Here is a 70,933-nt window from a genome sequence, read left to right on the forward strand (position 1 = left end):
GCTGCTGAGCCTGCGCGTCTGGAGCCTGTGCTCCGCAACGGGAGAGGCCACAACAGTGAGAGGCCCGCGTACCGCGAAAAAAAAAAAGAATATAAGAAATATCTTCATAATCTTGGGATACAGAAGAATTTCTTAAGACATAAAAACCATAAATCAAAAAGAAAAAGCTTGATAAATTTGACATAGAAATTAAGAACTTTTGTTCATCAAAAGACAGAACTAGGAGTGAAAAGACAAACTAGAAAAAAGATATTTGCAAAACATGTAACCAACAAAGAGCCTGTGTCCCTAATATATTAAAAATTCCTGTGAATTAGTAAGAAAAAGACTTTAATAGACAAAGATGAAACCTAAAGACTAATAAACATACAAAAAGGTGTTCAATGTCAATAATCATGTTAAAATAGATAACACTATACACATAACAAGCTAGCTAAAATGCAAAAGTATGATAATACCAGATATTGGAGAAGGCTGGGATAACAAGAACTCTTATTTACTCCTGGTGACAATGTGCATAACCACTCTGGAATACATTATATGGTAAAGTTGAAGACACACCTACTTAGAATTTTCACTTCTAGAAATACATTCTACAGAAATGTGTTTATTTGTACCAGAAATCACATATAAAATGCAATGGCAGCCTTATTCATAATATAAAAGACTGAAACCAACTCAAATGTCTATCAACAGTATATCAGCTATAATATGGTGCTGTCCTACCAAATACACTAACAGAACTGAACTACACGAGTTAACATAAACTACAGCTGCACAGTAACATGAATGAATCCTAGAAACTGTAAAATAAACAAAGCCAAACACCCCCCAAAATATACTGATTCCATTACAGAAAGTTCAAAATAAGGGAAAACAAATTTTTTATTTATTTTTTATTACTATTTATTAATAAAATTTTTATTTTAAAATAAATTTTATCTAAAATAAAATTATTTTTTATTACTATTTATTTAGGGATATAGACACATATAGTAAAACTACAAAGAAAAGCAGAAGCATGACTACCACAAATCACTAGACAATGGTTACCACTGAGGTATGGGGGAGAAGGTCAGAAATGTGATCATGGAGGGACTCACAGCAGGTCCTGAGGTATAAATTTGAAAATAATCTCTTCTCTAACCCAGGTGATGGTGACACGGGTGCTCGTGCTCACCTGCATATTCTTTAAACTGTACGTCTATGTATCACAAACAATTGTGTGTATATCTCAAATTTTTAAAGTTAGAAATTTCAAATTATAACAGCATCACAATCATGGACATACATGATCTCTATGTTCTCTGAGATGCAAGGAGGGACTGTGTCCCTTACTTTGCAGAAAGGACACTGAAGCTTAGAGAAAGAATAAGTGTTGAAACCTGGTCTAGAACCTAACTTCAGGTTTGCCACTCAAGTATTCATTACCTAGATTCTGCCTGTACAGATGCATAGGAAATGTTGAACTTGGTAAAAGCTCCCCGTCTTAAAAAAATACTCCAAATAAGGCTCTTTAAGGCTTCTAGCAGGGACATTTTATTTTTTGGTTAAAGCCACATTAATAGAAATTCCATAAAAACAAGCATGTAAACAAGGTATCAGAACTTTGGTTCACTGAAACATCTCACACCTAAAGCACCTGAGGTACAAAAACACCTTGCTAGGTACTAGACCACCTGACTCTGCTCCAACCCTACCCTTGCGGCCAGAGATAGCTGACAGGTGAGGCTGGGACCCAGGTCACCCAAATCACCCAGGACCTTCCCCAGGACCATCTCTGCTCCAGACAAACATTCTCGCCTCCAAAGAGCCGCCTGACAAAGGCTGGAAAGTAGAGGGGGGTCTGTCACGTTGAACTTGAAGACAACATGGGCTGTGGGGCCAGGGAGGTGAAGGGCAGAAAAGGATGTCATTCAACTTCTGTTGATCCACATGGCCTCAAGAACTCCTGTCCTCGTTCATGGAACCACTTATTGGAGACTGTGAACAGATAGAAAGTATGTTACAATCCTGTTGGTTCAGCAGCCAAAATTAATGATTCCTTCTTCATGACTCCTACACTGGGCCTGGGAATCAGACATGAGTTAGACTTGGTTTCGGGCATCAAGTTACTTATGAGCTGGTGAGAAAGAGAGATAATCGTACAAAACTCTGTCAGTGACACACGATACATGTGTGTAGGTTGCTATGGAAACAGAGCCAAAGGGCATCTAACCATGTGGGGGAAGAGGAAACCCCAGGGCTGGGACTCCCTGAATAGGAGTTATCCAGGGAAGAAGATGGACAGAACAGGTGGTTCCTATACCAAGGGGGTCTAGGAAGTGGGAACAGGATGAGAAAGACATCAAGGCATGATCCACACTGGTATGTGTCAAAGACCCCAACAAGTTTGATATTACTGGGATGTGGTGGGTGGGAACTCAAAGGTAAGAGACGAGGAAGTCTGTCAGGATTGTGGAGGGCCTGGATGTCAACCTCAGGAGCTCTGGGCCGGCAGATCAATCTTGTGTTCTGTGGGTAGCAGAGAAGCAGAGCTGATGCTAGCACTATCACCTAAAGTTGTGTCTTACATGTTCACAAACCACAATTTCACTTCTCAATATAGACTCTTTCATAATGAATGAAAAAACAAATTGCTTTTAATGTACTAATGAAGTCACAGTACTTTTAAAATACAATTAATAATAACTAATTTTTGTAAGTAATACACGAACTTAGTTGAAAAAATCAAATTGTTCTACAAGGCTTATAATGATAAATAGCAATCTCCTACCTACTCCTTCCCACCACCAATCCCCACTTCCCCTAACATTCAACTCTTGTTTCTTCTGATATTTATCCTCATTTTTCTAAAACATAATGTTATTTCTTGACTTCCAACTTTAGATCTTATATGTTGACAGTCTACCACAGAATATGGAGATTTGGAATTTTTTACACCACTCTTAAAATACATAGATCCCCCTCCCATCCCCCAATATAGTTAAATCACAAGTTCTAGTTAACTTAATATTCAGTATTTACATTATTATGTCATGTAAATATTACTCACACTTGAACTACCAAATAGATGATACAGCTCACCCTTGAACAACACGTTTGAACTGAGCAAGTCCACTTATATGCGGATTTTTTTCATTAGTAAATACTACAGTACTACATGATCCGCAATTGGCTGAATTTGAAAATGCAGAACCTTGGATATGGAGGAACCGTGCATATGGAGGGTCAACTATAAATGAGACACGGGGGCTTCCCTGGTGGCACAGTCGTTGAGAGTCCGCCTGCCGATGCAGGGGATATGGGCTCCGGCCCCGGTCCGGGAAGATCCCACATGCCGCGGAGCGGCTGGGCCCGTGAGCCATGGCCGCTGAGCCTGCGCGTCCGGAGCCTGTGCTCCGCAACGGGAGAGGCCACAACAGTGAGAGTACCGCGTACCGCCAAAAAAAAAAAAAGAGACACGGAATTTCAGCTGTGCAGAGGATCAGCACCCCTAACCCCTGCTTTGTTTTTTGGAGGGTTTTTTCAACATCTTTATTGGAGTATAACTGCTTTACAATGGTGTGTTAGTTTCTGCTTTATACCAAAGTGAATCAGCTATACATACATGTATATCCCCATACCTCTTCCCTCTTGTGTCTCCCTCCCTATCCCACACCCTAGGTGGTCACAAAGCACCGAGCTGATCTCCCTGTGCAATGTGGCTGCTTCCTACCAGCTATCAGTTTTACATTTGGTAGTGTATGTATATCCACGCCACTCTCTCACTTTGTCCCAGCTTACCATTCCCCCTCGCCATGGTCTCAAGTCCATTCTCCAGTAGGTCTGCATCTTTATTCCCATCCTGCCCCTAGGTTCCTCATGACCTTTTTTTTTTTTTTTAATTCCATATATATGTGTTAGCATACATTACTTGTTTTTCTCTTTCTGATTTACTTCACTCTGTATGACAGACTCTGGGTCCATCCACCTCACTACAAATAACTCAATTTCGTTTCTTTTTCTGGCAGACTAATATTCTATTGTATATATGTGCCACATTTTCTTTATCCATTCATCAATGGACACTGAGGTTGCTTCCATGTCCTGGCTATTGTAAATAAAGCTGCAATGAACATTGTGTTACATGACTCTTTTTGAATTATGGCTTTCTCGGGTATATGCCCAGTAGTGGGATTGCTGGGTCGTATGGTAGTTCTATTTTTAGTTTTTTAAGGAACCTCCACACTGTTCTCCATAGTGGCTGTATCAATTTACATTCCCACTAACAGTGCAAGAGGGTTCCCTTTAGAGGGTTCCCTTTTCTCCAGCATTTATTGTTTGTAGATTTTCTGATGATGGCCATTCTGACTGTATGACGTGATATCTCATTGTAGTTTGGATTTCCATTTCTCTAATGATTAATGATGTTGAGCATTCTTTCATGTGTTTGTTGGCAATCTGTATATCTTCTTTGGAGAAATGTCTATTTAGGTCTTCTGCCCATTTTTGGATTGGGTTGTTCGTTTCTTTAGATATTGAGCTGCATGCACTGCTTGTAAATTTTGGAGATTAATCCTTTGTCAGTTGCTTCATTTGCAAATATTTTCTCCCATGCTGAAGGTTGTGTTTTCATCTTGTTTATGGTTTCCTTTGCTGTACAAAAGCTTTTAAGTTTCATTAGGTCTCATTTATTTTTGTTTTTATTTCCATTTCTCTAGGAGGTGGGTCAAAAAGGATCTTGCTGTGATTTATGTCATAGAGTGTTCTGCCTGTTTTCCTCTAAGAGTTTGATAGTTTCTGGCCTTACATTTAGGTCTTTAATCCATTTTGAGCTTATTTTTGTGTATGGTATTAGGGAGTGATCTAATCTCATACATTTACATGTACCTGTCCAGATTTCCCAGCACCACTTATTGAAGAGGCTGTCTTTAATCTGTTGTATATTCTTGCCTCCTTTATCAAAAATAAGGTGACCATATGTGCGTGGGTTTACTTCGGGGCTTTCTATCCTGTTCCATTGATCGATATTTCTGTTTTTGTGCAAGTACCATAATGTCTTGATTACTGTAGCTTGGTAGTATAGTCTGAAGTCCAACAGCCTGATTCCTCCAGCTCCGTTTTTCTTTCTCAAGATTGCTTGGGCAATTTGGGGTCTTTTGTGTTTCCATACAAATTGTGAAATTTTTTGTTCTAGTTCTGTGAAAAATGCCACTGGCAGTTTGACAGGGATTGCATTGGATCTGTAGATTGATTTGGGTAGTATAGTCATTTTCACAATGTTCATTCTTCCAATCCAAGAACATGGTATATCTCTCCATCTGTTGGTATCATCTTTAACTTTTTTCATCAGTATCTTATAGTTTTCTGCATACAGGTCTTTTGTCTCCTTAGGTAGGTTTATTTCTAGGTATTTTATTTTTTTTGTTGCAATGGTAAATGGGAGTGTTTCCTTAATTTCACTTTCAGATTTTTCATCATTAGTGTATAGGAATGCAAGAGATTCTGTGCATTAATTTTGTATCCTGCTACTTTACCAAATTCATTGATTATCTCTAGTAGTTTTCTGGTAGCATCTTTAGGATTCTCTATGTATAGTAACAAGTCATCTGCAAACAGTGACAGCTTTACTTCTTCTTTTCTGATTTGGATTTCTTTTACTTCTTTTTTTTCTCTGATTGCCGTGGCTAAAACTCCACAACAATTTTGAATAATAGTGGTGAGTGTGGGCAGCGTTGTATTGTTCCTGATCTTAGTGGAAATGCTTTGTTTTTCAACACTGAGGACAATGTTGGCTGTGGGTTTGTCATATATGGCCTCTATTATTTGAGGTAAGCTCCCTCTATGCCTACTTTCTGGAGGGTTTTTATCATAAATGTGAGTTGAATTTTGTCAAAAGCTTTTTCTGCATCTATTGAGGTGTTCATATGGTTTTTATTCTTCAATTTGTTAATATGGTGTATCCCATTGATTGATTCATGTATACTGAAGAATCCTTACATTCTTGGGATAAACCCCACTTGATCATGGTGTATGATCCTTTTAATGTGCTGTTGGATTCTGTTTGGTAGTATTTTGTTGAGGATTTTTTCATCTATGTTCATCAGTGATATTAGCCTGTAGTTTTCTTTGTGACATCTTTGGTTTTGGTATCAGGGTGATGGTGGCCTCGCAGAATGAGTTTGGGAGTGTTCCTCCCTCTGCTATATTTTGGAAGAGTTTGAGAAGGATAGGTGTTAGTTCTTCTTTAAATGTTTGAGAGAATTCGCCTTTGAAGCCATCTGGTCCTGGGCTTTTGTTTGTTGGAAGATTTTTAATCACAGTCTCAATTTCAGTGCTTGTGATCAGTCTGTTTATATTTCTTCCTGGTTCAGTCTTGGAAGGTTGTGCATTTCTAAGAATTTGTCCATTTCTTCAAGGTTGTCCATTTTATTGGCATAGAGTTGCTTGTAGTAATCTCTCATGACACTTTGTATTTCTGCAGTATTAGTTGTTACTTCTCCTTTTTAATTTCTATTGATTTGAATCTTCTCCCTTTTTTTCTGGATGAGTCTACCTAACAGTTTATCAATTTTGTTTATCTTCTCAAAGAATCAGCTTTTAGTTTTATTGATCTTTGCTATCGTTTCCTTCATTTCTTTTTCATTTATTTCTGATCTGATCTTTATGATTTCTTTCCTTATGCTAACTTTGGGGGGGTTTTGTTCTTCTTTCTCTACTTGCTTTAGGTGTAAGGTTAGGTTGTTTATTTGAGCTGTTTCCTATTTCTTAAGGTAGGATTGTATTGCTATAAACTTCCCTCTTAGAACTGCTTTTGCTGCATCCTACAGGATTTGGGTCGTCATGTTTTTATTGTCATTTGTTTCTAGGTAATTTTTGATTTCCCCTTTGATCTCTTCAGTGATCTCTTGGTTATTAAGTAGTGTACTGTTCAGCCTCCATGTGTTTGTAATTTTGACAGATTTTTTCCTGTAAATGATATCTAGTCTCAGAGTGTGGTGGTTGGAAAAGATACTTGATACGATTTCAATTTTCTTAAATTTACCAAAGCTTGATTTGTGACCCAAGATATGATCTATACTGTAGAATGTTCCATGAGCACTTGAGGAGAAAGTGTATTCTGTTGTTTTTGGATGGAAGGTCCTATAAATATCAATTAAGTCCATCTCGTTTAATGTATCATTTGAAGCTTGTGTTTCCTTATTTATTTTCATTTTGGATGATCTGTTCATTGGTGAAAGTGGGTTGTTAAAGTCCCCTATGATGACTGTGTTACTGTCGATTTCCCCTTTTATGGCTGTTAGTATTTGCCTTATTTATTGAGGTGCTCCTATGTTGAGTGCATAAATATTTACAATTGTTATATCTTCTTCTTGGATTGATCCCTTGATCATTATGTAGTGTCCTTCTTTGTCTCCTTGTTTTAAAGTCTATTTTGTCTGATATGAGTATTGCTACTCCAGCTTTCTTTTGATTTCCATTTGCATGGAATATCTTATTCCATCCCCTCACTTTCAGTCTGTATGTGTCCCTAGGTCTGAAGTGGGTCTCTTGTAGACAGCAGATACATGGGTCTTGTCTTTGTATCTATTCAGCCAGTCTATGTCTTTTGGTTGGGGCATTTAACCCATTTACATTTATGGTAATTATTGATATGTATGTTCCTATTCCCATTTTTCTTAATTGTTTTGGGTTTGTTATTGTAGGTCTTTTCCTTCTCTTGTGTTTCTTGCCTAGAGAAGTTCCTTTAGCATTTGTTGTAGAGCTGGTTTGGTGGTGCTGAATTCTCTTAGCTTTTGCTTGTCTGTAAAGGTTTTAAGTTCTCCATCAAATATGATGAGATCCTTGCTGGGTAATCTTGGTTGTAGGTTTTTCCCTTTCATCACTTTAAATATGTCCTGCCACTCCCTTCTGGCTTGCAGAGTTTCTGCTGAAATATCAGCTGTTAACCATATGGGGATTCCCTTGTATGTTATTTGTTGTTTTTCCCTTGCTGCTTTTAATATGTTTTCTTTGCATTTAATTTTTTTTTTTTTTTTTTTTTTTTTGCGGTATGCGGGCCTCTCACTGTTGTGGCCGCTCCAGCTGCGGAGCACAGGCTCCAGACACGCAGGCTCAGCGGCCATGGCTCACGGGCCCAGCTGCTCCGCAGCATGTGGGATCTTCCTGGACCGGGGCACGAACCCGTGTCCCCTGCATCGGCAGGCAGACTCTCAACCACTGCGCCACCGGGGAAGCCCTGTATTTAATTTTTGACAGTTTGATTAATATGTGTCTTAACGTGTTTCTCCTTGGATTTATCCTGTATGGGACTCTCTGTGCTTCCCGGACTTGATTAACTATTTCCTTTCCCATATTAGGGAAGTTTTTCAACTATAATCTCTTCAGATATTTTCTCAGTGCCTTTCTTTTTCTCTATTTCTTCTGGGACCCCTATAATTTGAATGTTGGTGCAGTTAATGTTGTCCCAGATGTATCAGAGGTCTCTGAGACTGTCCTCAATTGTTTTCATTCTTTTTTTTAATTCTGCTCTGCAGTAGCTATTTCCACTATTTTATCTTCCAGGTCACTTATCCATTCTTCTGCCTCAGTTATTCTGCTATTGGTTCCTTCTAGATAGTTTTTAGTTTCATTTAATGTGTCATTCATCATTTGTTTACTCTTTAGTTCTTCTAGGTCCTTGTTAAACGTTTCTTGTATTTTCTCCATTCTACTTCCAAGATTTTGGGTCATCTTTACTATCATTAGTCTGAATTCTTTTTCAGGTAGACTGCCAATTTCCTCTTCATTTGTTTGGTCTGGTAGGTTTTTACCTTGCTCCTTCATCTGCTGTGTGTTTCTCTGTCTTCTCATTTTGCTTAACTTACTGTGTTTAGGGTCTCCTTTTCTCAGGCTGCAGGTTTGTAGTTCCCATTGTTTTTGGTGTTTGTCCCCAGTGGCTAACGTAGGTTCAGTGGGCTGTGTAGGCTTCCTGGTGGAGGGGACTAGTGCCTGTGTTCTGATGGATGAGGCTGGATCTTGTCTTTCTGGTGGGCCGGTCCGCGTCTGGTGGTGTGTTTTGCGGTGTCTGTGACCTTATTATGATTTTAGGCAGTGTCTCTGCTAATGGGTGGGGTTGTGTTCCTGTCTTGCTGGCTGTTTTGCATAGGGTGTCCAGCACTGTAGCTTGCTGGTTGTTGTGTGGAGCTGGGTCTTGGCGTTGAGATGGAGATTTCTGGGAGATTTTCACCATTTGATATTACATGGAGCTGGGAGATCTCTGATGGACCAATGTCCTGAACTCGGCTCTCCCACCTCAGAGGCACAGGCCTGACACCCAGCCGGAGCACAAAGACCCTGTCATCCACATGGCTCAGAAAAAAGGGGAGAAAAAAAGAAAGAAAGGAAATAATAATAATAATAAAATAGAATAAAGTTATTAAAATAAAAAATAGGTATTAAAAATTTTTTTTAAATTTAAAAATAAAAAAGAGAGCAACCAAACCAAAAAACGAATCCACCAATGATAACAAGCGCTAAAATCTATACTAAAAAGAAAAAAAAAACAGACAGAACCCTAGGACAAATGGTAAAAGCAAAGCTATACAGACAAAATCACACACAGAAGCATACACATACACACTCAGAAAAAGAGAAAAAGGAAAAATGTATCGTTGCTCCCAAAGTCCACTGCCTCAATTTGGGATGATTTGTTGTCTATTCAGGTATTCCATAGATGCAGGGTACATCAAGTTGATTGTGGAGATTTAATCCACTGCTCCTGAGGCTGCTGGGAGAGATTTCCCTTTCTCTTCATTGTTCACACAGCTCCTGGGGTTCAGCTTTGGATTGGGCGCTGCCTTTGCGTGTAGGTGGCCTGAGGCCATCTGTTCCCCACTCAGACAGGATGGGATTGAAGTATCAGCTGATAAGGGCGCTCTGGCTCACCCAGGCCGGGGGGGAGGGAGGGGTACAGAATGCTGGGCAAGCCTGCGGTGGCAGATGCCAGCATGACGTTGCACCAGCATGAGGCACGCCGTGTGTTCTCCCAGGGATGCTGTCCCTGGATCATGGGACCCTGGCAGTGGTGTGCTGCACAGGCTCCCAGGAAGGGAGGTGTGGATAGTGACCTGTGCTTGCACACAGGCTTCTTGGTGGCTGCAGCAGCAGGCTTAGTGTCTCATGCCCGTCTCTGGGGTCCGCACTGATAGCCACTGCTCACGCCCGTCTCTGGAGCTCCTTTAAGCAGCACTCTTAATCCCCTCTCCTTGCGTACCACGAAACAAAGAGGCAAGAAAAAGTCTCTTGCCTCTTCAGCACCTCCAGACCTTTTCCCGGACTCCCTCCCGGCTAGCTGTGGCACACTAACCCCCTTCAGGCTGTGTTCACGCAGCCAACCCCAGTCCTCTCCCTGGGGTCTGACCCCCGAAGCCCGAGCCTCAGCTCCCAGCTCCCACACCCCCACCCCCTGGTGGGTGAGCAGACACGCCTCTCGGGCTGTTGAGTGCTGGCTGGCATCAATCCTCCGTGCAGGAATCTCTCTGCTTTGCCCTCTGCACCCCTGTTGCTGCGCTCTCCTCCGTGGCTCTGAAGCTTCCCCCCTCCACCACCCATGAAGGGGCTTCCTACTGTGTGGAAACCTTTCCTCCTTCACAGCTCCCTCCCACTAGTGCAGGTCCCATCTCTCTTGTTTTGTCTCTGTTTTTTCTTTTTTCTTTTGCCCTACCCAGGTATGTAGGGAGTTTCTTGCCTTTTGGGAGGTCTGAGTTCTTCTGCCAGCGTTCAGTAGGTGTTCTATAGGGGTTGTTCCACGTGTAGATGTATTTCTGATGTATTTGTGGGGAGGAAGGTGATCTCCACATCTTACTCTTCTGCCATCTTTTTTTCTTTTTGCTGGCTGCGTTGGGTCTTCATTGCTCCGCACGGGCTTTTCTCTACTTGCGGCGAGCAGGGGCTCCTTTTCGTTGTAGTGTGTGGGTTTCTCATTGCAGTGGCTTCTCTTGTTGCAGAGCACAGGCTCTAAGCACATGGGCTTCTGTAGTTGTGGCTCATGGGCTCTAGAGCGCAAGCTCAGTAGTCGTGGTGCACGGGCTTAGGTGCTCCGCGGCATGTGGGATCTTCCCAGACCAGGGCCCAAACCCGTGTTCCCTGCATTGGCAGGCGGATTCTTAACCACTGCGTCACCATGGAAGCCCTCTTCTGCCATCTTGAAGCTCCTCCCCTGCTTTGTTCAAGGGTCAACTGTACTTATATTTGCTTTCTTGTACAACTTTTTCTTTTCTCGTTTTCTTTTTCATTTGCTTAATTTTCTCTGAACCTATCACTCTTTATCCCCATAACTCTCCAAGAGGACTATAAACTTATCTCTTTGTGATCCCTTCCTGTCACATCCTGCTTCAAGCCTCTCTATGACTCACCACAGCTGCTTCCAGAATAAAGCTCAACTTCAGCCTCCACAGTTTGGTCCCAGACTTGAGCCTCATCTCTTGGCCCCTGTGCCACGAGCCTCCCCTTGCACAACAGACAAAGGCAGCCAGCCCCCACACCTATGATGCTGGTTTTAGCCTGTGCCTTGTTCCACGTGGGTTTTGCTTGCCTGGGACACCCTCTCCTCTCTGTTTCCAGTTCTCCCCCACTGCAACCTCAGAACCCTTGCCAGAGTCCACTTTTCTGGGGAGCCCTCCTGGACCTACGATGCTTATGTAGCTATTCTTCCTTGGGGCTTCCTTAGCTCTCTACGCACCTCTGGGAGTGTTCCCAACCAGCTGTCTTGGCACATAACTAGCTGAGTGGACAGCAACATGGCTGGGTGGGACTACCTGTTAGCAAGAAAAAACAAAAACAAAAAACCAAATCTCAAAAAGGGAGACAGTCTTGGCTTTGTGAAAATTTAGCAGCAACTGTCTCCCAGCTCAGAGTCTCAGGCTGACCACTAGAGCCCAGAGGCCAACACCACACCTTAAGCCACTCACCCCACTTGCAGCCCACAAGCACGGGGCAGGCAGCATGTCTCGTTCGGTAGTCACCTTCCCCGCTCCGCAGGAGGTTGTACCAGAATACAGCCGTACCCTGGAAAGAGAAGCCCTGTCATACAACACCCTTAGATATTGGGCTCAAGGATCTGACCCCGAGTACCAAAGAGCCCTCCCTGAGTAGAAACACCCTAACTTTCCCATGTCCAGGGGCACAGGGCTTTGGGACTCCAGTACAGAGAAGCTCCCCAGAAAGCACCTACCCTTCACGGTAGCGTGGATGTTTGGAATCCCACCTGGCCCTGAAGGGACTTCCCTCTCCATCCCATCTCGCCAGATGGAAGCTGAGACCACAGGTCAGGGTTCAGGCAGGAAGGGGCTAAGGCCCCTCAAAGTGATATTCAAGCAGGCCAGAGAATGGGACTAGGAGACATGGATGAGGTCTGAGTTCTGCACTTCAACTTTTGACCCACAAGAACCAGAACTTACCTTCTTAGGCCAAAGTGCAGCCCCCAGATCAGGAAAGACAGTGGCACCACCAGCTTCCACATCGCTCATCTGGGAATACAAGGCATAGAGCTTGGCCCTTCTACTCAATGCTCTCAGAGCAACTGAGCCACCAAGGACATGACAAAGTATGCAGATCACCCTCCTCTGAGCATGAACAACTCCACCACCAGCCCTTTGGCCAAGAAAGGCTCTTCCCACACCCTGCCCCTCCCTAAACCCTGTTTAATCTGTGTGGTTCATCAGGACAGTCTCCATGCCATGGAGAGATGTAGGCCTGCAGGATACCCATATCTTGGCTGTCCTCAAGTGGGAAAAATCTGAGTCTGTACTGGGAAAATGCCTGACTGACCCCACCCCCTTTATCCTTATCCAGGCTGGCCTGCCTAAGCCACTGTGCTCTGTGAGCTTCCCTGACCAGGAGCTCCCTGCAGCTTCTAACACCATCTGTGGTCCCAACTATGGATTCTGTTTCTCTGGCTTGAGTAACGTGCAGCTCTAGTCAGACCCTCACCTTCCCAGAACAGCTACCGTCCCCAGGGCCAGCTAGGGCACTGTGTCTCCAGAAGGCCTGCTTTCTCCCACAGTAAAACCTCAAACTAAATGGAACACAATATCCACAGTAGCAAGGCTGCACTCATGCCCACAGAGCGTGCCTCAGCTCATGCCCAAAGCGCCACTTCTTTCTCATCTGTCTCTTACTTCAAATTTTTTGCCTGTAATGTAATCAAACGTGGAGCTAAAATATTTCCACAGGACACATACCAGACAGACTGAAAGGCACCCAACAGACATATGGTAAATGAATAAGATGAAAACCCCTGATGGCTTCCCACCAGAGTGGGCTGAAGGTCCTGGCAGTCTCACCAGCCTCTCCCTCTAGCCACCCCAGATTAATGCACTATCTCTGAGACCCACAACCCTTTTTTTCTTTTTCCAACATCCCAATCTCCTTCCCTCTTCCAGGTCTCCACACATTCTCTTCTCTACCAGAAATCACGTTCCACCAATTAATTTCCACTCAATCTTCAAGTCTCAACCGACATGTTACTTCCCAAGGTAGGCCCTCTCTGAACCCCAACTCTGCACTACTTCTTCAAAGCACTTATCACTATGGTAACTAAACAATTACCTCTCCTATGTTTAAAAGTAAGTCTTTCATATTAGGACCGTAAGCCTAAGAGAGACCACAAATGTCCTGCTCACCAGCATGTTCACGGCAGTCCCCAGCACATAATAACCACATGATAAAAACTTAAACGAGACACCAAAGGGAAAAGTGGACACAGGTTTCTGTCTCTAAGTTACTTGACAGCTTCTATGCCTCTCTAGACCTGGCTGTCTCAGCAGAGGGGAGAGGAAACTGTTCCTTGTGTGAGAGGTAAACCCAACAGCCTGTGGCTGGAGTACAGGCAGCAGGTGGCAGGCAGGCCACTGAGCTCTGGGGAAACGAAGGCAGCTTCATCTAAGAGCACTTCCAAGCTACCTCCTCACTCTGCTGCCAAGCAGGGAACCCTCCAGGACACCCATCCCAAAAGTCCAGACTAGCTGTGGGCCATCTAATAGGAGCCAGGGATGTAAAAGTCACAGGGGTTGGGGGAAGCACACAAATGGGAACAAAGGGCAACTCTCTACTCCAGCCAAGAAGGGTGCTGAGGGCCAGAAGGGCCCAGCCATCAAGCAACAGCTGGTGGTATCAGCTCTGACAGGAGTGGATATAAGAGAGCACTCTGGACCCAGGCTCCCCTTAAGGCCCATACACTGCACGCGTCATACTCACGTAGTTTAAGAACGTGGCCACACGATTCCCCGTCCCTAAACGCTTGAAAGCATCTTGCTCATCCTTCTATAAAATTAAGTGAGAGTAAACAGTGGGCCTGTACCCAATACTTACATAGTTAAGAAACGTCGCTAACCTATTTCCCTCCGTTTTGAGGCCGCTGTCAAAAGGTCGCTGCAATAGACAACAACTTTCACCCGAGTTTGCAACTGACTTCACCCACCACCCACAGGACTGGGGCCAAAAAGGTCAAGGGAAGGTACTAAGTATGTGTTCCATATATTGGCCTGGACCAGGGGCCAAGGCTGCAAAGGAAACCCTGGCCAGGCATGGGGGAGAGGGGGCAGGAACAGCTTTCACAGAGACCTAGTGAGGTCCTCTGCTTTAGAGTCAGGGCAAAGAATGGCAGGCTTGGGCCAGGGGGACTACTCCTGACCTCACAGGGGAAACAGCTGGGCTGCACTTGGCTCTGGACTTGGGCTTCTCCAGCAACTAAGAGGGGGCCCTGGTGAGGCAGGGGGGGCCTGATGTGAAGGCCACAGTGCTCCTAAAAGCTCCAGCCTTCTCAAACCAGCTACAGCAGAGCCCTTGAAAGCACCTGTGATTTGGGCCTTACCCTAGAGAAGTCAAAGTGTGGTTCGTATTGTCCTCCCATTCCATAATTAGCAACCTGGTGGGAAATAACAGCATTGGACTGTTAGCAGCATGAACCACCCTGAAGCAGCCCATCTCCCTAGGTAACAACCAGATCCCCAAGAGCAACCTCTCTAAGGAGCGTAACTATCCCCTGCCAGTACGGGCAGAACAAATGTTGCAAAAAGGTCTACAGCTGTGTTCAAGAGGAAGGGTGCAGCACAAATGTGGTTTCCCAAAAAGGAAAAGATGGGCAAGCTGCAGATGACCACTGTGGAGAAGCTCCAGCCCTTCAGGGCAGCAGCAGAGGGAGCCCTCCTTGAGGCAGGCCCTGGCCTGGGCCCTGATTATTTGGAAGATAATGAGATGGTAATCCAGAAGAATGCCAACAACAAACTCAGGATTGGGGTTTTTTTTAATACTAGTTTGGAAGCTACTCAGTGCCTGGCAGTGCTCCTGCCACCTCTGTCACCATGCCCCAGAAGCTCTTCTTGGTCAGTCTGAATAGGACAAACAAATCCCACTCCATCTCACAGTGGTACACTGCACAGAGTAATTCTGCATCCAAGTGAAGCAGCAGGGAGTGGGCGGCTGGCTGCAGGGGGACCAAAACTGCTGCTCTACCTCAGTGCCCCCAGTGGAAGCCTGGACCTGGAATAGGGCCTGAGCCACCTCAGGTGCCACTAATTGGATTAGAAATCATAAATGCTTTTATGAACAGCTTATCAGCACAATATAAGTCCTAAATCACAATGGTTATTTTAGCTTCAGTAGCTAGATGAGAGATGAAGTTCAAGACAAAATACAGAATCTGACATGAAAGCTGATGTACCAAATGGTACCACCAATGTCCATCTGGGAACACTTGGCTACTGTATCTTAATGAAACCATACACACCTTTGGAGTTCAAATATTAGTCCTCAGAAAATTGATTTTGTATATCCGTTTTGGCAATTCTAACAGGTGAAAGATGCTGCAAAACTGGCAATAATGGCGACCCATGGACATGAGGGAGAGAGAGGAAGGGTGAGCTTTACAAGAGAGAAAATCCTCCTCTTGGAGTGAAAAACAGTATTTATCAAATGTGATGAAATGTGGATTTTTGGCAGCATGATTTTTCCGTGTCCAAAAAAATTAAAATGTTGATATGAAGAATCAGAATCAGTGAGAAAATATGCTGTCATATACTGCTTTAGCCTTCAAGTTTCCCACACCAGGGGCTTCCCTGGCGGTGCAGTGGTTAAGAATCCACCTGCCAATGCAGGGGACACAGGTTTGAGCCCTGGTCAGGGAAGATCCCACATGCCGTGGAACAACTAAGCCCACGCGCCACAACTACTGAGCCCGTGCGCCTAGACCCCGTGCTCCGCAACAAGAGAAGCCACCGCAATGAGAAGCCCGTGCACCGCAACCAAGAGTAGCCCCTGCTTGCAGCAACTAGAGAAAAAGCCCGCACCCAGCAACGAAGACCCAACGAGGCCAAAAATACATAAATTTATTTTTTTAACAATTAAAAAAAAAAAAAGATTCCCACACCAAAAATAGCTAGAAATCCTATCAACAGTGCAAGGAGGCCTAGTGCAAGGTCAGCAGGTGACCCTAAGCCTGGAGGTTCATCTAAGCAGGGAAGTTCTAGAGCAGTTGATGAAGTGACATTACAAATGCTTTTTCTTTGGATCCACTATAGTCGAGAACTTGAAGAAAATTGTAAACATGACTGTGATCAATTTGCCAGTGCACTCAGGAAAATTCAGTTGCTGCCTGTTGTTGGAGCAGCAGGGTATGACTGCATTTTCCAACACTCCCACTTGTTGGATGGAGTGCTTAAACTTTCACTACCTGGGGATAATGAAAGAAGCTGTATTGTTAACAGCTGGCTCATCTTTTAACAGTTTTGGGAATCACATTTGATCATGGTGCTAAAGCTATTATACCTATACTATTTTAATACTGTCCCCAAATAGTACAAGTGTCACGGGAACTTCTGGATGTGCAGCCTTCAGAATCACCATCTGGGAAAACTCCGGGCCACAGACCCATACCTTTAATAACAATCAAAACTGATTCCTGGGAGGAGGTATTCATTTGTTACAAAAGTAGAAGAATCAGTCCTTTGAAAAATGTGGGTATTCATGATACTGAGGTCAGAATGAAGGGGAAAAAATGGTTAGAAATCACTTATTTGGTGAGGCTGACACATCTAGTCAGAAGTGTCTTCAATCTTCAAGAATTCTGGCAATGTAGCATCTCTTCCACTCTTAGGCCCTCATCCAATTCAAAAGAAAGCCTCTTTTACCCTTTCTTCCAAATAATCTATAGCAAACACATCAACTTCAGATGATAGAGTGTCAATATATAGCATAAAAACCAGTTCATTTCCAGAAGCCTGTAGGGACCCTGGTGAGAAGGCTGTTGCTGGTGCCTAGGCATGTATCACACTGCGTGGAATGTGGAATGAGCACAGACAGGTACTGAAACCCAGGTTCCTATCCTCAGACCATGTAGGATCAAATGTTTCAACAATGCTGGCTGGCAAAGAAAATGCCAAGACAGTTCCTAGAGAATGAAAGCAAACAAAAATGGTGTCTCAACCTCCTGGCAGCTGTGGTCTTCTTCCAGAAGAGCCCTGACCACAAAAGCCCCTCCACTGGAGTTGCGGCATTCAGATCCCATTCATCAATTGAGTTACAACATGACAAGATATCAGTTAAGATGAAGCCAGGGTTGTGGCAGAGAAGCCAGTCCAAGCACGAAGCTGCTGTCTTCTGGGGTTGCGTGTGAGATAGGGTTCAGAGGGTGCAGCCAGGAGAGCAACAGGGGCACAGGTCCTGTATACTCTTTTCAGCCTCTTGGTCCAGGGTACAGAATCAGCAACCAAGAAGAACATCATGCTCAGTAAGGGCCACAGCAGTCCTAACACTGGCTCTGATATGCAGTGGTAGATGTCTTAACAACAACAAAGCTGCTCCAGGAAGATATGAATCACAACTACGCCAACAGGGATGCACCCAGGGCATGGAGAGCCCCTATCGCTCTTGAAATGGTGGTGTTCTCACACGTAAGAGGAAAGTGGGAGATGTGGCAGAAGTCTTCTCTTGATGTGCTTGTCTGCAGAACTTACCCAAAAATTAGGCTTACAAACTCAACACTAAGTTGAGTTGAAATGAAAAAATTATATTAAAATTTCACAGGACTGTAAGATAATCAGCATGTTTTTAAAAACTCTGGTGGACTTCACATAAATTCATAAGGATGACCTTCAAAATTGGTTCTGATTGCTGACACAGCTATGGGGGAGGGGGGCCGGAAATGAGTGCTGATTTGCTTGTATGTGTCCAGGCAAAAGTTCAGAGAATCTTCTCCAAGTGATCTCAGTTCAGTATTCTACTGAAGAGCCATGGTTGATCAGGTAAAGTGTGATATTCTTAAATACACGGGAACTCTGGCCAAACAGACAGATCCAGGGGGCTCAAGAAAAATGCCACTGAAACTTCTCTGGCAGTGTCTCAGATTGTCATTTTACAGCAGAACCCAGAAGTTGGGATGTTCAGAAGGGAGTGTGGCCAGTACTGATTTGAACTCAACAGAACAGACAACACATTAGTAGCAGCTTTACCCAAAATTTTCAGCATGGTGCTACCATGTTTCTTCACAATCACCTCTGAAACAAAAAACAGGAGGCCAGGGTCCCAAGGGGGTACTTAGAAAGGAGCATTCCACCTTCACCAGCCAACCAGTCCAGGCCTCTCAATGCTGCCAATGTATTACAGAACACTTTACCTCCAAGTGCATTTGACTATGACTCAGAACCATGACCTATGAAGATATTTATAGCTCTTAGAGGTGTCCCTGAAACAACTCAGGATTTCAGCTTCTGTAGTCAAGAAGACATAAATGGGGCTGCCATGCCCACCAATGATCCCTAGCTCTGAGTATGATACTTGGGCACACAAAAGACATTCAGTTGACATTTGTTCAATGCTAATTGTTGAATGCCAGTGGGCATACTTAATTCTGGCTTCCCAACACGAGGCCACTCCATACTCATAGCATTCTGCAGTCCTACAGTTTACTGGGCAAGCCTCCCTATGTCTGGCCCTGAGCACCCTGGAAGAACATCTAGCTAGAAATACTCCCTTCCCAACTCCAGGGCTGCCAGAAACAAGCCATACCTGCAACAATTCTGCAGTCTTTACTGTTAGGCCTGTGATGTGCTGCATCCGAAGATTCACCCGAGCCACAACAGGGTCATCCTCCTCCTCCAGCCAGGAGCTAAGCCAAAACAAGAGGGAGAGAAAGGAAGGTGGGGAAGGCAGGTTTCGATGAGGTTCTGCACTCTCTCCCCAGCATCAGGGCCAGCACTAACAGGCAGCACGGGGTGAGTGCTCCATGTAGGGGAAGTGCCAGCAGGGAGGACAAGCCAAGCCACCCTCCCTTCAATAGGAACTGGGAGGCCCAGGAGTTGGGGCTTGAGCAGCCACCCCGCCACCACCATCACCTTTGCTAACCTTTTGGAAACTCTGTAGCTGGCAACAGTGAGAACACCTGTCTTGGGATCACGAACAGTGGCTCGTGCAAGCTGGAAGGCAGGAAGGAAGGGCAGACTTATCATTCTTTGCCTTGAGTATTTTTTTCTTGGAGAGACTGGGACCTGATCTGTCAATCAGGCCAGTGCGGGAAGGAGCTCTGCAGTCAGTGGCTCTAGCCAAGGCCCCATGATCCTGCAAGCCAGGCCAGGGCAGTGGTCTGGGGAATCCAAATTCCTGCTCTATCAGACCCTGGCCACTACCCTGCTTGGCTGCTGCCTGCCCCTGCTCCCTGCCAGGTCCATGCTGTCTGCAGAATTATGCCTATGGAGTCTGCTTTGTCCATCTGCCCATCTGCCTGGACAGCCCCTTTCTCACCAGGCCCACCCACCACACCTTCCTGCACCTGGCTGCTCCTACCACACTCAGACTGTGTTGCCATCCCTGAGCCTCAATCTTGCATGCTCCTCTCAACGTGGTCAACTACACTGTCCTTGGGAACCTCAGCGGCCTTCTCTGCCCGGAAACCTACCCAAACACTCTCCTACTGCACCAGCCCACGCTGGCCTCCCACTGCTGCAAGGAACAAAAAAAGAAGGCACAGTTTTCACTACCTTGGGAGGCCTGCAAGGTCAGATGATAGAATAGGAAAGGAATCTACAAGGTGCAATAAGTAAACTGCTGCCTGGAAGCCACCTCCACATACTCACTCATATACACACACACACACACACACACACACACGCACACACACAGCCCACCTCACCTACCTCATATCCCCCCCAGTCTCCACAGACTGGTGCAGTGATACTCCCAGGAAGGACCTGCTGCCTGGAGCCAGACCCCAGTGCTTCGGCTGTGGACTGTCCTAATGAGTGCTTACTATGTGCCTGGCACTGCTGGGTGACTAAGACATGGCCGCTGCCCTCATACAACTCAGTCAAGTGGGGAAGGCAGAAAACTAGCTGGGTAATCACAGCACAGCATGGTAGGTGCTGGGAGAGGGGAAGCTCAATGTCTGTGGGAGCTCAGTCTACAGGGTCAAGAATGGTTTCCTACGGGGGGACCACCTAGCTGAGATCTGAAGGGTAAGTAGGAGTTAGCAGGGTGGGAGAACATTACAGGAACAGGGAAAGAACAGCGATGCAGACGTCCAGAGGTGAAAATGGATGTGGCACTATGACTGTGGGTTAGAACTCAGAGCAAAGAGATGAGAATAGGCTGAGGAGGCAAGTGGGGGTTGGGCTGGATGCAACCTATGACCAATGAGAAGCAGGGAAGGCTTTATGCAGGGGAGGGACACCACAATCTGAATGTAAGAAGGATCACTGTGGAGACATCATGGAGGGCTGGCTAAGGAGGCCAGTGAGGATGTAAGGGAGAGGTCAGGGCAAGAGGTGGCAGAACGGATGGAGGGGGTGGATGGACTAGAAGACTGGCCAGGAGGTGAGATCAACCAACCTGGACACGAGCTGCTGCAGCACATTCTGGTAAGATGGCACTGCACCCAGAGCAGAGAGCTTCCCTGAGATCGTATCTACGGTTCTTTCCTGATGACAACTGCAGCTGCAGCTAGACCCCATCCAAACATGTGAGCCGCAGCACTGGCCTGACACCCACAGGGAGGCTCTGGGCAGCTGGGGCTCTGCTCCCAGGGATAGACAGGGCTATTTTGAAAGCAGACCAGAGACTCACAGGCAGCTGCCAGGCATTCCCCACAGGACAAGTTAAGCTCATGGGCCCTACTTCAAAGCCAGCATAGCATCTGTCCCTCACAGGCTCCGGAAAGGAGAGGTCAGCTTGTAATAGCCAACATGTTTGGCTCTTCACATGGCTTCTGTTCAAAGACAAATTTTCCCAACACGCTCCTCCCTGCCCACACTGCCCAGCCACACCCATGTGCACACATGCACCCAACATCAACGCACACACACACAGAGATGTTTTAGTGCTTTGGTCGGAGAGACAAGGGAGAACTCTCTCAGGAGGTTATGGCACAACAGTGCCTCTCTCACCTGACAGCCAAGAAAGCAGCTTTCTTTCCTGGAGGAATCTGGAGCTGGTCCAGGGAATGGAAGCTGGGGGGCAGGGGGCGAGGTGTCTCTGGTCCCCATTCCCCACACACACTGGCTAGACCGTCCCCCAGTGACATCAATGACACTAAGAACTGACTCTGAGCCGTAGATGTCCTAGTATCTCAAGCCAAGGCTGTTCCAAGATACAGTCCAGGGCCTAGGATAGGAACCTATTTTAGATCTCTCCAGGAGTGCTGGGCCTCCTGGCCTCTACAATTCTATTAGGAGCAGAGCAATAGAGGATCTCCAGCTAAATCCTCCCTTCTAATCACCAGTGATAGGAGAAGGATGGGGATATGGCAGAAAGTAGTTCTCTTTGAAAGATGTCAAAAAGGAAAAATCTTTTATGAACTAGAAATAGAAGAATAATTTTATAACATGATGAATATATACAAAACCAACAGCCAACTGCATACTTAGCAATGAAATACCAAAAGAATTTCCATGAAATTCAGGAACAAGACAAAGATTCCTATTGTAAAAATGCTCTAGAAGCTCTGGGCAGTTCAAGAAGACAACAAAAACAAAAGAACTATAACTATTAGGATGGAGAAAACAAAATTTTTCTTATTTGCAGATGCTAATACTATCTGGACAACCCAAGATAATTAGCTAAAATCCAAATGAAGAATAAAGTGAGTTCAACAAGTAGCTGTGATCTGCACCATGTCTGTTTCCTTGCAGGTAAAATGAAGATGATGACAGAGCCTGCTAAATAGACATAGCAGTTAACATATGTTAAGGACTTAGAAGAGGGCCTGCCAGGACTTCCCTGGTGGTGCAGTGCTTAAGAATCCGCCTGCCAATGCAGGGGACACGGGTTTGAGCCCTGGTCCGGGAAGATCCCACATGCCGCGGAGCAACTAAGCCCGTGTGCCACAACTACTGAGCCTGTGCTCTAGAGCCCGTGAGCCACAACTACTGAGCCCATGTGCCACAACTACTGAGCCCACGTGCCTAGAGCCCGTGCTCCACAGCAAGAGAAGCCACTGCAATGAGAAGACCGTGCACCTCAAAAGAGTAGACCCCGCTCACCACAACTAGAGAAAGCCCGCACACAGCAACGAAGACCCAACGCAGCCAAAAATAAAATAAAATAAATAAATTTACCAAAAAAAAAAACCAGGGCCTGCCACACTTCTCAACTCAGTAAACATTAGCTATTACTATGAAATATATTTTTACAATCAATAGTTTAGTATATAATAGTAAACTAATTTAATAATGTAACCAGTAAAAACATAATGACGAAAGAAACAGTTTTTTATGAAGTTACAATAACAAAAAAAAAAAAACACTGCCTAGGAATAAATTTAACAAGAAAAGTGCAGGGCTTAGGTGAAGAACAATTTTAAAGATATGAATAAATAGAGAGACCCAGAGTGCTCTTGGATGAGAAGACTCAATACTGTAGAGATGTTCGTGCTCCTCCAAGTCAATCACTTCTTTGCAATCCTAATCAGGAGACCCACAGGACCCAGCTTGGCAGTGCCCCAAGGCATAACTTCCTAAAAACTAGCCCACACACCAGCCCCCAACACAGTGAGGTGAGGTGACACTTCTCACTGTGGGCCTGCCCTGCTTCCAGTGTGCCCTTCTATCACAGCCCTTGTCTGTCCATACTGGTTCCCTCAATTTTCTTCCCCCACTGGACTATGAACGCTCAAGGTCAAATTGAGTCTGTAGTACCTTAGTACCCAACAGTGGACTCATGCAAGACATAAGCAAAGGCCAGCCGGGTAAGCAACTAAACTGCCCCATGGTACCAGGAGTGAGTGGCCCAAGAAGGAACTGCAGAGACACCTACTTTGGGTTTTGCAATTTCCTTGATCCTCTCGATTTCCTCGTCAGACATGACATCGTAGTACCTGACGATGTGTGGACTGTCCCACTCATCCTCCTCTTTGAAAGGGGCGATGAGCAGCTGTGGCGTCCCGTTGCCATGGTGGTACCTACAGAAAAGCCTCTTCTGCCTTCGGGGTGTCTGGGGAGCACAAAGCAACAAGCCCTGAACTGAGTGAGTCCTAACCCTCAGTCCGAGGCTAGCTGGCTGCAGACCACACACCCCATGTCCAGCAGCCGCTCCCTCCCGCCTCACCAGAGAAGAAAACAAAAGCCCCTCAGTTTGACTGGCATGAAATGATACCCCACAAATCATGCAATGTTTCTTCCCTCCCAAGAATACCTCATGTTGACAAGTCCTGTAGCAGGGTGTAATCCCTGGTCCCTCTCACAGAGATGTGAGTAGGTCAGGAGGGCTAGGGCCAGGGAGAAGTCTTTCTAGACAGAGGAGCCAGTGGGAGCCAAGCAGACATGGGCATGGAGAAGACCGAGAGATTGTCTCACACCTGAGCCTCCTTGAGGAAGCACTGGGGTCCAAGGGCTCTCAAAGGCCAGTGATACCCCACACCAAACTCTAGCAACTGCCTGGTCTTTGCTAGAGATCATGACTTCAGGGGAGGCCCAAGGCACATCCACACTCATGGCTTTCTTCAGAATAGTGAGTCAAGTAGAAGCTGCCCTGTTGGGGTGGTGAGGGGAGCTCAGTAATAACTTAGAGGATTGAAACTCTGCCTGGGACATCAGGGAAGACAAGTCTCCTGTCCTATACCTCAGAGCACACCCACGTGTCAGCCTCAGCAGATGCTACCAAGAATTGAGAAAACTACCTACAGACAGAGGAACATCTTCCTCAGATCTGCGTGTCCAGAGCCAAAGTCTAGGTCCACAGCCTGGGCCCTGACCCATCCACGTGTCTCACCAGTTTGACACCCTCCCCACGACAGAGGCTCTCGTAGATATCCCTCTCGGGCAGGTAGTCCACAGGCCTCTCATATATGCCTTCCTGGGGTGCTAGCTCAGCTTCTGTGTGATTCAATAACATTTTTTCTCTTTCTTCCTCCAACAACCGTTCAAAGTAGCGCAGATTCCCTCCAGCTCGTTCATGGCTTGGGTCTAGAAAAAGCAAAGAAGAAGCAAAAGGAAACCACAAACATCTGTTAGATCATTTAGAGAAATTATTCTGTAAGTGGTTTTCTCTCCCAGCAGCTCACTCGCACGCAGCATTCTGCCTTCCACAGCACCTAAGCACAGTTCACTGGTCGTAGAGGAAAGGCCAACAGAGGTTCTCCCTACTCTGGTCAGAGATGAGAAAGGAGCAACAAGAGCGGGGCGCAGGGGACGCTTAGCCACCAACGCGGCTCTCCTCCGGACTCCCTGGAAGTCCCAAGGACACAGGTCCAGAGAAGCAGGTCAGAGTTCTGCCTCCTCCTCCCCACTTGGCTGTGTGCTAGTTACAGCCGTCCCCTAGAGTACATCCACTACTGGTGACATCACATGCTGGCCACAGCTAGAAGGCAGGCTGAAACACCGGCGGCAAGAAAGGCCACATGACATTCCCACAGCTTTGTCCTGTGGGCCTCACAACAAGAAGGAGCAAGCTTGGCAGGATTCTGTGCTACCCCTCAGATGAGGAAACTGCGGCCCAAAGATGTTAGAGATTAAGGTTAGGTTATTCAGAAGAGGAATCCAGGTGTCCTGACTCCCTGTACAAGGCTCTTACTAACACTACAGAGTCCAAAGAAGCTCTCTTCCCACATCCGTCTTACAGACATTCACACTAGCTGGTCTCAGACCCAAAGCCCATGAAAAGGAGCAGTGAAAGGAAGTCTTTGCTGGTCTGTGAAATCTCAGACTATGATATCCCATATATTAGTAAGAGGTGGAACAAATGGGTTCTTAAGACACAGTGCTTTTGATCCCCTTCAGTCTAACCCCACAGGACAACTGAAATCACCAAAGCCATGGCAAGTCCACCAGTTAGACCTCAGGGCTCTAACAGGTCAAGTCACTGTCACTGCAGCAACCCTGAAATACAGCTTGCCTCTCAAGCTATTCCGGACGCAGTATAGGCTCCACCCTACATAGCAGCAGATGCACTGAAGCACTGGATTTCTATTTAGAAATGGACTAGGAATCCATGTGTAGGGCCACGGGTGCCATAGGCCTGAGTGTATCCATCAGTGATTGGGCAAGGGCTAAGCCAGAACTACAGTGGGTAAAGAGCTAGCTGGCAGCTGAACTGGGCCTGAAAGCAGCAAAGCATTAGTCAGTGGCTAGGCGGCAGGTCAGACTGGCTCAGTTCCTGGAGAGCAGTCAGGTAGTGGCCAGCAGGGTGACCAGTTCCCCTGCTACCTCCCCCTCTGCATCCGACCTTCCCCTAGAACCTCCTTACCAAGGGAGAGCAGTCTGCGGGTGAGCTCCAGGGCACGGTGCAGGTCACCCAACTGGAAGACGGCATAGCTCAGATAGTCCAGCACCTGGGCCTTGGATGTGGTGGCCTCCTCCCCTGCATCAAGCTGCTTCAGCACCTGTTCCATCCACAGCACTGTGTGGTAATAGTCTCCTTCATTGTAGGCCGAGCGGCCCATCCCAAAGCAGTCGTCCACACTCAGCACTGCCTGATACTTGGTTCCTGCAGCAGGAGAGGCAAATAGTCAGGCTCAAAGAGCCTCTGGGTTAGGGAGAAAGATTCCCCCATTGAGGGAGCCCGGGTCCCTGGGTGGGGGGCATCAGCCCAGCAGAGCCCCACCAGAATTTCAGACCACACACCTCCAAGGGCCATTAGTACGGAAAGCACAGCCAGGCTGGCCCTGCCTCGGGCTGGGGTGCACAGCCTACCTCCTAACTTCAGACTCCCCAAGTGGGAAGGGTCCTTTGTTACGGAAGAGCCAAGGAAGCCCAAGGAATAGTGTTCAGGAAAGTATAAAGGCCCTGTGAGCCACATGGCAGATGTCTATGCGGCAGCTGGCCATTTGAGACTGGAAGTCAGAAAAATAAGTTAAATATAAAAAAACAGAACTTAGGTGGCAGGTAAAGCCATGGATGAAGATAATCGCTTCCAGAAATAGTGTCAGGAAAGAGTAGAGAAGGTGGCTGAGGCCAGGGCCCCAGAGACCACCTATACAGAAAGGACAGAGTGAATTACACTGAGAAGGAAACAGAAGCAGGAGTGATGTGGCAGATGCCAAGGGAGACCAAGAGATAAGACTGCAGTGCCAGATTTGACCACTAGGTGGTGGGGCCCTTGGTGAAGATCAATTCAGCAGGTCCTGTGACCACAGGTCATCTGCTGTTGGCTCAGCGCTGGAAAGTGACCATGAAGAGAGTTTCAAGTCAAAAAGGAGATGTGGTGTGTAAGCTATGGGGAGATGCAGGGTTTAGGCTGTGACCCTCCCTGGAAAGCAAGGGAGTTTCCCTACAACCCCATCAAGAGCAGCCTAGGCATGGCTGACATGGAAGAGTTGCCTCAAAGCAGGCTCTTGCTGCCTGATGTCCAAGATGTCCAGGATGAAACCCCTGATGCAATGTGTTGGCTGCTTCAGAGACCAAGGGTTGCTCGCCATGATGGCTCAGGAACAGACAATGTGGGACAGGAAAATGGGGAGAGTAAACACAAGACAGAGTTAGTAGGCAGACCACAGATTGGGGTGGGGAGGTCCTTGAGTCCCTGTTCACTCTCCACGTACCTCCACAGATCTCTGGCTCTGTAGGCCGAGGGACTGAACACTGATGGAGGCAGTATAACACAGCTGAGTGAGCTGGACAAAACAGGGTCTGTGTGGGCCTAACTATGGCACCCCACAATGGTGTGACTATGGACAAGTTACGTAGCCCCTCTGATTCTTAGTCCCTTACCTCTAAATAGAGATAATACCATCAGTTTTAGAGGACTTGCGCCAAGAATTCAACAAGACGACATATGAAAGTGTCTCCTATGATTCCCCAGAGTGGTAATAATCAGTAGCTATTATCAACATGTCTCACAGATACCAAGAATGTCAAGAATGGCTCCCAGACACTCAGCATCCTTCCCAGAAGCCAACTGGAAAGTCTGCTCCCTAGAGAGTGCTCCCTGGAGAATGCCAGCAGAGCTGATAGCTGAAGGGCAATCCCATGTGATGAAACCCAGCTGAAGGGGGTAAAGGTATTCCTGCAGAGGTTGTGGGATGAACAAAGAAGCTGAGCAGTGGCAAAGCTTAGTACAACAGACAAGGAAGCCAGGGAGATAGTACCACACAGGACCACAAAAACCACACATTAAGAGGAATTTGGTTTAGCCCTAAAAGTTAAGCACCGTGATCAGGAACTCATGTAAAAAGATATGTGCTTAAGACCACATGGACGATGATTTTAAGGAGTGAGCTGGAGGTATACAATAAATTAGAATAATATTTCAATAATCCAGTTGAGAAAGAAGTGACCATGAGGCTGGAGTCAGGGCCTCCAAGTACAAAAGACATTGTAGGGAGGTAGAATCCAGAGCAGCCAGTGGATGGAGTGCTTTTTGCTGATGTAAGGAGGAAAGACAGTAGACAGTTCAAAAAGGGATGAGGATTTCAGTTTGGGACACGTGAATTTTAAGGAGCCCAAGGAACATCCAAGTAGAGATGTCCCACAGCCATTTGCCTGCACTGGTTGAAAGCTCAGAAGACAAGCCCTTACAGGGAACACAGATCTGGATGTCATCCATGTACAGGTGATACCTCAAGTGATGGAAATGGCTGGGCTCACTTGGAGAAGGTGCTTAGGGAGACACCAGGTAGGGGTCGCATCCTGGGGAACAACTCCCATCCACCCCTCACTTCCCCTCCAGGATATGCACGGGTCTGTTAACTGAATGTAAAAGGTCAATGCCTGGCTCTCTCTTCCCACCAACCATCCTCACAGCTACAGGGTGAAAATATCCTGCAGGTGCCCCAAGCCACCTTCTCTCTCTGGCCTCGTGGCCTGGCTTGGTCCAAAATCTGACTGAGTGAGGATAAAGGAGAAGTCTACACTCCTTCCTGTTGGCTCACCGGACTCCTCAGTACCAAGGCTCCAGGCCCTGACCAGCCGGCAACACAGTGCATCCCTCCCCCTCACCGTGATTCCCTCTGCTGTGCCTCCTACAGGGTCCCCACGGGTGAGGTGGCATCCAAGGTCTAATGGAGTCTAACTGAATCCCTGGGTTTATTGGCCTTTAATAGCCCCCAAACCCCAACACGTCTTCTTATAAACATACTGAGGCAGACAACCGAATTGAAAAGGGGCCTATAAAAAAATGAGAGGAGCCAAAAGAGAAACAGCCAAGATCAGTGCCCCAGCATTCAAAGAAGGGGAAACTATCAGGAAGAATGGGGCAATCAGTGTGCCAAATGCTGCTGAAAAGCTAAAGAACATTCTGCCTGAAACCTGTCTACTGGCTTTACCAGCCAAGTGGCCACTGGTGACCTTGCAGGGGCAGGATTGGCCAATGGGGGGGAAAGATGCCAGACTTTGCGTGTTCAAGAGGACATAGGAACCAAGGAAGTAGAGAAAGAGTGTGGATGACTCTCCACCTGCCTAGCCAGGAGGGAGAAGAGATCAGTCAGCAGCAGAGACTCAAAAGGGCCTTGGATCCTGAGGGAGTGGTTTGTTAGATAAGCAAGAACAGAGCATGTGGAGAAGAGTCCAGAGAGGTGGACACAGAATGAACAGGGGCAGAGACTGTAACTGAGGGCACACAGGACATGGGGCAATGAATCCAGAGATCAGTCTTAGGCAAGATGAAATCGGAGGGTGGGGAATAGAAGTGGGTGTGGATGCAGACCTGAGTGGTGCCCTGGGGACGGAGACCAAGGAGGTCCTGAGCAGCAACCTCGGCATTCTCTGAGCTGAGAGAGGACAGGCCTGGGCTAATACTGGAGGGAGGTGGTGGGGCAGGGGCTGAGGGGAGGCAGTTGTCATGGGAATAGAGGACTGACACCAACTGGAAACCCAAGAAAGAACTACAGCCAGAGGTCATGGTGAGCCTGAGCGTAGAGACCATGAGTCAGCAGTGGCTCCATCCTTGTCCATACACCACAGCAGACACACAGGCTGGACAGGCTTTGCATGGAGTGGTGAGTTACCTGGAAGCTCGCCTTTGGATATTGTGTCTGGGTCCAGTTTGTATGTGTCCTGAAGTCTCATCAAGGCCTTGGCGGCTCCTGTTTCATCTTCATCAGTGGGAAAGAACTGTCGCTGCACTGACAGGTTGGCAATAAAGCCTTCCAAAGGAGAGAGTGAGAACAAAAGGTTACCCTGATCCAGGGATAGAATTCCACCTGGAACCAGACAGGCACCCACCGGAGGGTCTCTGGCTAATGCAATCTCCCTGCCCCTTCCCTCAAAGGCTGTTTCCCCTTCCTCCAGGAAGCCCTCCTTGACGGCTCCAGTCCAGGGAGACCTCCCCTTTCTCACTCCTCACTGTACCAACTGCCTGTGCTGCTCATTTGGAACTGAAGAGAAAGGCCCCCAACACTAATTAACACGTGGGAATCTGAGAGTCTTGGCGTAGAGATAGAAGGAAAAGAGGACAGTGAGGGTAACTGACAGGGACACAGGAAAGGACTCAGGGAGGACTTGCTGACCACTCAGTGGAAAACAAATCACATGGAAAACGTTGATCCAGGATTATTAGCCTGGCCAGGTAATCACAGATTCCTAGCCTACATCTCAGGTTGAACAGCCCAAGGGACAGAAGTGGTCAACTCAGAGAGCCCAGCTGGCCACTCATTACTGACCACTGGCCCTTATCATCCAGAAAGGTGATGATGACAGTCCTGGAGGTGTTTGGTGCTGTCCCCACGCCAAGATTAGGGACTGGAGAATCATCTGACCAAGGTCAGTATTAGGTGGGGCTGCATAAGCCCGGCATGGTTCCCCTGAGAGACCACACTGGGCCTTGCTCTGCTTACTAGGGCACTCCCACCACTCAGACCCACAATGAGCTCAGGGCATGAGTTGCCCAGTTGTGGTGCTCAAGACCACAGCCTGGAGCCTGGGAGAGCCCCTGAGCACAGAAGCACCCAAGGAAGCTGTTTGGGGACTCCAAGCCCTAGTTGTAAAGCAAGATATACACCTCCTGCAATCTCAGGACTCCAGGTGGAGGCCAGGCCCTCCCATGCTGATTCGGAGGCTTCAGTTGTGCTCATAAGCTGAGAATTAGTCGGGGAAGTCCAAGGCCATTTCTTCTCTGGCCTCTTCCCCAGAGCAGCAGGACCCATAGCCACCTACTCTCACAACCTCAGGCTCAAACACCCACTTCTAGCCCTGCCTGGGGACCCAGGGACCAAGATGCTGCAACCCTGTCTTCCTCAAGGCTGCATGGTCAGGGACTCTATGAGTTTACAATCCAGGGGAAGAAAATGCTTCCAGAAAAAGCCACATTGTTAGCATGTCTCCCTGCTTCCCCCTCTCCCCATTTCAGGGGAAAGAACTCTGAAAGAAAGAGGTGAAAACAACATATTGCTGTCTGGGGCTGTCCTGTCTCCCTCTGGGTAATTATAAGGTTTTCCAGAGGAACCAGATGTTGATGGTGGGGGATGGGTATGAAGAACAAGACTTGAGAACAGAAGATCATATGGGCAGGCTTATTCTCCCACACTGCAGGCAGGACAGCCAGTTCTGAGCTACAGGCTCAGGCTGGGAGGCAGGGTCCGGGAAAGGCAGCCGTGGCTTCTGGAGGCAGTGAGCTCACTGGGCACAGCTCCGCCCGGCTGAGCTCACCAATCCCTGCCCAGAGGCCACCCTGCTCCCAGCCAAGCCCAGCCCAGTCTGGCCATAAGGGCTAAAACGCCTCAGCCCCCGAGAGACAACGATGAGTCTGAAGTTAATCAGCACTTCCAACTCAGGGAGAAGAGACAGTGAGTCCAGGGGGGCTGGGCTCGAGGCTGGAATCAGAAGGGCCCGCCTCCAGGCCTGCCCCACCATCTCCTGCTAAGAGGAAAATATCAGAGCATAGAAAGTACTACCATAGTAAAAGACTAAGCACAGTTAAAGCTTTAAATAAGTTCATACTCTAACCTGCAAATCCCACTTATAGGAATTTATCATAAGAAAATAATCAGAGATAGGCATAAAGATATGTGTAAGATTGCTGATAATCTGGAAACAATTCCACATCCACTGACTTGACCAGTTTTACACTACACCAGTATGACATATTACTGTCCAGCCATTAAAACCATGCTGCAGAAGGACATTTAAAGGACATAGAGAGAAGCTGAAAAATTCAGGAAAACAGTATATGCTTATGTCACAAATCTGCCAACAGATAATGTTTTCTTTCTAAAAGATATGAATGGTGGGCTTCCCTGGTGGCGCAGTGGTTGAGAGTCCGCCGGTCGATGCAGGGGACACGGGTTCGTGCCCTGGTCCGGGAAGATCCCACAGGCTGCGGAGCAGCTGGGCCCGTGAGCCATGGCCACTGAGCCTGCGCGTCCAGAGCCTGTGCTCCGCAGTGGGAGAGGCCACAACAGTGAGAGGCTCGCGTACCGCAAGAGAAATAAAAGATATGAATGAGAATGAATTTAGGTGAGGCCCGTGCTCCCCAGCTTGCACTGCTCCCACCACTTAGCCCACTTATCTTACTTTTGTTAATTCATTTGGTCCCTCGAAGCAAATAAGTTTGCATTCCACGATATATACGTATGATTCCATTTTTTTAAATGTATATACATGTGTAAAAAGACTAGAATTTTAACAGTGATTATCACTAGGCAATTGGATTAAGAACTGTAATTTTCTTATGTGATTGTTTTTGTGTTTTCCAACGTTTCTATAAATATGTATTACTAAAGCGTAATTAGAAAAAAGTCACTACCAAAAAAAAAAGGGACCCAAAAACACTAGGAAAAGGCAAGAACTGATTTTTTTTTTTTTTTTTTTGACCACGTAGCACGGCATGAAGGATCTTAGCTCCCGACCAGGGATCAAACCCGTGCCCCCTGCAGTGGAAGCTCGGAGTCCTAACCACTGGACCACTAGGGAATCCCAAAGAACTGATTATTATAACATATTAAAAGCAAGGACAGACAACTGCCAGGTCCCCACAGAGATGACAGCCACTGGACTGGCAGGCTGCATGTTCACACACTGCACGTGCACACCCCGACCCAGGACAGTTTCAGACCCACACCACCCAGGTGCCAGCACACAGACATACTGGCTCACCCAACCACCTGCTCACTGCCCCTCACCTGCAGCTGAGTTCTGCAGGACAAGGTCCTCCAGCGCAGGCCAGTCTGTGTTTAGTCGCTTCACCAGTTTATAGGCATTCACAGGGTGGGACAGGTAGCCTTCAGGGTCAGCAGCTGACTTGCTGGTCAGGGCTTCCATTTTGTTGGCCCAGCTGTGGAACCAGAGAAAAAGGAAGGTTAACACACGGATCTTGACCTATGGTAATTTTCCTGGTGAGTTTCAGGGGGTCTCTATTTAAAAAGGAAAAAGCAGTGAGTCCTTAGCCCACATACTTAGCTACTCTGGGAGACTGGCATGAAGTAACCTCCAGGCCAGTCCCACATTGCCCCCTCAAGGGCTTCCTCTTATGGGCACCCAGGATGGGTTCTGGGGGTGGGGGGTGGGGCAGGGGAGGAGGGCTGGCTCAGGGTGGGTGTGGGGATTTAGGACACTAGACACCTCTTAATCTTAGAGAGCTTGGCTTCCTCCACCAAGATGTACTCCTTCAGGGACAGCACCAGGTCCTTCTCTGCATAAATCAGGTCTGTCATGTGCCCTGCAAGGGAGAGAAAAAAGGGCCAGTAAGAAATGGATGAGGGACATCCAGCTCCCAAACTTGAGGCACAAAACGTCAGCACAGAGGCCAGCCCCCTGGGCCAAGGGCATATCAACTCTCTTGGGATCATGGGGACCTAGAGTTAAAGGAGGCCTAGATATTCGTGTGGTCCTGGCCCCCAGCTTCAGGAAGAGAGAGGCAGAGGCTCCAAGGGAATGTTAAGTGCACTGAGGACACCTTAAGGAAGAAACCCCAAATCTCATTCTCCCACTGCCACCCAGTTGGGTCATGTTATGGGACACAGACATCCTGGGGGCTTCTCTGCTCAGAACTACTCTCTAGTCCAGGAGAAAGTTGGTCAGAAATGCCAGGCAGCCCAGGAGCAGCCTGCACTACCCAGGGTGGAGGCTCAGCTGAGACAGCTGGCTCCCAGGAAGGACATCCAGGTCATCAGGGTTCAGAGGGGGAAACAGCAGCTCTCCCCAGATCTGGTCAAAACCAGTGGATGAGGCCATCCCACCCTGAATGAGAACAGGCCTCAGGCAGTGACATCCCCTGGCACATGAGCCAAGGATTGCTCAGGTAGACAACAGTCCTGTTGGCACATACCAATAGAAGTAAAGAATTCAGCCTGCACACAGCCCAGGACACCAAACCAGGCCACCAGCAACATGGATACCCAGAGTTTCATGGTCACAGAGGGCAGTGTCTGCAAGGCATTCAGTGATAGTAGTCATTAGATCAACAATGGTAAAAAGCAACTTAAGTAAGGATACACATACACATGTACACATATTACACACATTCAAACACGCCAAAATCCTGACCTAACACACAGAAGCCAGGGAAAATATTCAGGACCACCAGTGGAAAGATGCCAGGGTATAGAACCAGAGATGTATGCTTAATTCTGTCCCCTGCTCTGGGAGGCCAAGTGCCCTTGGGAGAGACTCTGCCTTTCGACTTCTGGTAACCACTGACAACACGGGAAGGCTGAATGGAGGTGGAGGCCATGGACGACAGTCACCTCTGGGTCTAATAGTCTGTCAGTTCAAGATTCTGGCCCAGACCTCTTCTCTGTGTCTGTCTTTCCTTCCAGCACAGGTGTGAGGACAGTGCCAGGTGCTGAGGACCCAGATGTAACACACAGTCCCTGCCCACAAGAAGACAAAGTACAGGAGAGACAATGACAGAAAGAGAACTTGACACAATATGCCCCAGGGGACCCACACCCAAAATAAGGTGCACAGCAGATGGTGAGCCAGAAGAGAAATCAGACTGCTCCCTGCTGGTCTGCACCTGGCCACAGTTAGAGCAGACTGGGCAGACACTGCTCTTCCTGTAGTGTGCTCCTTGGAAGACACTGTCCTCATGGAGAATCACCATTCGCAAATATTTACTAAAGACCCACATATGCCAGGCACTGAGCTACGCACTCGGGATACAAAAATGAATTGGCCACACAGGGCCAGGCTGGGTTGCTGACATGAGTAAGAGGCCAGCTGCTGTCTTCTCATCAGCCTAGAAATAGCGAGACCCAGCTCTGAAGGCAGCAGGCACACCATGGGGCAAGCCCCACTGGCAGTGGACCCAAGTACACAATGGAAGCTTTGGACATCATCTCCAAGCTCAGCCATGCAGCCTGGAGCACGCTGAAGGAACAGCACCCACGTAAGCCCCAGTTCTGTCAGTCCCTCCTCTTCCTGCTCTACTTCAGCCAAGCCCCACTGGAAATTTACTGAGAGAAAACAAGGAATATAAAGGAAATACAAATGCTTTCTCTCCAAAATGTAAGCCTTATCTCACAGAATTCTAAGTCTGAGCTAACGCCAGCTCAGCAGTTTTTTGCCTGCGATGATTAGATGCACAGTCACGCCCACCATTCCTCACCTCACCCTTTCAGAAGAAATTCCAATCCACTGTGGTTCCAGATTAGGCTCAGAGAAGCCCAACCACGACCCCCACCCTCAAACAGGTTCCTATATGAGGAAGAGGAGAGAATAAGTGAGTGTCCCCATTTGTTCATCCCTTGCCAAATGTCTGCAGAGCTGACATCATGCCCATCAATACCCTAGGTGTCAGGGGCCCAGAGATACGCAGAACAAGATCCTTCAGCCCACAGCCTACTGCAGGGTAGGGAGTATGGGCTAAGGGATCCATTATAAAGTTAGGGCAGCAGATGAAAGCAAGTCACCGAGAAGAGGTGAGACGGCCCAGCCTAGCCCCAAGGTAAAGCCCAGATCCCCCTTTTGCCAGCCACAAATCTGCTCCCAGGTCTCAGCATACCACATCTCCACCCTGGGATTCCAGAAGGCCTCTCTTCTTGCTTACATAAGACCCATTCACAGGGTTAGGGTCTGCTCCTTGTACTTCAAGAGGCTTCATCAGCTCAGGAGAACACCTTCTGTATGTGTGTAGGGAGGGAACAGTAAAAACCCAGAGCCAGGAGGCTGTATCTGCGGACAATGAGGCATCAGCCAGCTACCCATCAGGCTGGGGTGATGGGAGAGCAGTGCCCAGGCAGAAGACCAGACCAAACACGGTTGGAAGTTGGGGGGCACCAGCGTTTGTCCCCTGTTCCGTCACCAGTTGCAGTGTCATGCCCATTCAGAGATCAGGTAACAAATTTAAGGGAGGGAGAAGACTCTCTGTTCCTTTCAAGTCACCCTGGTGATACTGCCCATGGTTCATGCCTTACAGCACTCAGGAAAAAGCAGCCAAGTTCCTTCATTACATGAATACCAGCTGTCATTTCTCTGGAATGTGCTATCTGGCTTAGACTGAGCCTATCGACGAATCCCAGCCTGGAGGCAGAGCCCAAAGAATCACAGATGGGATTCTGGGCTGACCAAGAGCCTACGAAGTCCTGCTCTGATGGAGGAGGGGGATGACAACCCTGCTGGTCCAGAGAGCTAGGCGCTCCCACGCAGCCCCCAGACCACCACAATCAACACTGCCACCCCAGGCAAAGGTACACTAGAGTTCCAGCCTATTTCTCCTGATCCTGAGCCCCCGAACACTAATTTGTATTAGGTGTACAAAAGGCCATCTAATCAGGGTCAGGCTGGGAGGAGGCAGTCTCCAAGAAAGACTGTGTGCCACAGAATGGGAAAAGTCAACCACCTACATGCCCCCCATCCCATCTCATACCTATACCCAGAGCTTGCTTATGACAGAATAAGTGGGAGCATGTATGCCTGCCCAGTGCCCCCACCAGTGTCCAGTGCTGTCAAAAGCCCTCCAGGAACCCTCAGAAATCCATGCTGAATAGGCCTAGAAATGGGCAACACTGAGGCCCCTTTTATGAAAATAAAGTATCATCAAGTCTGAACAGAAAACCAATACTGAGTTTTTTCTGAGCTGCATCCTAAGTTCAGAACAAAGTCTGGCCCAACAACAACAAAAAAAAAAAAAAAAAAAAACCCTCACCACAGACTTGTTCATTCCAGGAAACTGTAACAACAGAAGATGTTACATTTCTTCCAAACAGTGGATTGTTATAGATTGTGTAAAAATGGACACTGTGTGCACATTGAGAGAAGATCAAAGCATCCTGTTAAGTGAGAAAAGCAGGCTCCCAAACAAGATATACTCTATGATTTCATTTTTATAAGGAAAAATGTTTATATATGGAAATTTACGTACTTGCATATATATGCAAGCGGAGAGTTAGAAATCTAGTTGTATATTGGTGAAATCATTTTATTTTTCTCTTTATGTTTACTTGTATTTCCTAATCTTTCCACAAGGAGTTCTATGGGAAATTTAAAATATATTTCATATTTAAAATGAAAAGAAAACAAAGCAGGCCCTCTCAAACGGACTCCAAAGCGGCCCAGCAGCCTGAGTTTGGACCCCCACAGGGAGGTCCTCCAAAGCCTGCCAACACCCCAGTGACAATAAATCACCCACCAGGCGACCGGCACTATTTCTAAGCACAGGACAATTCCAAGACATACAATCACAGGCCTTAGCACGCCCGCTCTTTGGAAAGGACGTTTACAACCTGGCCAAATAACCATGAAAAGATGTTTCCAACTGCAAACCAGCAGTGTCCTTAGCTTCTCCCCTTACCTCATCAGGCAGGAACCTCTGCCAAGCTCCCAGATGCAACCCAAATGCAACAGCTTGAGTTTTAACAATGTATTTGTCTGGCTTAGCTCTGAACAAGAGGCTGCCTGCCTTCTGTGAAGGGGCAAAATGAGCCTGAACAGGGCTCCCTGCAGCGGTCTTACCTCCCAGTAGTGTGGCCAACTCTGAATGGCAGAGCCAAGAAGACCTGCGTGCTCAACCTAGGAAGAGTTCAACAGAGGCTCCAGGAGGCCCTACCTACCTATGCACATGGATGTCCATTTGGGCCCATAAGCTGCTCTCACTGGCACCACAGGGAAGCATGGGAGGCACCCTACTCTCCCTACCTGATGTCATGCCTCAATCATCACCCTGATTTGAGCCACCCCTAAGTCCCTCTTGCAGCTATACTGGCCCCTACCTGCACTGGTCTCTCATCTTACGTGGCCTCCCTCCCACCTCTGCTCTACAAAATAGCCATCACAGCTTACTACAGTTCCTCATTTGGTCTCTTTCTCCCTAAAAACCCTCCAAAGGCTCTCCACTACTCTCAGGACAAAGTCCAAATTACTTAGCCCTAAGGGCCTTTTTGACTCTGTGTGACCTGGCCCTACTGCCCTCTCCAGCCCCATCTCATGACTCCAGGTTTCATACCTTCAACTACCACATCACATTAAAAACATTCTCCTTCACTGAGAACCTAACAAAGCCTAGATGTTCATGCATACCAATCCTTATACAGTTGTCCCTCAGTATCCACAAGGGATTGGTTCCAGGAGGCCCCGCAGATACCAACATCCACAGATGCTCAAGTCCCTTATGTAACAGGTGTAGTACAGCCAGCCTTCCGTATACACAGGTTTTGCATCTGCGGATATGGAGGGCCGACCGTAATTTCTCTATCCAGTACCTGGACATGTTGACTTGTACTTCCCACGTGGGTACCATCAAAACTCCAGTCTCCTGCTTCAGTAACTAGACAATTAAGTAGCAGAAAACGCTGTATAAACCAACATGCAAAAGCCAGCTGGGTTTTCAATCAGTCTTGGCAAAGACTTGGCAGTCCAGGTAAGACTACCTTATAAGGAACTACAGGAAAGAATAAAATCCACACACCACTATACTGGATGCATCTGATATACCACCTTGTACTCTCTTGGCCTCACCTGCCTCCTGGGCCCTGAGGCCACTTGCTCTGCCTCAGACCCAGTGAAGGAGACTGTGCAGTCCCCGAATCTCTGACTCCTCCTGCTACTTCCAGACTCCAGCGAAACACCACGCTGACCTCCCCAGGGGCTGCTGGAGGACCCTGGGAGTGCAACTGAGGAGCGAGCGTGGGGGAATTAACTCCTCCTGGGGCAACTGTGACCAATGAAGGACAGAAACAAGAGGACGTCAGCAGATAAATTCCCTCTCCAGGCCTTCACTGAGAAACTGTTCTGCAGCACGGGGCTTCTGAAGAGCTCACCCAGAGATGTCCTTCACGGCTGAGCAACTAGTGTATCTCTGTGCAGACTGGACAGCTTGCTAATGCACCACCTTGTATATGCTTCGCCTCCTTCTCGACCTCACTTTTATTTTCCCTTACCCTTGCTACTCCACAACTGTACCTTCTAACAAAGCGTTAAGTACTTAAGCTCTGCCTTGGGCTCTGTTTTCTAGGCTAAGATAACCACTATTCATATTTCCAAAAATCTTTCATTTCTACCATCTAATCCTCACCAACACCTTGTAAACTAGATAATCATCTCCATTTCAGATATAGATATATAAGATACATAACTGAGGCTGAGAGTTTCCTGCACACCTCACATGCTACAGGAAATTAATGGCAGAGCCCAGACTCAAATCCAAAACATACTTTCTACTATATATTGCTGCCTTCAATCCTACTCAGTAACATCTGTTGTCTTATAGCACAAGGACTTCCCAAAAGGAGGAGCCACACTTTGGCCTAGCAGAACAGGCCTGCCCAGGTCAAGGACTTTATTGTGGTTCACAAAGCAGCCTCATGACGTCCGTGGCTGGATCCCACCAGAAGGCAGACAGCAACATGGACCCAGAAGACAAAAACATGGTGCTTCAAGTCCAAGTGAGCAGTCACTCCTGCCCAGACATCACAGCACTCACAAATGACCGAACCAGGGCAAGACAGTACAGTCTAGTAGGCAGGCACACCCACCCTGGGGTCAGAGACCCCCAGAATTAAAGCTTAGCTCCACAATCACTTCCAGGCTTTGGGGCCTTAGACAAGTTACAGGGTCTCTTTGAGCCTCAGTTTTCCCATCTATTTAACAGTTAAAATAATAGAATCTGCATATCATAGGGCTGTTTTCAAGACTGAATAAGATGACAGATGTCAGTGGGCAGCCTAGCACCAGGCACAACTTATACCAGTCTAGAGCACCAAGGGTACTAGAGGAACGGCAATAGACCTGAAGCAGCCAGCTTCCTAGCTGATCCCTGGAGAGAAAGAAGGTCCAGTCTAGGGGACAGTGAAGATGAAAACAAGACAGAAATTGAATCTCTTAACACTCCATGTCCCAGGAGTGTTAAGAGATTCAGCAGAGGGTGGAGTCAGGCGTAATGCAACATACTGACCATCAGGGAATAACTCTGGAAACTGGTCTATCACTGGCTCTAACTCTCAGCAAGGAAGGAAAGTTCTCTGGCAAAAACAGGTGACTGGACCAATACTCTAGAATCTCACGTATTTCTACGTCTCTGACCTGCTCACTCCGAGTTCCTACAAGTACCAGGCCTCAGGATCACGGCCACACCCTGGGCCCTCAGGAATGCCGGGTACAGAGCAGGCTACGTTTTAGCAAGCACTTCATGAAAGGTCTAGAGCAGATGCTGGTCTGTGATCAGGCTCACATCCTATTTGAGCTGGGGAACTCACTACCCAAACATTTAATCCTCTGCTCTGCAATGACACCACTTGAACAAACACTCTCTCCTAGGTCTCCAAGACCTAGGTCTCCTCGGTCTCTAATCCAGACTTTTCATGCTCCTCTGCTCCTTCTGAGAATAAAAACTATATCCCTCATTCCACATCTCCAGCTAAAACCCCAGAGACCACAGGAGCCACCAGCCCTCTCTGCTCAAGAACAGACTGATGTCCCATCCTGGTACCCTCCAAAAGTTCAAACTGCTAGATTTGAGCAACATTTTCAAAGCTTAACTCTCACTCCAGCACCCTGTCTGGGGCTTGCACGTGCCTGCATCACAGCATCTCCTGCCAACTTCCATCTGCATAGAATTAAACTCTTGAGAGATCCCAGGAGCCAGGGACACACCGGCCAGCCCAATGCACACTACAGCCAGCGTGGCCACACACTGGCCAAGGTCTTCCATCCAGTCTCAGACCCTCCCAAGGATGTGGGAGGGCAGAGTCAAAAAGGGAGGTTCTCTCAGGAAATGAGCAGACCCCCGATTCTCTCACCCCACTCATTCCTCAGGGCTGTACCCATGCGGTCTCTCCTTCTCACGAGCACTCACACTCTGAGCTCCTCCCTGGCACATGACCACCTGCCAGCGTGGAGCAGCAATATCAGAGAGACTGTGAGCCACCCATGGGCCAGGACAGTGCCACTGCCACTGCCTCCTTTCCCTCCTCCCTCATTCCAGCCCCAGGTACACTTAAAGCAGAAGCCCAGCACACAGGAGGTACTCCAGGAATGAACAGAGATTGGCTGTGGCCAGGCTAAACCAGTGACAAAGTAGGCACTCTCCTGGGCACACCCATTTCAGAGCATTGGACAGGGTAGAAGGGCCTATCACAAGCTACAGACAATACTCAGTCGCCACCATGTCTGCCTGCTGACCTCTCAGAGAACTAGGGTGGCCCACTATGACAGCATCTCTGGGATGAGGCCCCCAGCCAACACACTCCAACTCTGCTACGTGGCTTCCTTGGCTGCGCCACACAGTGCGTGGGCTTGGCCGTCTACAAATGAGACCCAAGGATAAAAGGATTCAAAGTCCAAACATTTTATGAGTAGGGAGAACTGAACAGAGAGGCTGGCCCTTGAGGCCCAGAATAAAATGAGAGACTGCACCCTGGAAGCTTCAGGGGCTGTTTAAGCACAAGCCAAAGGAAACCATGGTTCATTTAATGGAGAACTAAATCATGGAACCTGCTATCCCAGATGTGATACGGGCAGCAGCTTGCAAAACCATTCTATAAATTCTTAGGTGGACAGTGGATCTCTGCAAAATCAGGGACATTTGAGAATGACCTAAGCTACAAAGCAATGTTCCCCAACTCCTGCTCTCAGGGCCAGGATCTCTTGCAAAAGCACTGAGGTTGCTAAGCTTCAGATGGTTTACATCAAGCAGCACAAGCCTTAGGTGTCACTCTACAGCAGAAGACACCAGTCTCAGCCTTGGGAGGGGCTTTGATGTTCTTCTACACCACCTTAAAGGTGTCAGATTAGAAAACAGAGGCCAGGGGCCTCTGCCCTGAAGAAGGAGGGTTTATGCTGATCCATGTTTATGGAGCAAGGGTTCACTGAGCATCCTCCACATACAGGGCACAATACCAGGCACTGTCCTCTCACTTGAAGCTCTTTGGACAGGGTCCATGGGCAACTATTCCCTAAAGTGTCCCTTCCCCCATCACCTTGCTTCCACTAAAGTGCCCAGGTCTGCTTCCACTCACACACGCTGTTCCTCTGTCCGGCTTACCCTTTCTTCTGCCTTCATCTGACCACTCCAGCTCATGGGTCACCTCCTCCAGGAAGCCCTCTGGCTTGAAGCATCCTGTCCTCTACCAAGTACCCACAGTCCGGTGCTCCTTCCCAGCACAGCACTCACCACACTGCCCGGGGCCTGGCCTTTCCTGGTCTTCCAGTCTGCCTGCCCCACTGGGCTAGCAACTCCTCGCAGTTTCTGATACGCAGAAGGGTCCGTTTGTTGAATTAATTAACTAGTTACAAGTCTCCGCGCCTGCTGAGGCAAAACCACGCAGGTTAGAAAAGGATGTCTGGAGGGGGAAAAAACAAAAACAAAACTTTCTCATCCAACAGCCTGTCTCAATGGGCAGCAAGCGGGGCCAAGGCCGCAGACTCCCAGCCCTTTGGAGGCAGGATGGTGGACCTCCCTAACACTAAGCGGCCCCTCAGGGCCTGCCCGGCGCCCCTGCCTCCGCCTCCAACCTCGGGCAGCCTTCGGGCCAGGCCGCCCCTTCCCGGGAGCCTGACAGGCGGGGCGGCCACGCTGCCCGCCAGGTCCGGCCGCCCCGAGGGGACTGGAAGGAAGGGTGCGGCTGACCTCACCACCCTGAGCTCGGGGAGGCGACGCGGCGGCGGGACAGGAAGCCACACGGGTGTAGAAACAGAGCGGAGGTCGCGGGGCTGCGGCCCGGACGGCGCGACGCCCGGTCCCCAGCTCCCAGCCCCGCGCGGGCAGAAGGCTCGAACCGGCGACCCCGGCCCGCGCCCGAGCTCCGCTGTGGACCCAGGGGGCGGGCGCGCGGGACGCTCACCCGGACACGCGCCGCTCACGGCTTTTCCAGAACCTCCCGCGGCGGCACCCAGCTCGCTCGGGCCCTCCTCCCTCGGCGGCTCCACCTCCCGCCGTCGCCGGGCTCCGCCCGCTTGACCGGCAGCCACGTCCCCACCTCCCGCCCCGCCCCCCGCTCCCCCGCCGGCCGGCCCCTGGCTCCGCGCCCAGACAGCCTCGGCCAGGGGTCACCACCACAGACAGCGACCCCCGGGAAGGCCGAGGCCGCCCGGCCGCGCGGAAGCCGGGAGCGGGCCTGGGGCCGCCGCTCGCGCCCTTCATGCCGCCCGCCGCTCGCCGCACGTACACGGCGCCCGCCTCTCCTTGGCGCTCGCACCTGTGGGACTCGGCCCGCTCTCCTCCCCTGCCCCTGGGCGGCTGGAGAGGGGCCCACGACCTCGATCCTGAAGCCGGTGCTGTCGGAGGGAGCATCCCTGATTGCTGGCCAGCTACCCTGGCCCCAGCTCATGCCCATTTCCTCGGTGGTCCTGCTGTATACACGGCTCCTACTGCTGCCTCCCCATCATCACCACCATCAGGTTACAGGGGGTGGGGTCACCCGGCCCAGGAGCTGGATTCTCAGGGATGGGGACAGTGGAGAAGGACCTTAAGAAGACTGGAGACCTGGCATCCACCCCCAGGGCCAAGTTCCCAAAGGGATTCAGACTGTCCCCAGCTCCTGGATCCGACACTCCTCCTGGGGGCGTTGGGGGCGGGGGAAGGGGGGCACCCTGGATCTAACCTTCGTTTTCCCCAAGCCCTTACATACAACATGGGCCAAAAACAGTGGACACTTCTTTCAGCCAATCCAGGCTGGGAGGGAGTGAAGGTAGGGATGCTGCAAATCTCGGCCTGGGCTAGAGGAGTCCCTGGCCGCCAAGCAGGTTCCCACGCCTGCTCTGTGAACCTTCCTAGTCATGAATGAGGGGAAATAGTGTCTGAGAATCTCATCAGAGAGCTAGGCCAGAATGGGAGGTGCTCAGCCTCTGCCCAGTCCAGTGTGGGGATATTCCCTGTGGCACACCATCCAGGCTGGCAGCCCAGACCTGGGGAAGGCCTGAACACACAGAAAAATACACACAAGACACATAAAACACGGAATGAGCCACTGTTCTGCCCTTCCTCAGCCACCAGCTGACCTCCCCAGAGCTCAACTAAAACCAGACAGAAATCTTCCTGCCTCTGCTACATCCTGTTATGCCGCAGGAGTCTCTCTGTCTGCTCAGGTTCTCCCATCCTCTCCCCCTTCTTAGGAGCTTGACCTGTGAATCATCCCTTCTCTCGCTTGAATGTTCAACCTCCTCTCCTCAAATGGATACATCCCTTGACCTGTAAATATTTTCAGGTCTCTAGTATGGAAACAAAACCCTCATTAGACCCCACCAACTATTGCAGTGTCTCTCTCCTTCTCAACCACAACAAAATTCCCCGAAAGAGCAGTCTGTCCTCACTTTGCTCCCACCCCTCAGAACCCTGCAGTGGGCCTTCTGGCCTCCCGACAAGACCAAACCAGATCTCAACAAACTCTCTATAACCTCCAAGTCTAAATTCAACAGCCACTCTTCAGTCCTCATCTGCCAAAGCCCCCAGCAGCACCTGACACCCCAGCAGTGTTTGGCCACTGTCTCCCTTGAACACTTTTTTCCCTCTGTTGCCACTAACCTCTCTGGCCACCTCTGCCCAAGCATCTTCGCCCCCAGCTCACCCGCCTTTCCCTCTCTCCCCATTAGTCGATAAAGGTTGGGGGTTCCTCAGAGTTCAGGCCTAGGCACTCTACTTTCCTCTCCTCTTTCTATAATTTCTTCCTATACACAGATGACACAAATTTCTCTCTCTACCCTTGCCCTGACTCCTGAGCTCCAGACGCGTATGAATGGCTGCTGAGTCTACATCTCCGCTGAGTGTCCACAGGCACCTCAATCACAACGTGCCCAGCACTGAGTTCATGCTCTCTCCCCTTTCCCCACCCCCATACCGCTCATATTCCCTGCTTCACTGAGGGGAGCCACCCGGCCACCTGCACCACCACCAGTTACCTAACTAGAAGCCTGGGAATCACCCTCAGCACTTCCCTCTGCCCCGTCCCCAAACCCTGTCCTTCCATATCCCACGTCCATTCAATTCTACCACCTAAATCCCTCTCTAATTCATTCCTCTCCATCCTCTTTCACTTGAATGTTTGCAACAGTTTCCCGGCTGACTGTCCCCCTCCATTCTTACTTCCTCCCGTCTCTCTTCCACACGGCAACCACAGTGACCTCCTCAGAATGCAGATCTGAACCCATCACTCTCAGCTTCATAAATTGCATTGTTCTTAGGAAAAGTCCTGAAAGTGGCCTATAAGGCCCGGCATGGTTTGGTCCCTGCTCACTCCTCTAGCCACACTGACATTCCCCTCCAGTCCCTCTAACTGGTCATTCTCCCTCCCCATTCCACTCCCAGGCCTTTTCACATGCTGTTCTTTCTGTCTAGAAAAATGTCCCTCCTCCCCAATTAAATCCTTCAGGTCCTCCCAGAGGGAATGTCCTCACTTCCCTGGCCAGGTCAAAATCTCCTGTAACAGCCTCTCATGTCCTACATGCTTCCTAACACTTGCCACAGTTGAATGTTCGTTTGATTCATGTCTGCCCCCCTCCCCCCACACACACCACTGGCCTGGGTGTATGTAAACAATGTGTGTTTTGTCCATCATGACATCCTCAGCAACTACGACAGAACTGGACTCAATAAATATTTCATGATTATATGAAGGGATGGGTGTCTCCTTAATGCCTTGCTCCACAAAACCATAGCCAAAGTTCTGACTAAAACCTCCACAGGGCCTCAGAGTCCTGGACCCCACTCATTCCTCAGTGTCTGCTTCTATTCCTCTTCTGTCTCTTATAAGGATACTTACTGGACTTAGGACTCACCTGGATAATCAGGATGATCTCACCTCATGATCCTTAAATTACATCTGCAAAATTCCTCTTTCTAAATAAGGTCACATCCACAGTGTCCAGGTATTAGGACATGGACATATCTTTTCAGGGCCACAATTCAACCTACTACACTTGACATGCCCTCATACCCTCCAGGGGTTCCTGGGCCCCTTATAAATCCTTGGCTCTTAGTTCTCCAGCCCAGGCCCACTCCAGACCCACATAGCATTTTCTTTGAGGCCACTTGATGGGTGAATTCATTATCTCCCCACATTCTACCTCACACTGCCCACACTTCCTTCCACCCCAGCATTTCCCATATCTCAGGAAGCAGAATCAACATCTCCTGGTCATTTCCATTTTCTTCCCCACCACATTCCCCCATTGTAGATCTTACCTAATAGATCGCTCAATCCATTTACTGCTCTCCATTCCTGTAGCCACAGCTCAAATTCAGGACACCACCATCTCTTACCTGGACGGTCCATCCTGGCCCACAGCTTTCACTCAGCTCCTTCCATCCTTATTTCACACCACAAGCAGAGTGATATTTTAACAGTGTGATTCTGATCATGTCATTTCCATACATAGAACCTCTCAAAGGTGTCCTTGCCACAAGGATAGACACAGATCTCACCAAGGCTGCCAATCCCCTTTATACAGCCCTGATGGCCTCTCTTATCATGTGTAGCCTCAAACTTGATGCTCCAGCACCTGAGGCGTTTTTCAGTTCCCTGACCTTTGACTGTGTCATTCTTCCTGTCTGGAATATTCCAAAAGGTTTTCCCTTTGGACCAAGCCTGAGCCAGGTCCCTGCATAGACCCCATAGCTCCTCGTGGATGAATTTCATGCAGGCTATCTGACTCTCATGTCTACTTCCTTCACCACTTTGCCTTCCTAGGAATGGGGGCTGCTTCTGTCCTGTTTACCACTATGTCTCCAGCTCTAGCATAGGGTCTGGAATCCAGGACCTAGAGAGGGAGTGGGGAAGAAAAATACATGAACGAATAAATGAATGAATGAACATCCTCCACTAATGTGGCCTCCAGCAGGCCTCACTAAGCACACCCATTTTGGGTCACTTAATAAATCAACAGCCATCTTGAGCAGCCATGTCACACTCCTTTCCCCCAAATCTACTGTGTAAATAAAGTCACACCTCCCTTCTGGTAATGGCTCTACCCTATTCATTCATGCATTCATTCCACAAACATTTGCTGGGCACCAGTTGAGGCCCTGGCTGGGGATTCAGGGACCATGAAGATCAAAGGGCTCTGTCTAGTGGGGAAAACTGGCAGGTGAACAGAGACCCACAAAGCAAACTTACCCAGGGAGGGAAACGCCCAGCCATTTCCAACTGGTGACAGAAGGTGCTACCTGCCTAGTCCCAGTCTTAGAGACCCTTCCCAAGATCAGGTATGCACTGCCACCACTGACCCCAGCCTGGCCAGGGGCATTGCCAAATGAAGCCCTAGCCCCACACTGTCCCTAAGTGACAGCCCTGGCCAATGGCTCCTCAAAGCAGGCTAGACTTGTCTGCCCACCACCCTCATCCCAGGAGAAGAACCTGGTATCTCTCCAGAAAAGGATGAAAAATATCTGTGCTGGTTGGACAGGTAACTGGATGAATGGGAGGGCAGGTGTGGTGCAGGCTTTCCCTCTAAACAGAGGCATCCTCAGCTTGCCCTGCTCCTGCCTTCGCCCACTCACCTGTGATCCCTGCCCTGGAGAAGAGGAAGGGACAGCTTCCACTGCCTGACACTGAGGCCTTCCTGACTGCTGATGGCACTTTCAGGGCCTGGCAACTACCACAGCATGTGGAAGCCTGGCCAGGGTTTATGAGCACCTGGTCCCTTCATGGGATTCCCCAGAGCAGGGCTCCCGGGATTAATGAATGCCGCAGAGGGTATTATACATACACATCTGTACCTTTCAGCATCGTCAGCAAAGAACTGTCCACTGGACCTTGGGACCAACCCTCCCCTCCAGGTTCCTCCTTTAGGGACCAAGAAAAGACTGGATGTGTCCCAATTGACCAGCACTTTTGACTCAAGGCCAGTGAGAGAGGGTGCAGCTTGAGTGGGGCCACCTAGTGGTGGCCTTACTGCTTCAGAAATAGGGCCTTGCCAGGTAGTCTGGTCTTACAGCCTGGTGTAGGACCCTGGGGTAGAGACAGAGAATCTGGCAGAAACCCCAGGAGCCTGCAATGCCAGCCCTGGACAGGGCCAAGTGGGTCCCCACAGAGTGCCCACCTGGTACATGCAAAAGATGAGGCAGGCCTCTTAGAATGCCAACAAGTCCCCTCCCAGCTGCCTCCCCCATGGACCCCTGCAGCCCAAGCAGAGCCAGCACAAGCTGGGCTGTCATTACAGGGTGGAGAGAGGCATCTGGCACCTCTGGGAACCATAATTATGCAGCAGGTCCAGGACAGGCCCTCAGGGTCGAGTCAGTGGGCTTTGACTTTGGCTTCCCTCCTCACCACACTCTCCCCACTTCCATCTTGAGCAAGGAGCTTCTGGGCTGGTGCAAATACCCAGAGGGCCAGGAGTTAGCTAGGTATGGTGCTTACAAATCTTGATAGTTTAATGCATACCGTGTAAATAGGTTTTTAAAAATTATTATTATTACAACACAGAAGTTCATCCCACCCTCACTCCCATCCCCGTCCCTCCTCCCCCAGCCTTGGGCTGGGTAGGGATTAGGGATGGGTGAGGATGAGGTGAGAATGGGGATAGTTATTGGACATCTGACTTAGCTACTGTTTAAAAGGCCGAAAGTTCAGTGGTTTTACTATTTTTTTCAGGCCTTGTCAAAATGTCAGGAAGCCAGTATAGCAGAGGGTAGAGAAGCGAGAGGTGATGCTGCAGAGGTCCCGGGGCAGATCATCCCTCGTGGGCCCTCCAAAATGGATTTGGATGTCATGCTGAGGGCAGGGAGCAGCCACCCCAGAGTGGAAGCTAGGGAGGAGCAGGATCCCATTTGGGATCCAGGAAGAGCATCCTGCCTGCCTACTGTCGGGGAAGGGGGAGAAGGAAGAGCAGAGTCCGGAAACGACTGGGGACGGGGCTGGTGCAAAGTCTACATGACAGCTGAATGGCGATCTGAAGTAGGGAATGGCAATGCATAGAGAAAGAAGGGGGCAGATTTAAGAATTCATAAGGAGGTAAAACACGAAGGCTATGTTCATTCATTTATTCAACAAATATTTATTGAATGCTCTGCTCCCCATTCTGCACTCCCTCTTCAGGATGAGGCCCTACTTCACATCCAGAATGAGGTCTTTTCACCCTTGGCTCCCTCAGCCCTGCCGTTTCAAAGCAGGCCCTGCTAAAGGAAATCAGTGGCAGCCCTCAGAAAACACAAGAATGGGGAGCAAGTTGGTCACCCCCAGAGAACATACCAGCACCCTTTGGAGTTTTAGACTGACATGGAATCCTAATCACAGCGTCTGGTTTCCTCAGCTGTGAGGCTCCTTCTACAACAAGGTAACCACCCAGTTAATGATGGTCTTGGCACTAACTTACTAATGTCACCCTTCCTCTCCCTGTGCTTCATTTCCCCCTCCTATTTTTTAATCAATTAATTATTTATTTTGGGGGGTAAATTTATTTATTTATTTTTGGCTGCATTGGGTCTTCGTTGCTGCCCGTGGGCTTTCTCTAGTTGCAGCGAGCGGGGGCCACTCTTCGCTGTGGTGCGTGGGCTTCTCATTGCAGTGGCTTCTCTTGTTGTGGAGCACAGGCTCTACACGTGCCGGCTTCAGTAGTTGTGGCACGCAGGCTCAGTAGTTGTGTCTTGCGGGCTCTAGAGCGCAGGCTCAGTAGTTGTGCTGTATGGGCTCAGATGCTCTGCGTCATGTGGGATCTTCCCGGACCAGGGCTCAAACCCGTGTCCCCTGCATTGGCAGGTGGATTCCCAACCACTGCGCCCCCAGGGAAGTCCCCCCCCCTCCTATTTTTAAATGAATGTACTTCTGCTCTAGTGCTACGTGTTTCTAAGGAGCCTTATATCCTTTTTTAATGAGATGGATATCCATCCATGAGTGACGCTAGCCCAGTCAAGTTGTGCAAATTCTGTGCTGTACAAGCCTGGGGCTCCATCCACATCACAGACATTGTAGATTTGATTATTTATTACAACTTACCAGTAGATGGAAATAAAGTGAATTGCAAATGGGGTATTCTTTGCTGATTTGTAAAAAATCGCCATATGATTTGGTACATCTACCTCCACATAATCATAGGATCCTGAGTCACCCTTTTCGGTAAGGCCTTAAGGACCCCAACTCCTGTAGGCTGTCTCCTGTCCTCAACTATCCTGCCTGTATCAGCTCTGGTTGTGGCTCTGACTATCCCCCAGCCCCTTGAGTAGACACAGTCACCTGAACTTACTGGTGAGCCCTGTCCTCTGCCCGAGGGACACTGCCCAGGACTCTGACCCACCACAGGGAGGCCAAGGCACTCATTCCTCTGGACGCCTTGACTACCCCACACCACATCAAACACACTGCAGTACACCCACATCTCATATAAGTACATTTTATACTTCCCCAGTAAGAACATGGCTGAGTCACAGTTAACTAGTTTCCATGACATAATGTTATATTTGCTAGCATTTAGTATTTACATTTTCTTTTTTGTAGTTTTCTACATTTTTTCCTGTCTCCATCATTTGCATGAACCTGTGAGAAGCTTGATGATCCCTGTGCCTCTAGTGCTGAAAGACAGAATGACTTGGCCACAGCCTTTGGTAGGACAATCTTTACCCACTGGACACGCAGGCACACACACACATGCACACAGGGATGTGCAGGCATGCACAAGCCTGTGGAACTTGGCCTCTCACATGAGGAGGAGGAGGTTCTGTGATCTGTACTCTGGCTCTGCCCTTAAGCTTGACTCTCTCTCACAATTTAATATTAACTTTGAAACAGAATCTGACTTATCCCTGACCTTGAACCAGTCAGCTGAAGCTTGGAAACAGAAAGATGTCCACTTCCATCATCTGCAGAAATCACACCCCCAAAGGGATCAGGGATGACTTGGACAGCGTATCTCCCTGGCTGAAGAGTGAGTGATCCAGATGGTGAAGGCACAGACATGGCTTTCCCACCGTGTCTAGCCATCAGACACTATCATGCATCAACAGTCTTGGAAGCAAGCGTTATTCTCTCATCCCAACAGTCACCCAATATCTCTAGGCCAGGCTGACCCCCTGCCTTCATCAAAACCTGGGGTTTTATCTTTACTCCATCCCAGGACAATAGCAGTTATCTGTGTCCCTGGGCTAAGATGCATGGGGCCTCAAAACCCTTTGGGAGAATTCTGCTGCTCTGGTCCTGCCCAGAGAGCTGCATCTGCAAAAATGAGGATGGCCAGCAGAGGGTGCATGGAGCCCACCATGGGCCACCCAGTTAAAGGAGCAGTCCCAGCCTTGCTGAAAAAGCTCTTCAGTTCTTGATCCCATGCTCTACCCCTCCAAGCTGCCAAGGTTTAACTGGGACCCTTGCCTAGAACTGCATAATCATGAGCAACTGGGGCAGATAGAGATGTTTACCAGGCCATAAGGAATGCCTCCAATGCTGGAACCTCTAGTGGTGGGAAAGGCAGGGAGGATGTTGGGAGGGTCCCAAACCCCTTATTCAGCCATGGGTGACCAAGGTGCTTCACATCCAGTTAAGTTGACTTGCAGCCTTGGGGGAGACTCAGGCCATAGGAGCCAATAGGCCTAAAGAAAAACCAAGGGCCAGTAGTGCAGTGAAGTTAGGTAAGGAGATGGGGGAGGCCACTGACAGGACTCTGAACGTACCTAGAATATCATGGCTCCTGTTGAGATAATTCCTTTAAAGAGAGGGGCCAGAGGAGAAGGAATGGGCAATCCTCATCTGGGTTCCCCTGATGCTCCAAGTGCTTCTGTAATAGGGCAGCTAATGGAGGGAGCGTTCTCCTGGTACCAAGTGTAACCTAACACTTCTCAGACATCGTCTGTGTTGGATGGCTTCTGCTTGCTCCTTCAGATCCCTGTCTCTCTCCCTTCCCTTGCTCTGTGCTCCTGGCTGCTTACCCATATGGATGACATCAACAGGTGCTCCTGCCGTGTGACTCTTGATTAGATTCAACCAATGGGGAGTACCAAGAAATGGTCAGCCAGAGGGAGGAAATGGACTTTGGGGAAGTTGCCTGCAGCCTACACTTGAGGGCCTGGCTCAGTGACCTACTCAGCCTCAGGACTGTCTTTGAGCTGCCCTGGCTATACTGAAGGGCAGTCAGGCTCATCTGCTCTAGAAGGGCATTCACACTGGATCACTCAGCCCGAGGACTCAGAAGCCTTCTACACCCTCATTTACCCATGTCAATAAATATTTGCTGACACCTTCTCTGTGCCCAGTCCTAGGTGCCCAGGGACATAGATACAGAGATGAGTCTGACAAAGGCGTCTGACAGAGCTAAAGGTTTTTTTTTTTGTTTTTTTGTTTGTTTGTTTTGAGGAGGGTCAAGGACACAGACAGGAAACTGACAATGAATCCTAGGGGTTGAGGGAAACTGCAGAAGGGGCATCTCACCTGCTGAGTGGTCAGGTAAGGGAGTGGGGTTTGGGTCTCCCTGAGTAGTCAGCCAGGGGGAGTATTGGAGGTCTGGGGGACAGAAAGAACAAAAGCTGGGGTGGGGGTGGGGGTGAGGGAATTCCCTGGCGGTCCAGTGGTTAGGACTCTATACTCTCACTGCCGAAGGCCCAGTTCAGTCCCTGGTCAGGGAACTAAGATCCCACAAGCCACGTGGTATGGCCAAAAATTAAAAAATAAAAAGGCTGGGGCAGGGGATGACTAATTCACATGGAAGCCCGTGGTGGCCAGGCAGGGCCTCATTCCACCCACTGGAAAGCTAGTATCTCCTGCTTGAAATTCACAGACCCCTACTAGCAGGGGTGGGATGGCATGGGCAGCCAGTGCCATTTTAAACTTTTGTTTAAAAACTTCTTATTAAGACATAAGTAACATACAGAAAACTATACATATCTTTTTTTTTTTTTTTTTTTTTTTTTAATTTTTTTTTTAATATTTTATTTATTTTGGCTGCAACGGGTCTTCATTGTGGCATGCAGGATCTTTAGTTGTGGCATGCGAACTCTTAGGTGCAGCATGTGGGATCTAGTTCCCCGATCAGGGATCAAACCCAGGCCCCCTGCACTGGGAGCACAGAGTCTTACCCACTGGACCACCGGGGAAGTCCCTACATATCTTAATATATAGCTCAATGTGTTTTGGATATATATAAATTCATATAAGCATCACCTAGATCAAGATATAGACTATTTCTGCAATATCAAAAGGTTCCCTTGTACCCCGTGGTAGTCAATAAAATCTCCCAAAGTTGACTACTATTCTTTCTTCTTTCTCTTTTGATTATTTTTGACAGATTTTGAATTTTATAAAAGTGAACATATACACTATATACTTTTATGTCTACTTCTTAAACTCAACATTATGGTTGTGATAGCAATCCACCTTGCTGCTTTTGGTAGTACATCATTCTATTTCATTGTTGTGTGGTATTCCAGAGTTTGAATATAACACAATTTACCCATTCTATTGTAGGTGAACATTTGGATTGTTTTTAAATAAAGCAATAAAGCTTTTAAATAAAGCTGTTCTGTATATGTTTGCACATGTATATTCTTAGCATACATTCTTATTTCTTAGTGGAAATAAACATTCATTTATGTAGACTATAAACCCAGGAGTGGAATTGATAGGTCATAGGATATGCATATATTTAGCTATAGTAGTTACTTCCAACCATTTTTCTAGGTGGTTGCACAAAATTACTCTCCCAGCAGCAATGTATGAGAGTTCCCGTTGTTCCATGCAACAATGTGGGAAATGCCCCCAGAAAAAGCCAGGGTAAGTGTGGAACTCACTATACATTATTCCCTTTCTCAAGGATCATAATCCTTCAATTCTTACCTGTATTTGTTGTTCTCCAATACCCTCAAATAGTTGTTCTTTATATTTTGTCCAATTTTCATAAATGTTTTTGGCAAGAGTATTAGTCTGATACAACCTACCACCATGGCCAGAACTGGAAGTCTTATTTAGTCCAATTCTGATGCCAGATTAGAAAATATTGGAAAGGGATAGGCCCCACTGGCCCAGCTGCTTTCACCTCCAGCTTATATTCTTAGACACCTGTGGTATCAGATCCACATTCTGAATTAGGACTCCCTATTTTCCTTCCTCTTCCTTTCTTCTTTTAAAATTTTATTGGATTCCAAACACGGGTGAGTAATTGGTAATAGACTTACTTCTCCACCTAAACAACTATAAAGCTAGATAAAACATTTATAGCAACTGATTACAGGCACTGGACATCAAATAGACTCCGTCCTTGAGAGAAAGGAAACACATGAGATGAATTCCACATTCACTAAGTTCTTTGCCTAGGGCATTTTCCAAACTACGCAGACGGAAGTGGAGCCCAAACAGAGCAATGGTCTCCCTGAGTAAAGGAAACAGAGATCAGAGATAGAGGATACTGAGGTGGCTGAACTTTGGGGGCAGGGTATTAAAGAGGAGGGAGCTGCATGGAGAAGGAGCTCTAGAAATCTGCATAGATGCACTCCTGAGGCTTTGTCTAAGTTGTACATGTGCAAGGAAAGAATCTTTGAGGCCTGATGGATAAAAACTCTGAGTCTGTGAACTAAATGGGGATTCCAGAGTTAACACAGTGCTGAGACCTGTTCTGGTCAGAGTGGAAAGACCTTGCTGAACACCCTGAGCATTTAATTAAAATCTTAGCAAGTCCATACCTTAGGAATAGGGCTACTCTAGCCATACAAAATGCGTTAGTTTTACACCTGTTCTAACAAAGCCTCAACAGGATCAAATTAATCCTCTAGTAGATTTACTGCCTAGTGGAACAAACTCAACACTCTATAAAGAAGAGCATAGTCCAGACTCTCAACAATGTATTGTCCACAATTCCCAACATACAATCAAATATTACCAGACATATGAAGAAGCAGGAAAATATGATCTATAACCAAGAGAAACAATAATGAATAGAAACAGATTCAGAGATAACACAGATACTGGAATTAGCAGTTAAGGACTTCAAAACACCTATTATAAATATGTTCAAGAATTTTGAGTAGTAAGAGGGACATAACAAATGAACAGATGAGCCATCTCAGCAGAGAAGTGGAAACTGTAAAAAAGAACTAAATGGAAATTCTAGAACTGAAAAATATAATATATAAAATGAAAAATTTACCAGGTGGTCTTAAGAGCAGACTGGACACTGCAGAAGAAAAGTTCAGTAAACTTGAAGTTAAGTCAATAGAGACCATCTAAATGGAAATATAGAAAAAAAAAAAGGACTGAAGAAATGTGAATAGAGCCTCGGTGAAGTGACCTGGAAACAATATCAAGCAGACTAGTATACATAGAACTGAAGTCCCAGAAGGAAAGGAGAGAAAGAGATTGCAGCAAAACTTCAAAAGAATAGTAACTGAAATACTAAATTTGATTTTTAAAATTATTAACTCACCATCCTCCAAAGCTTAGGATAATAAAACCCCAGGTGGGATAAACACAAAAGAAACCACGTCCAGGCACATCATAATCAAATATCTTAAAACCAAAGAGAACATCTTAAAAACAGTGAAAGAGCACAAACACGTTACATTAAGAAGAGCAATGATAGGAATGAACATTTACGAGTCATCAGAAGTAATGTAAGCCAGAAAACATGGAAACATAAGACGATATATTGCATATTAAATATGCTATTAAAAGCAACCTAGAATTCTATGTCCAGAGAAATTATCTTTAAAAAAGAAATGAGAAATAAAAATATTTTCAGGTTAAAAAAAAAAAGCTGAAAGAATTCATCACCAGTGGACCTGCACTACCTGAAATGTTAAAGGAGGGGACTTCCCTGGTGGCGCAGTGGATAAGGCTCCACGTTCCCAATGTAGGGGGCCCGGGTTCGATCCCTGATCAGGGAACTAGATCCCACATGCATGCCGCAACTAAGGAGCCCACCTGCCGCAACTAAGACGCGGCGCAAGCAAATAAATAAATATTAAAAAAAAAAAAAGAAACGTTAAAGGAAGTTCTTAAGGCTGAGGGGAAATGATACCTGATGGAAATTTGGCTCTAAACAAGGGAACAGACTTGTAATAAGTAAATATAAAATATGTTTTCTTGTTTCCTAAATTATTTAAGAGACACCTGACTGTTTAAAGCAAGAATAACAACTCTTCATTATGGAGTTTATGACATTTGTAGAAGTAGATGTACAACAACATAGTAAAAAGGAAGGGGGGGTGGTAAATGGAAGTATATTATTGTAAGGTTTTTACATTGTCTAAGAAGCAAAATTTACCCTTTTCTTCTTTATTTTTCATTTTATTATCTTCATCTTTCTAGTTATAAATACCATACAAATTTATTTATATAAAATTAAAACACTGTAGAAATACATAACCTGGAAAATGTAAATGTCACAAAACACTATCACCAGCAATAACTCTCAATAGTTTGCAGTATATTGCTTTGACTGTTTTTATCTATATATAACAGAAAGCCATATTTAAAGTATTTATCTTGATGAAAAAGACATTATAAAATATTTATCTATAATTTCTATCAGCCCTTTTCTGTGTTTAAGTATATGAATAGTTTATAAGAACACTCAGATCAGAAAAGCTGAAACATAATTTGTGAATCAGTTTGGAAGTCATTTTATAGTATGGAGAAGTATATAGTATACAAGATTATAACCATACTTTTTGTATAGATACTAAATGACTCCAACATGTTTATCCTCTGAATTAAGATGTATCCTTTACCACATGCTATGAGCTGTCTTGTTCCATTGATATTTGTCTTTTCCTATACTGCACCGCACTCAATTACTTCAGCTTTATCACATATTTCAATGCCTGTAGGGCAAATCTCTGGTTTTTGTCCATATTTACCCTTCCTGTTGATCTTAGAATCATCTTGCCAATTCTCCTCACCCAAATAAATTTTGATTAGAATTACTTTGAATTTATCAATTAACTAAATGTAACATACTGAGTCTTCCAGGAACATGACATATGCCTCTATTTATTTTGTTTTCTTTTCTATTTATCCTAGAGCAAAACTTACATGCCTTCCATGTGCCCTAAGTCAGTTTCTAGGTATTTCTCATGTGTCACTGTTATTGTGAATGGTAAATTGTTTACATCATATTTTTTAATTAGTTGTGACTTAATACTTTTAAAAGCTATTAAAACCTGTATACATATACAAATACACCTTATTCTGCTCCATCTGACTAGATCCCTCTACTAGTCATAGTAGTTTTTCAATTGATTCTCCTGGATTTTATGAAGGCACAACCATAATAACATCTGGCAATAATGACCCTTTTGACTCTTTCCATTACTTATTTTTTTTTACTTATCCATTATTTCTTTTTTTCCACCTTATCATCCTAGTAAGGACTTCCAAAACAACACCGTACAGTAGTAGCAAAAGAGACATTATTTGGATCCTGACATTAATGGGAATTTTAGAGTCTTAAGTCCAATATTGCCTTTTGGTTTCTAGTGTATGTTATTTAAAGTGTTAACGTTTCCTTCTCTTCATGATTTTCTAACTGTTTGCTGTGAGTGGCTGGTGAATTTTATCAAATGCCTTATGAGATGATCACAGTGCTCCTTTTTTCTCTTTAATCTATTAATCAATGGATTTTATAATGTTAAATCAAGCTTGCAATCCTAGAAAAAAATCGCCAAGTTGATAACTATTTTATCATACTACGGAAGCCACTTTGTTATATTCACAAATTAGATGGATCTGCCATCTTCTCTGCAGGGGGCTGCCTGGGTGTTAGGATAATAAATAGATCTTAACAATAATTGTGGAAGCTCTCCATCTTGCGCTGGCTCTGGAGCACCACCGTTCTCAGAGGGAGAATGCTTGTGTTCCTTATCTGGGCCAACAATGCTTCATGCTTGAATGCCCAACGTCACAGCTCTTTGTGGTCACTTGTTTTAATGCTAGACACAGCTACCTCTCAGGGCCTGCTGGTTCCAGAGTTCTGGGCAGGGCCCATTCCAACACTCAGTGCATGTCTAGTCCGGACCTGCCATTTTCCCTTCATCTTCCCTGAGTTGAGACGATTCTTGCTTAACCCTCAGCACACAGAATGCTCATTATACATTCTCTGCGAGCAATCCTGGCTTCTTGTGTGGGAGAGGCAGCCCTCTACACCCCCCAGCCCCACCTCCCCTGTTCTTTGGCAAGCCTACCTTCCTGGAAATACAATGATCTCACAGGCAGCAAACAATCTGATCCAGTGTCCTCTCAGCGGGGGCTCACATCACATATACACTCTTTCCACTGTGGGCGGGTATAAGAGATGTGGGGTGTGAGGAGCTCAGCCCCCAACACTGAGGGCTCTGCCCACTTCCCACTGCTGAGCCTGGGTCTGCACAGCTATGGACCTAGCCTTGGGAGGGAAAGTAAGTGGGAAAGGATTTTTTTGAAAATTCTTGGGAGGCAAAAAATAGCCACCCAGGACCTGAGGCTCACTCATGGGTCCTGCTCCAGTCCATTCACCCCATGGGCCTGGAGAAGCCTCAACCCAGCTTCACCCTTCCAGGCCTGTATCTGGCTCTTTCTGCTCTAATCCCCGTGGCCCCCCGCACCTGGTTTCCCACACACTGGGGCCAGCTGGTGACTGCTGCACTCTGCGGGCACAGCTCTGCCCCACTCTCCCAGCAACCGGGGTGGTCAGGCTCACACCAGGTGGCCACAGCTGGGGTGTCCCATTGCCAGGCCCGGAGGTGAAGTCAGCCTGAACAGTCCCTGCCAGCCCGTGACTCAGCCACTAGAGGCACCACAGGCACGACTTGGCAGAGCTGCGCTCCACGGGGCAGGGAATTTCACCAAGACCAGCCAGTGCCTAAAGTTGCTGGTGCTGTAGTGGGGTGGGTGGTCCTAGACATAGAAAGGATGCAGCTGGGAAGACAGGCTGGAAACAGGGCCATGCTTGCTGGACTCCTGAGGAAGGCTTCACGGCTTCCACCAATCTCACTGTGGTCCCCAAGACTCTTGGGTAGCCGGGGACAGAGGCCAAATCTATACCAGTAAGAAAACTACAAGGGGTAGGGGCTGTTAAGGTTCATCTCGAGGAGAAGGACTAGGAAGACTAGAATTTAAATCTCTGAAGTTATCTCCAAATGAGGCTACACATTTTTATGTGTGTTACAGACATTCAATTGTTTGATACTCAGGCTTAAAACAATGCCTGACCTATAGGAGGCTCTCAAAAATATTTGTTGAATAAATGACCAAAGCATAAATAACATATGCCATGATTCTTAAAACACTATTTTCACATTTTTTCCATTTTTATTTCACTGAGAGCTTAGAAATATGCAAGTGGCCAGGACCACTCCTGCTCTCCCTGAGTGGCCTGGGTGTCAGCTCTAATGGTCAGGAAGAGGAGGAAAGTCCTCAGCCAGGAGAACAGAGTATCCTGGCCAGGTCACTGCCAAATGTGAGTGTCTGTGGATGTGTGGACTAGGGTAGAGCTAAGCTGTGCCAGGAGTCCAGGCCCAGGGAGCAAGTCCCAAGTTGACAGACAAATAGAGGTGTGTGTCTCAGGAGCCCCAATGATTAGATTCCTGGGCTGCTTCCCATGCTTGTTTCCTCTCTGTCATGCCTGCACCTTTGGTAGAGCCTTACCTGCACCTGACAGCCATGTCTCTCCTCCTGAGCTGCAAAGGGAATAGTCCTGCTTATGCTAGAGCATGGTGATGATTGGGCCAGGGCCAAGAGCGTCCAGGGAACAAAATGAACAGTCCAGTTGCTCCCTGATCCCTCTGCTGTTCCGCCTGGAGAAGCTGATTTGTAAAAGGAGGTACTTTCTCTGCACAGGGACCAGTGTGGCTGGCTGATAGAAGCCTTCAACTCTCAGGGGAAGCTGGAAATTTGAGAACACCTGCACTGGACTTCTATTTTGGGGCTACAGGTAGAACTGAGGCATTTGGTGCTAGGAGAGGCTGGGTGATCTAGGGCAGGCTGCCTGCACCCTCTGGTCTGAATGAGAAGTAGGAGGGAGGGTAAGATGGGGGGTGTCCTTGAGGCAGGGGCTGAGACCATGGTGGCTTTGTAAGCTGCTTTCCTGAGGCCCCAGTAGCACAGCACTCAATTACATGGGCCTCACCGCCACCTCCCACAGCCTGTTCTGTCACCTCCCTGCCTGGGCTGGGCTGAGCTGCCCCTGGCTCTCCCACCTGTCTGCTGCTTCCCTCCACTCTTCCCAACACCCTCCACTCCCAGGCCTCAGGGCCAGGGCCTCCCTGGGCCCAGCTGGGTAAACCTGCCCCGCCCTGCTGCGTGGCAGTCCCTTTGTTGGGTCCCAGAGCAGATGGGTTTTCTCTGTAAAAACAGAGACAAAGCAGGTCTGACAGGGGTGCTATTGGGGATTGCAAGTATGACTGAGACACATCTAGTCCCTGGTGCAAGGGGCATGGCAATGTCACCAATGCAGTGTCTAAACCCCTGATCAACTGCTTAGAAGCTATGTGAGCTTGGGTTGGACGCTCACCCTTTCCAAGGCTCGGTTTCCTGAAGAGAATTGGTTCTGCTTTCGTGTCCGCCCTGGAATCTGGCTCTGGGCCAGTAACTAGGCTCCAATTGTTAGAATTGGCTTTCTCCCTGTTTGGACCTTCAGAGACCGGTTCTCTCTAGAGCCTCTAGCCTCTCAGCCCCCAGAGGAGGTGCAGCAGAGTGGGGAGTCCCCACCACACCTCCAAGTCTAGCGAATCAGGTCTAGCTGGACACACAGCAGGCACTCAATAAGAGTTTGTTGAGGGATCGAATGGCACAAAACTAGAGCTGGGAAACTCCCTTTGTCACAGGCATGCCCTCCCCTGTGTTCTGCTGCACCAAACGCAGCTCAAAGGCCAGCTTTGTTGCCTCCTTGACTAGCCTTGTCATCCCAGGATATGTGCGGCATCAGATCCTCAGCCAGCCCAAAAGCTACACCACCCCAGACCTTCCTTTTGGATGTCGCCTGGTGCCCATGCCCCTGGCTGCCTTCACCCCTTTCAGAGCCCCTCAAACCTTGCCTAGGCCTGCCTTGCTCCCTACCACTGTGGCGCCAAGCCCTGGCCCTGCAGAAGGCCCACGTAGCCCCTCCCCATCCAGCCCTGCCACAGACTGCTGTCCTCTCCACGCTACAGACTCACAGGTTCCTAGCCTTGACCAGCAGGCCTCTTGGAGAGCAGACCCCAAGGAGGCCAGAGGCCATGGGACCTGGGAGTTGGGCCACATTAGGCTACATTAGACCACACTGAAATGAGGGCTTCTCAGGTTCTTCTTTGGCTACCCTCTGAGCCCTGGAGTGGCCAGTACTGGGGAGTGGGCATCCCATGAAGAGGAAATGCCCCATCAAGATTCAGATCCCCTTGGAATCCAAGCTATTGACTGAAGGGAGAGAACTCAGCCTTGAAGGAAGGATGTATTGGCCTGAATGGAGCAGATTCTACCCAGAGACCTGTGGTCACGGGGCCAGGACAGGGCAGGTTAGGGTCTGAGCTCTCTGGGCAGCCCCTGGCACCTCACAGGAAGGTATCCTAAAGGGCTGCTCCATCAGCTTCACTACACACTCCACCCAGGGCTGCTTCCAACTCTGGATGGTCCCCGGGGTGGGCCTCAACCTCAGCCTGAGGTTGTTCTTGTTCTGGCCCTTCCCTCCTGCTCACCCTGGGCTCAGTCCCAAAGGCATCTTCCAAGGGCATCTGCTCCTGCTGGAGCCTGCCAGTCCATTGGGGAAAAAGCATTGTAGTTTCTCCCGACCTTGGACAGACCTGGCCACACACAGCAGACCTAGGCATAGTGCCCTGAGCTACTTGGGGCTCCCTTGAAAGACAGGGCCACTGAGTGTGCCTCCAAGACAGCAGGAACAGAAGTCTTCCCCCTCCTGGGCCCCCTCATGCCCTCCCTGCCTCTCTCTGGGCTGTGGCCTGGGGGTGAGCTGTGATAATAATTCCCGTAACGGTAATAATATTGTTACTAACACATGTTTTTGAACACCCTCTGTGTGCCAGGCTCTCTGTGGGTGCTGGGGAAACGTAAATAAATAAGATAGACACAGTCCTTGTCCCCATGGATGCCTCTACCACAGTGCTGGGCAGGCATAGGCCATGGCATATGGAAAGCACCCAATACGTTTGTGTTGAACGAATAAAGAATGCATGAAATGAGCAGTCTGGTTATACTCAGCAGCACAGATGCCTGGTGGGGTGTGCAGTGAACAAGTGAAGGCCACCAGGGCAGAGGTGAGGTGTGACTCAGCCACCACCATCCCCACCTTGGAGAAGGCTCCCAGACCCTGTAAATTGTCCCATGACCTGGTGCTCCAGCATGATAGAGATTCAGCAATACAGCAATCCCCCAGGAACGAGGGCATTAAGTGTGAAAAGGAAATTCTGAGAGTTTCCTGGAGGGAGTATTGGGGATACATTTGTAGCAGCTTGTCTAACCTGCTGTCCAGGATGCAGGGTATCTCAGGAATGAGCCTACAGTGTGGCCCCTAAGAAGGGCTGCTTCCAGTCTTCAGGAGCACGGCCTTGTCCAGGCCTGTGTCCTGTGGGAGGGTGCTGTCAGAAGTGGGTCTCTGATGTCCTCTCAAGACAGGGATGCCATCAAGGACCCACTGTGGGGGATGACTGGCATGGACCCTGGAACTACCCCAGAAACTGCTCAGTGAAATGGGGAAAGTTTATTCGCCTGATTCTAGAAGAGCCACTCCCCACCACACCCCTGTCTTCAACCCTCTGCGAGAAGCCTTCAGAGATGGATTACACAGCCCAGATGCTGAAGGGCTAGGAAAGTCATACTCGGGAGGACCACTTCTGCAAGGGGGTGATACGCTCCCCCACAAATGGAAGTAAACAGGAAGGTAATGAAGGGACTTCATGACGGTGGGTGGTGGGGTTGGCAGTCCCTGTGGGTGTGTAAGTTGGGAGAAGGAAGCAACGTCTAAGGAAGAGTTTCAGGAATCCACTATGGGATGCCTTGGGCAGGAACTTCCACAGACTCGTGAGGTCCCCCTCCCCACAGCAAAGCTCTGCACCATTTTCATTCACCACGGCTCTTGGAGTCCCGATGAGGTTTCTGACCACCCAGCCATGCTGTGCACTTAATCCCTGGACAGTCAGTGATAGTGATAGTTGCCCCCAATCTTCACATCATTCAATGGGGTCCAAGTCCTGGGGAGCCTCTGGCCTAAGGGTTCCCAAGAGACCATCCAGCAGCCAACTCTCTTACTGGCCCTTCCACTCGGTCCCCATTGAGCCTAAGTCTGTACAGAGCTGAGCAGAAACCTTCTCCCTCACAGTATTGAGAGCCCAATGGCTGGCACTCCTTGGATATGTACACATACACACACACACACACCCATATACATCCTCCCACACACACACCACTGCCACACACACCACTCATGATTCTCTGCCAGCTGAACAGACAGTAGCACCCCGTCTCCCAGAGAGGCATCCATATTCCACCCTGAAGGGCACCCGCACTTCCTTGGACTACCCTAAGTTTGTGCCTCTCAAGCGTCCTCCTTCTTGAGGTGTTACAGATTCCATAGACACAGCTTGCCCCATAACCTGTTAGCATCCCAAGGGCAGCATCCATAACAGAACTTGGACAAGAGGGCACACAGGGTTATCAAGAATGGCTAAATTAGGGGCCCCTCAGGGTCTGGAACGACAGATAGTGCCGCCCTGATGTAGCCAGACCAGAGTGTCCAGGAGGGTCTGAGAGTGGTAAGTGGGGCCCTGGCTAGGCCATGGCACCTGCAAAGGCTGTTCCTGGAGGACAATGGTTGAGAGTGGAGAGAAGACTAGGGAGGGTCCCAAGAGAAGGGCTGCCCCAAATTCCACTCCCCTCAGTACTTCACACACCTCCAACGTGGCACAGCCAAGACCCCAGCTACCCTAGCTGCTCCTTTTCTAGGTAGCCTGGGGAAACAAAGCTCCTTGCAAGGGAGGAAGGAAGGGGGTCATGTACACAGGGATAAGGCCTGGAAGGACAGGGCAGCTGGAGAAGGCCTGAGTGTCCTGGGGAAGCAATGACACCTGGAAGGACAAGACAGGGCACCTTGCTTCTAAACTCAAGTCAGCGGTCACCTCTTTCAGAGAGCCTTCCTGACCTCTCCAAATGAGGTTGGGTACTTATTTGTTCCTGCTCCCATACTTGGCACTGCCCGCTGTCATCCTGGGTCTGTGACACTGGCCCAGGCCTGCTCAGGCCCAGGGCTCCCCATCAGTGCTCGTTCGCTGTTCAGAGGACTCCTCGCACTGAGGGGTGGGGTCGCAGGTTTGCCTGCCAGGACCTTGAGGAGGTTTCGGAGCAAGGCACGGCCCCATCCCCCATCTGGGCTGCCCCTGCCCCCCATCCTTCCCCGGGCTGGGGCGCCGCCCCGCAGAAGCGACTTCAAAGGGCCAGGCTTGAGCTTCCACAGCCGGGCTCCGGTCCGCGGCCCGCAGAGCGGAGGCCGGGGTAGGATCTCGGACGTCGGGGCCGTTCCAGTCCCGGCTCCCTGAGAACCTGGCGGGGGTGCCGGGCTGCAGGAGGCCGGGGCTGAGGGGCGGGTCCTCTGAGCCCCCCGAAGTGGGAGGGTCGGGTCGGCCGCGGGGCCAATCCCGGCGCGCGGGGAGCAGGGGCGGGGGCCGGGCGAAGGGGGGTACGGGGGCGGGCGGGCCAGGGGCGGGGCGCGGCGTCCAGGCGGCGGCGGCGGCGGCGACGGCGGCGGCTCCTCAGTGTCCGGCTCAAGCTCCAGCCGCAGCTCCGGCTCGCGATGCCCCACTCGGTGACCCTGCGCGGCCCTTCGCCCTGGGGCTTCCGCCTGGTGGGCGGCCGGGACTTCAGCGTACCCCTCACCATCTCGCGGGTGAGTCCAGCGGCCACAGGGCGGCGGGGAGGTCCTGAATCTGAGACCCAGTCCTTACAGTCCGTCCACCCGGGACCCGGATCCCCGACGTCCTGGAGGCTCGAAGGCCAAGGGTTGGCCTCGGTGACCCACAGGCTGTAGAGGAGGCTTCCAGGCTGGGCAGCGTCGCCACAGACCCCTCCCCCTCCCGCTGGGCCTACCTGCCCTTATCCCTTGAAGGATTCCCCCCAGGAGTTCACAAACCAGCCTCCCTGCTGGCCTCATTCTGGGGGACTCACTGCAGGCAAAGTCATGGGCCAGAGATCTGGACTGATCTCCAGAGGCCCAGAGATGCTGCTTCGACTGAACCCAGCCCGAAAATTTCAACCGAAATGACTTGAGAGACTCCGCTTATCAAGGGTCCCTGCCAGTAGAGCTGAGTGATCCCAAGGAGGTCTGGGGTCCTCTCTGAAACTGAAGAAAGAAAGATCCATCCAGTTCCCCACTCTGGTTTTGGTCAGTCTCTCATCCATGACCTCAGTTGTCCTAAGGGGAAGTGACCAGGAGGAATTTTTGGCTTCCAGGGAAAGGGAGACTTGACTATGCAGTTGTGAGACCCCCTTGCCACAAGACACACAAGGCCAGGGGCCAGGATAACCTCCACCCAGTTCCTCAAGTTTCTGTGGCCATGCACTGCCCCAGGTTTAGGCAGAGGAGGAGGAGGAGGGGGCGCCACCCCAGGCGGTGGCTAATCTGAGGAGGACAGAGGAACAGAGGACATGACTCGGGCCCTGTCAGAGGGGGGTGACCAAACTGGGAAAGACAGGATCCTGGCCCAGCCTTGGGGTCCCATATTTGAAGGGCCAGAAGACGGGACTCAGACGCTGCCCCTGGGGGTCCCAGGCTAGGGGACAGAAGAGGAGAGAACCTAGGCCCTGCCCTTGGGGGCTCCCAGTCTGAAAGGAAGAGAGAAGGGGACCTGGGGCCATCCCTTGACCCCATACAAGCTGCTCTGGTCTTCGGGGCCCTGTATCGGGGGAACTGAGGGTACCTTCCCCCCAACCCTTCCGCCACCTCTCGCCATGGGGGCTGGACCAAGCTGGCTGGGCTTTCAGAGTCTTCTTTCCAGTTTAGGGGAAGGGGTGGGCACCTGGTGGAGCATGGAATCATGGAATCCCGTTTCTGGGGGCCAGGGTGACAGGCAGGCCCAGCTGTCCTGGGAGGATTCCCACATCTGCCCTCACCCCATGGCCACCAGGTCCTTTGGGGCTGAGTGAGGTGGGCCTTCAACACATCCAGGAGCCTTTCATCTCCCACTTCCCTGAGAGAGCCCTGCTGGGGGCCTGGGTGTGTGTGTGTGTGAGAGAGAGAGAGAGAGAGAGAGAGAGAGAGCGTGCACATCTGTGTCTGCCAGTGAGTGTCATGCTGTGTGTCCACCACCAAGGCAGGCTGTTGGGGGTGCTAGGCCAGCCGGCGGGCCAGGCACCCTGGGCGTGAGGCCGCTGACAGGCTAAGTGGCAGCGGCTGACGGCCGCAGGCAGCAGGGAGCAGAGACATCTGTTGCCCACGCGGCTGCCTGCCCGCCGAGGAAAGGCCTCCACACGTCACAGCGGCAGCAACAGCGGCGGCCTTGTTTGGAGCTAATCGGGATGCAGGCCGCTGGCAGGCAGACAGGCTGGAAAGGGTTTACCAGGAAGAACACCCCCGCCTTGTCCCCCCAAAGTCTCAGAGCAGCAGCTAAGGCCTGAGGAGCCAGGATGGCTGAGCCTGGGTTTGGGTGGGATCTGGGGAGATTTACGGGGCTGAGGAGACACAGGCCACAGCTTGCCCAGCAGGTACCTCAAGGGCAGGTCTACAGACACTGATTATATGTGGGAGTGTCCTCACCGAGGGGGTTCAAGACCCGACCCCTCCCATGCTTACCGGACTTCCCCCACCCAGTGGAGACAGCCACACTCAGACAGAGAGGAGGCTGGCTGCCTGGCAGAGCTGGGACTATGCAACCTCAGCCCACAAAGCCTCTGGGAGCCCCCCCAAACATTGCCCAGGGCTCCTTCCTCACAAACTATAGTGACTACTGGCCTTGGAATCCTAATGGGTTGTTGCTACCAGGTCCCTAGAAGCTAGTGCCTGGAATGAACACCACTAACTGTGTGCCCAGCTCCCTGTAGGGGCTTTTTGCCTCTAGGCCAGGTGGAGTGACACAGGGGCTTTAAATGTCGCTGCTCTAGGTGAAGGGGCTGGTTCACGCCCCAGCCTCCCAGCTGACTTCACCACTCCCCTCTCTCTTCCTTCTGTCTTTATCCTGCACTCAGCAGCCAGAAGGATCAGCCTGAATTCAACTCTGTCCTGCGATTTCCCTGTTTAGAATCCTCTCGCCTGGGCCTACAAGGCCTGTAGGTCTGGTCCCTGCTTTTCCCTCTGATTTCATCTCTTCCACTGTCTCGTCACCGATATTTTGGTGATATTTTTGCCACAGGAGCCTGCTTTTACTTTCACTCCCAGATGAGCCATTACACATGCTGATCCTTCTACTTGGGACACTGTCTCTCCCCTCACTCCCTTTTGCAGAAAAGCACACTGGTTAAGAGCATAGCATTTGGAATCGGTTGGTCTGGACTGAAATCCTAACTCTGCCGTTTATCAGTTGAGTGTCCTGTACTTCTCTGGACCTTGGTTTCCTCATCTAGGAAATAGGCTTGCCTTGAGGACTAATGAAACAATGCATGTAAAGGCAGTTGGAAGAGTCACGGTTTCCTGGCCTCATGCCCTCTCTGACCAGAGCTCCCAAGCTAACGGAACTGGCAGAGTCCCAGCCACCCCTGCTTTTGAGAACTTCCTCCACCCACAGGGGCCTGAATGCACCCCTTGTGCTGGCTGAGTCATCCTGCAGCTAGCCACCCCCCTGAGGAAGAAGACTCCTCTCCAGCATGGGGACTGGGGCAAAATGCCCCATCCCCAAAGCCTCTCTTTCTTCATCTGAAAATAGGAATGAGAACAGCCTCTGTCTCATCAGGTGGTTGAGAGGTTGCCATGAGCTAGTTATGGCTAAAGCACTGAGCCCAGGCCATGTCACAGAGCAGGTATCCGTGTAGGAGAGGGGGCCTAGAGCAGGGCCTTGGGGGGAGGGTGGGATGGTGCCAAGTGGGTGCCTTCCCTGGGAAGACAGGCCTGTGTAGGTGCCCATGCCCTACAAAGGAACATTAATGGTGGGCTGGTTGGCTGAGGGTAGCATGCTCCAGAAGAACGTTCCTTGGGGCAGCCTATTTCAGGGCAGGTTGCTTGGCAGTACCCACACCAGGACTCCAGCCAAGGAGCTGCCAGCACCTCAGCTTTGTCCACTCACTACAGGGAACTGGCTAAGCTGAGCCTGGCTAGGCCTCCAGGAGCTCCCACCCCAACAGGGACAGTGCCACTGACAGCTCTTGAGCCACAGCTTGAGAGGCTGGGAGGAATGAGGGTCCCTAAAGTCTCTTTCCAAAGGCTGTGCTGGGACCAGGGACAGGGTAAAGGATGTCCTGTTGCCTGAATTCCCTCCCGAGGCTGCTTACTTAGGCCTCCTGTGAGCTTGTTCCCAACCTCATGTGGCACATGTCAACGGACCGGCATTGTAGGAGGCTCCAGATGTGGACACTGCTTGACCCTCTGGGATCAACAGTGGCACTGGGGTGGCCTTTGTGCCTGTCCTCCAGAGGAAAGGGAGGTGAAATTGTGACCCGGGAGTGCAGGCTGGCAGCTAAAAGTAGATGGCCCTCGACTTGCCTGGGGAGGTGACAGCACAGAATGAGGCACTAACAATGTTAGGGGAGAAGAGTGGTAAAGGGGGTGCACAGGGTACTGTGGGACCCCAGAGGAGAGGCTTCCAGGAGAAATGGCCTCTGCTGAGAGCCTGAGACCTGAAGGATGAGGAGGCGTACGCTGGTAATTAGGGTTTGGGGTCAAAGGAAAGTGTGTTCCAGGTAGAGGGAACAGAATCTGTAGAAGTGTGAAGGTGAGAGCTATCTGGTACCCGTGAGTACCCCCTTGACGTTCAGATGGTCTGGATAGAGTGTGGGTGTGTGGAGGTAAATGTGGAGGGGTGGGGATGAGAGGAAAAAAGGTCACTAAGGGTTTGAACATCAGGTCAAGGGGCTACTATGAGGTCTGTCTGGGTGGGGCAATACAGGGTACATGCGACATGTCCATGCTTTGTATCTGCTGGAGAGCACATATCCTTCTGTGTCCCTTGCATGTATGTAGGCTGCAAGAGTGACATCCCATTTGTCCCAGCCCAGAGGAAGCCCCTCTCATATGCCCTTCATACCTCACCAGACCTCCAAGTGCTGGAGTTGGGCTTGTTTAGAGCAGAGGCTTCAGCAAAGCCGTGTGGGAACTCAACTTGCCCACCCACAGGTCACATTGGCAGCAGGGCTACACTGGCCCAGTTCTGAGGTTGGAAGGGGTCTAGAACAGAGCCCACAGCAAGGCCACATAATGACCAATGTCCAGCCATCTGGCTTGTCCATCCACAGGTCCATGCTGGCAGCAAGGCTGCCCTGGCTGCACTGTGCCCTGGAGACCTGATCCAGGCCATCAATGGTGAGAGCACAGAGCTCATGACACACCTGGAGGCACAGAACCGCATCAAGGGCTGCCATGACCACCTCATACTCTCCGTGAGCAGGTACGCACAGGGCAGGCTGGGCCAGGATGATGCGGGTGAATCAGGGGAGGCTCGGTTCTGGGTGGCCAACATCCTGGGTGAGCTGGGCCTCACACAGCCTCTCTGCTTCAGTTCCTGGCACCCCACTCCTATGGAGCAGCACTTTCACAGGGGTTTGACAGGCACTGTTTGGAGATGCAGGTGGCTTAAGAGAGGAAGAAGCCCCCATTTAACCTATGGCTGGAACTATGTTGGGGGACTTATGGCAGGGGGTAGGCAGCCCAAAATCAGGGCTGAACTAAGACCTTGAGTAGCCTCAAACCGGGGGTGAGATGTGTGTGATTTCAGTCCTTTTCCCACCCATGAGTGACAAGCTTGATGACCAGTTCAAAGAATTTTATCGTTCAACACCTTGTTTAACTGTCAAACCAACTCGATAAGGTAAAACCTAATATAGTCTCCACTTTACACGTGAGACAACTGAGACTCAGAAAGTTTGGAGGGTGCTTCAAGTCACACAGCAGAGCAATGGTGAAGCAAGATTTGACCTCAGGTCTCTCTCACTCCCAAAGACTCCATTCCTTCTGCTTGACTGCTGACCACTTCTACGAACCCAACAGCTGCCCTGCCTCAGCTGTCCCCACTATGGCCCAAACCTCTGCCCTGCTTAAATCTGGATGCTGTGGACTGTGTAATGCTATACTGCCCATCAGGAAGGGGAGGATTGGGGGGTCACCAAGCCCCATCTGTGCCCTGGACATGCTCCAGGATGGAAGGTCTACCTGGGGCATCTCCAGCCTTGCTCAGGCTGATGGCAGTCGGCTGGGTCCGGGCTGGGCGGGATCTCCCTCCCCCTGTCTTGCCTAGATCCGGGGAAGTCAGACATAACTGCTCAGCTCTGCCACGTTCACTGTTAACAGCGATTTTCCATGACCCCATGTGGATGTGTGTAGGTGAATCCTCCCCAAACCACAACACGGCTAACCAGGCCTTAGAGCCAGCAGGGCAGGGTGTAATCCATGGGCTCAGAGCCGTTAAACATGGTGGGAAGCCTTCTGAAGTAGCCCCCCCCATTTATGTCTGGCCCAGGTCCGTGTTGAAGTCAGGACCCCTGACTCTGCTCTTGGCGCTGAGTGGGCCCAGCTGCAAGTCCAGGGCCTTGTACACTCCACCTGGCCCGCAGTGAGGAAGCTCTGTCCTGGGAGTTCAGCAGAGCTGGCCCTCTTCCAGACTTTTTGGGCTCTTAGGCTCACCAGATGACCTCTGTGAGCCTGGGTTTCCTTCTCCATAAAGCAGGATCACATTCATCACCCTCTCTGAGACCGAGGTACAGGCTGGCTGGGGGAAGCATCAGCACTGCTCTGCCCACGAGGGGCCTCTGAGGCCACCCAACTTGGCTGGGTTTCTGGGCCCTGATTCACCTCTGGCCTTGACTCTGCATGGCTGAATAAGGGAAGCCCTGATAGTAGTGGGACAAGGGGCAGGGGAGGCTCACAGGGGGCCTGATTCAGGAGGTCCACAGAGGGAATGATGTCAGGGGAGGGTAGCAGGGTCGGGGCAGGGTGGAGGTCCCCCTTGTTCCTTCCTTCCTTCCCTGGCCATTTGTTCCAAGCCAGGCATGGATGGAGCCAGGGGTCCACTGACCTGTTCCACACTGGGTATTTGAGCCCCCAGATGCTGCCTGGCCATGGAGCAGGTGAGAGCACACTCTCTCCTATCACAGATCTGGGTTCTAGTCCCAGCTCTGCACTTGAGAACTGTGTTGTCCTAGTGATTTAATATCAGACCCCTTAGCTTCCTCAACTTCAAAATGGGC

The 70,933-nt window shown here is 49.1% G+C and overlaps 2 protein-coding genes across 5 annotated transcripts in view; one reads left to right on the forward strand and one right to left on the reverse strand.

Moving 5' to 3' along the window:
• Positions 1-1,526: 1,526 nt before the first annotated feature.
• On the reverse strand, positions 1,527-42,644 carry P4HA2 (prolyl 4-hydroxylase subunit alpha 2). Of its 3 annotated transcripts, XM_065873327.1 has the most exons (16): positions 42,593-42,644; positions 41,923-42,091; positions 33,643-33,742; positions 32,937-33,033; positions 32,498-32,649; positions 29,387-29,524; positions 25,690-25,929; positions 24,217-24,410; positions 23,263-23,439; positions 19,363-19,433; positions 19,027-19,126; positions 14,837-14,890; positions 14,335-14,394; positions 12,423-12,491; positions 11,934-12,030; positions 1,527-1,983 (listed from the first exon to the last, which is right to left on the reverse strand). In XM_065873327.1, exons 3-16 carry the CDS (start codon positions 33,722-33,724, stop codon positions 1,913-1,915), a joined length of 1,602 nt encoding a protein of 533 aa, XP_065729399.1. In that variant the 5' UTR covers positions 33,725-33,742; positions 41,923-42,091; positions 42,593-42,644; the 3' UTR covers positions 1,527-1,912. The 3 variants fall into 3 exon arrangements, with proteins under 3 accessions (XP_065729399.1, XP_065729398.1, XP_065729400.1); XM_065873326.1 differs by lacking the exons at positions 14,335-14,394; positions 41,923-42,091; positions 42,593-42,644 and adding an exon at positions 14,221-14,286 and having other exon boundaries at positions 1,913-1,983; positions 33,643-33,724; XM_065873328.1 differs by lacking the exons at positions 23,263-23,439; positions 41,923-42,091; positions 42,593-42,644 and having other exon boundaries at positions 1,913-1,983; positions 33,643-33,724.
• Positions 42,645-64,323: 21,679 nt separating this feature from the next.
• PDLIM4 (PDZ and LIM domain 4) overlaps positions 64,324-70,933 on the forward strand; it is a 14,769-nt gene continuing 8,159 nt past the window's right edge. Inside the window, exons 1-2 of one of the 2 annotated variants that reach the window (XM_065873453.1) lie at positions 64,324-64,496; positions 68,987-69,138. In XM_065873453.1, the coding sequence (XP_065729525.1) occupies positions 64,404-64,496; positions 68,987-69,138 (245 nt within the window). In that variant the 5' untranslated portion in view covers positions 64,324-64,403. The remainder of the gene's footprint in view (positions 64,497-68,986; positions 69,139-70,933) is intronic. The other variant, XM_065873454.1, reaches the window with a different exon arrangement.

Source organism: Phocoena phocoena, chromosome 3 (genome assembly GCF_963924675.1).
Source record: "Phocoena phocoena chromosome 3, mPhoPho1.1, whole genome shotgun sequence".
NCBI classification, from domain to species: domain Eukaryota; kingdom Metazoa; phylum Chordata; class Mammalia; order Artiodactyla; family Phocoenidae; genus Phocoena; species Phocoena phocoena.

Bases quoted from the DNA above. Each gene is read 5' to 3' on its own strand.
- P4HA2 (XM_065873326.1), bottom strand. From the start codon at position 33,724: ATGAAACTCTGGGTATCCATGTTGCTGGTGGCCTGGTTTGGTGTCCTG. The intron at 14,287-14,836 runs GTAAGGCCCAAA...TTAATTTTATAG, and splicing joins CACACTTTGACTTCTCTAGG to AAGGATGAGCAAGATGCTTT. The intron at 12,031-12,422 runs GTAAGTTCTGGT...TTCTCTTTCCAG, and splicing joins CTGCACTTTGGCCTAAGAAG to GGTACGGCTGTATTCTGGTA.